The sequence below is a fragment of the Taudactylus pleione genome, unplaced genomic scaffold, assembly GCF_031769625.1.
Source record: "Taudactylus pleione unplaced genomic scaffold, aTauple2 ptg000366l, whole genome shotgun sequence".
Lineage (NCBI taxonomy): Eukaryota > Metazoa > Chordata > Amphibia > Anura > Myobatrachidae > Taudactylus > Taudactylus pleione.
This window is the reverse complement of record NW_028284767.1, coordinates 6,766,949-6,839,037: the sequence shown is the minus strand read 5'-3', so window position 1 is coordinate 6,839,037 and position 72,089 is coordinate 6,766,949. Positions and strand designations below refer to the sequence as shown.

General features: G+C 44.1%; 1 protein-coding gene across 1 annotated transcript; it reads right to left on the bottom strand.

Annotated features, from left to right (window-relative positions):
• Positions 1-40,024: 40,024 nt before the first annotated feature.
• CUNH19orf85 (chromosome unknown C19orf85 homolog) lies at positions 40,025-43,526 on the bottom strand. Its single transcript, XM_088444514.1, has 2 exons — positions 43,309-43,526; positions 40,025-40,982 (listed from the first exon to the last, which is right to left on the bottom strand). The coding sequence occupies exons 1-2, from the start codon at positions 43,509-43,511 to the stop codon at positions 40,025-40,027; spliced, it is 1,161 nt and encodes a 386-aa protein (XP_088300640.1). The 5' UTR covers positions 43,512-43,526.
• Between the last annotated feature and the right edge of the window lie 28,563 nt (positions 43,527-72,089).

The following is a 72,089-nucleotide window of genomic DNA, read 5'->3' as shown; positions in this document are numbered from 1 at the left end:
AATCACTGCCATAGAGGTGCCTTCTGGGGGTGTGGTGTCCCCTGGCACTCGTCGCCCTGCTACTAATCCAGCAGGTCAATCTACATGACTGTCACTGGACTGGGACCCGACCTCTGGTGGAAGGCCGCTTACTCAGATTCAATCCAGCTCAGATTTTTGGATAAGTGGACTGGTAACCAGGACTTACTGTATATGTTAGATTTGGAGAGTCCTGTTCCAGAAAGATTTTTTTCCACTCCTCTTCCTGTGGATGGTTGCAGAAAGGCGGCTCTCATAAAGGCAATTTCTGCACTCTCCAATTCTCATTTTGTCCCATACAGGTATCTTAAATGAATGGTGCTACTACTGAACTGTGGAGATTATCACCCACATTTATAAAGGCTTGGACAGGGAGTGATAAAGTTCTGGGAGATAAAGTACCAACTGCGTAGGTACTGCATAGGAAACTGGGATGGAGCTTTGGCCCTAGAAGGTACAGTAAAATACTGTATACAGTATAATTCACCAATAAACTGTTCACTATTCCACAGTAAAAATTCCTTAAAGCAATGATACACTGTGCTGTATATAACTTTTTTTCCTGTTCACAGGATATATCCCATGATAAGAGATATGAATAAAGAAAAAGAGTTGAACAGGCACGTCGGTGGATTGAGAGTGGTGAAACATTTGACAATGTCATTTTCACCAATGAGAGGTTCTCCAGAATGTCTTTCTGTAAGCATCAACCTGCCCTCCCAGTAGAGCTCCCAGCTCACCTGCCCTCCCACCTCACGGCACAGCTCACCTGCCCCCTCACAGCACAGCTCCCAGCTCACCTGCCCTCCCACCTCATGGCACAGCTCACCTGCCCTCCCACCTCACAGCACAGCTCCCAGCTCACCTGCCCTCCCAGCTCATATCACAGCTCTCAACTCATCTGCTCTCTCACCTCCCAACACAGCTCCCAGCTCATCTGCCCTCCCACCTCACAGCTCACCTGCCCTCCTACCTCCCAGCACAGCTCCCAGCTCAACTGCCCTCCCACCTCACAGCACAGCTCCCAGCTCACCAACCCTCACATCTCATGTACCCTCATACCTCCAATTACAACTCCCCTGCCCTCCCATTACAGCTAACCGCTCACCTGCCCTCACGCCACAACTAAAAGCTCACCTCCAAGTCCCTCGCAGGTCATCTTCCAGCACACACCATTCCGCTGATCAATGCCGCGCTGCACTCGGCTGACCAGAGCTGCACCCTGCTAACAAGTGCCGCTCTGCACTCTTCAAGTTCACCGGCGCTGCTCCCATCTCTTCTCCTCACTGCTTGTCGGCGCAACATATTGAATTTAGCTCCAGCCGCGGACCGGCAGCCAATTAGGGCTGGCCATGTGGCCGACCCTGATTGGCTTGCGGCCAGCGCCAAATTCAATATGCCGCAGGTCGCTGCTGATTGGCCACCGGTCCACGAGCCATGATTGGCTCGTGGCCGGAGCCAAGTGTAAACAGGCAGCGCAGCTGCCCACTTATTAACTAGCTCAGGGTCCGGGACAGTGACAGTCTCAGCGCCGTGTGCCGAAGTGAAGTGCCGGTATGACATACCGTTTCATACCGGCACACTTCGAGCACTGTATATATATATATATATATATATATATATATATATATTAAAACTGCTCCTGCTTACACACAAGTGTGTGTGTGTATATATATATATATATATATATATATATATACACACATACACACACACACACACATATATACATATATACATATACACACACATACATATATATAATTATATATATATACACATATATACATATACATACATATATATATATACACACATATACATGTATACATATATATATATATATATACTGTATATATACATATACTGTAAATATATATTGTGACCGGACGCCGGTCGTCCCTGGTCACGGGGTAGCGCTTTTGGACTCCCACTCACCGTCAGTGACCGCCTGTCACTGACTCTGCCCACTGTGCCGTGGGCGTTTAACGATGCTGCCACCACCAAACTCTACCATCGGCGTTTGGAACCGCTTTTTACGTACAATCAGGCTCCTACGTCGGCACCTGGAACCGCCTCTGCTGCGTATGCGTTTGACTAACTGCGGACACACCTCCTGTTTGGTGTCGGCTGTTCCCACCTGATCCCTCACAATGGACCAGGTCTGCACGGTAGCTTGGCAGAGGGCTTGAACTTGGAGACACGGAGCTCTTGCCCAGAATAGCAGGAGAACGGAATAGCGTTTTGCGCAATTCTGTTGGTCACAGGATTGAGATACAATTGAATTCAGGCAAGATGTTTATTGCTCAAAGTCTTAAAGAAGACCCTCCCTTCTGCCTGAAGGGGAATATCACACAGAAATCAAACAGCAATTCTCCACAAAGGATTTCCAAAGATGTACCACATACAGGAATCTTATCAGCAGCTCTTCTCCTCAAAGAAGTTACAGGGTAGTACACATACAGGGCTCACAGTCCCTCTTTTTATGTCATTCTTACACACAACATCACAGGGGGGCAAATCCACCATGTGTTCCTTCTAGCCAATCAGGCTATCTCAGAAAACATAAATTAACAACATATTACATTTCAAAGGAGTCTCTCAATATCCTCCTTCCTAATCCACCAACACAAACTGATTTATCATACATTATACTGTCTCCTAAAATGTTGATATAACATTTCACAGGAAATGGTAAATGACATTCATCCTTATCAATCAGTTTGGCATTTCCAACCTTAACACATTCAGCTTTTAGAAGTGACATCCAAAAGGATCTTCTTAAAAACAAATTGTCTTTTCAAAAGGAAGTTCTGTATCTGAAGTGTTTGGCTATATGACACCATTCACACCTTCAAACAGTAACCTTCCAGGCAGAGTTCACTGACCACAACATGTCTTCCTATTCATCAGACCTCCTGCTAGTTTCTGCAGACACAGAGGCTGGTCATGTCATATTCAGGCATATATTCAAGAAGTGCATTTTCTCTACAAAATATACATTTAAACCATATAGTGCATAGCCTATTAAATATACGTTGCTTCATGCACTAATGCATTGCAGATCAGCTACAGTGCATTACAGCAATACATATATACTTTAATACAGTTTATTATAAACCATGTGCAGTGTGCTTTTACACTGTCCTTTTAAAAATGGCGCAATGGTATGAGGGTTAATCCCCTCAATGCTTTGGCAGCCATTTTAATCACGTGTGGTCGGCCTCCGGCCACATATATATATATCACTGTGGCCAGCAGTGATCGGGACACATGGGCACTTGGGGAGGCGGAGCTGAGGCCGGAAAAGAGTGGGCGGGGGCGGCGGGGGACATGGCAGCAGCCGCGGCTATCAGAGCCGCTGCTGCTGCTCCTACACAGTGATCTCACTAATCACTGTGACTGTGTTCCGGAGCCGCAGCGGGTGGGTGTCCTGCTAGTGGCCCGGAGACATAGCAGCGGCGGCAGCTACAAGAGCTGCTGCTAGTACACACACACACAGTGATCTCACTGATCACTGTTCCAGAGCCCACCCGGAGATATAGCAGCGGTGGCTACCAGAGTTGCCGCTGCTGCTGCTTGTGCACAGTGATCTCACTGATCACTGTTTTCCGGAGCCGCAGCGGGTGGGTGTCCCGCTAGCGGCCCAGAGACATAGCAGTGGCGGCGGCTACCAGAGCCACCACTACTGCTTTTTGACAATCTGGCTGCCCGATCACTGCTGGCCACAGTGATCGGGACACAGCAGCAGCCGCCGCTACATGAGCAGTGGCTGCTGCTTCTAGGGGGGTGCCGCCGGGGCCCAATCACTGTGGCCAGCAGTGATCGGGACACAAAGGAGGGGGAGTGTAGAGGGACCAGCAGGTCCCTCTGAGGTGGGCGGCTGCTGGAAGTTAACTACATGAGGTGCGAGGTGAAGTCCGTCAGCGGGGACTTGCGAACGGGGTTTCGGGGACATCCGCGCGTGGAATCCCCCCTAAATTGAATTCCAACCTACACGATAATTAGCCTCGGGGTAAACCCCGCGGCTAATTGGATATGCCCCTAAGTGTAATCTTTTGTTCCGAATCAAGGATAGCCTGTAGGAGCTGTTCCATGGTGACCACAGGAGTCTCTCAAGATGGCACCTGGGTTCGGAAGCCGCAGGATCAGCAAGGTCACCAGCAAACTTTATACTGTAAAAGGATGGTCATCCACCTCCCCAGCAACTCAGAGCACTGTCCGGCATAAATATACTCCTAACAAAGGAAGCAGGAGAACCGTGAGGCCAAATAAAAGATGGCGGACGGGCCCGGGGGTCGCGGATTCACAGAAAACCACAGAGAACATTGGAACGACAGGAACAGGGTCCTCCAACTTCCCACCTGTCCAGGACACCGATCGGTATGGCAATATACTCAGCGCCTGAGCCAGGAGCTGTAGCAGCCGCCGGAGCAGAATCCAAGATGGTGCCTGCGGTGATGAGACGCTTCAGAGAGAGAGAAGCTTCTCCCACAGCACAGCAAACAGAGGGAACAGACAGTCCGAAGGATTCCATCAGCGTGGAGAGGTAAGTAAACAGCAATGTGCCGAAATATGAGTCTGGTCAGAAGGTACAGGATGATATTACCGGATATTTGGGCCCAGGAGCTGTAAAGTCAGCCTCCTACCCCTAGCTCGTCCAGGCCACCAAATTATAATGTACTTTTAGTACTAATTTTTTTTAGTACTGTTTTTTTTTTCTTGGCAACCATGGCCATAAATGCTTAGTTACCCATGGTACTTTTCCTGGTCTTGTGCCCTCTGTCAAAGCTGGATAATTGGCTGAGACAAGATCAGTTTAAAATGAGACCGCAAGACGCCATTTTGCGAATGGCCGCCTAAGCGCCATTTTAGATAAACTCACACTTTAGTACATGTGGCGATATTACTATCAGCATCATGCGATTGCATCTGTGACCGTCGCCATAAGTTACGGCGATTCATCAAAAGCCCATTTCATGACTTTACGTAGTTTGGGTACTCTGGATAAACTGTGTATATTATTATAATTCCTCTAAAGGATATATTTCAGAAATGGCTGTACAGTATGTCAAAATTGGATTGCATTAGCTAAACAGAGCAAATGGCCACGTGACAACTAGCTTGTGTAGGCAAGCTTCATGGACATAATGTCTGCTCTCACTCCTGGTGGCCCTGCTCGAATACAGCAAGAGGGTCGTTTGTAGCACCTTACATTAGCAGGCTTCCTACAATAAAATACCTTCAAAGCCAAGAGTGTTATCTGAGGTTTGGGTCTTGTAGCTGTGCTAATTTGCATCCACACAGGCCCTGGGAGAACAAAGACCAGTATTTTGGAGCCTGAAAAGGGTGGGGGCTGCTGGGGCATGAACAAGTCATGGAACTATAAGGCTCAGCATTCCACACTGCTAGGTGTTCACTTAGTTTAAGTGAGATTTAAGTGCACCATTTCTCATACACACATTAATACGCACAATTGCGCTGTTAACTAGTCGCATATTAGCGAATGCATAAGATCCTGTATGAAAACACTGTTTATTAGCTTCATGCGCACGCATCTGCCCCAAGTTAACTAGCGTCTTTACATCACACCCTGCATACTTACACATTACATATTCACATAAAAGGTTTAATAAGCTTTAAAGTATAAGATTTGTTTGTTCATTTAGCATAAATGCTGTGAAATAAAGATTATTTGGTAACTAAGGTTTTATACATGATAAGTAAGCCGTGATTGGTATTGTACTGATGCGTACTCTTTCAACAGTATTCCGGTACCATCTGTGTGGAGATCGCATCATGCATTCTCAACTTATGAACCGCAGAGACTTCAACCAACAAAATGTACATTATATGAACAACTGTTAGGATGTTGCATGAGGCAGGGAACCAGAGACCCCCAGTTGTTAGAGGCTGGGTTGTGTCTATTTGAATCAACCTGTTAAATGCCTTGTAACATATGCCCTCTCCTTTAGGACCAATGGTATTAGCAACAAACTTCTCTATTGTGTTGTTTATTTCTGGGGGGTATAAATATGTGTGCTCTGACTCTGGGTTCCTAGTCTGTGCTGAATGCTGATTGACGAGGGGTTTCTTGCTGATGCCTAACATCTGGACCAGAGAGCGCGGCGTATGTATAATTGTACTTGGATCTGTATAATCTCTTTGCGCTAAGATTATATGAGAATCATAGCGTGTAACTGCTGTACTTTTACTTGAATAATACTTTGTGCTTTGGAACCACAGATTCTAGGTCTGGAGTCTTTATTTACTGTATGACTGCGTATGCAAATTAGCGTCATCCTTAGAGGTTTATAGGTAGGATATTAGAAGGTATAGGCAGGGGTATATAGAGGTTCAAAGGCAGTATCCTTAACTCATGGATACCATTACAGTACTGTAGTACTGTATTGGGACCAAAAAATAAAATTTACAGTATAACATTACAGTGCAGTACATTGCTCTACTGTATATTATTAGAGGGTTATTATCCTTTATTTATATGGTGCCACAAGTGTCACGCAGTGCCTTACAGAGTACTGTACATAAACAAATAGGTTCACCAGTGACTAACAGTACAATACTGTACAAGACAAGTACATGGATAATATACTATACATTGCTACATTAGTGACATTAACACCTAGATAAGCAACCAAGTGTTACAGTAGGTGCCCTAGTGGAGAGTAAGAAGTACAGTAATGTAGTTTAAAGTAAGTAACACTTTTTAAAAACACATTGCAGGGTGTCCTTATACACTTAGTGGTCATCTCCAGATTGGACAACTGTAAGCTCCTCCTACATTACAGTACCTGGTCACTGTGCCTGACTACCACCTTCATGCAAGTACTGCATTAATTCTAAGAAAAAAAGACACAAAAACAATTTGGAAAGTACAGGAAAAATCTTTTAGTACAGAAATTACAGTATACTGTATATGCAAAATAAAATAAAATTAAACGCAAAATAAAATAAAAAATTTGGTTTATCACCACCCGCAAGAAAATGATCAGTCGTAAGAGTTGCTCTGTGAAAAGAAAAGTACAGTATTAGAACAGTAATAGGGTTAAATTTTTTTTTTTGCTATAAGGCCTGTAGTGAGCCACCTTATATTGTCAGGAATGAGTAAGCATCAGGACGGCATGATGCAGGATGTCCCTGTATTGTGTACAGTACAATGTCTACTGCATAGCGGTTTAGAATAAAATGCAGCTACAAGGGACATACAGTAGCATAGAAATGCCATGTGGTGGGAAATTGTGGGCACTGTATTCAGTTCAGTAGCCTAGGATAAGAATATTGAAATTTAATTGCTCTGTGTTTATGCAATGCTGGGTGTGCGTCTTCTGGTCAACACAGATACTGTCCCTGTACATGTACTATTTGTATAAATGACACGTGTCACACACCAAGTGATTTATTTTTAATCCTGTAGTGAAGATTTAAAAATAAATAAATTGTCAGGTCTCAAACCCGGGACACCCACTCTGCAAGGCGCTCACCTAAACCTCTAGCCCACACATGCCACCCTTGTCGAGAGCCGCACTTGTCGTGTATGTGATGTGACATGTGGGAATTACAGCAGGATTTTTGTGTACAATGTCAATAGCGGGCTCAGCATTCGGCGCCATTGAATAGAAGCGAATGTTGGTGGGGGATGGTTGTGAGTCAATGAGGTTGAATAGTAATGCGTGATGGTGGGGGAAGGTGGTGAAGGGACTTGGGTGGCCATACACACAGAGACGGCCCTGTAATGTGTACAATACAATGTCTACTGCATAGCGGATTAGCTTAAAAGGCAGCTACAGTAGGTGTAAAATGAACAACAGAGCAGAATTCTGTATGTTTTTTAAAAACTGAACACAAAAGCAACCTTAGCAGGAACCGAACCCTTGGGGAACCACTAGTTTCCATTAATGGAGCAATCACCACCCAGCGGTGGAGCTATGTAATTGCATGCTGTGGATTCTCTTGCGCCTTAGTGCGCCTTAGCTTGCCAACCTGCACTATTTTTATGGCGCAACTAGGCTGCCTGTGTAGGCGTGATAGGAGCAACGATGAGCGTGGCTATATTGTATGTATGTTTTATTATTGCTATATTGTATAATTTTTCATGACCATAGTTGTTATGATTAGTATATGCATGCACTCTGTTTGGTTGAATATGCTATTATAGCTACTAATGTACTTTGACAACTAATCAGGTGGCGATACAGTGGTGATTATCGTGCAATGATTTATATCGGATTGCTTATTGCAGATCTATTTGCTAGCAAGTTTTTCTTGCTTTGGTTTTAATTAGGGATGTGCAGGCTCGATTATTTAGGATTTTCCCGCCAAAACTTGGGTCTCAGAAAGAGGCAAAATGTCATCTTTCGTGGACAAACATCATCTTCCCTGGACTGTATAGTACAGTTGGTAGTCACACAGTCTCGTATAATTACCACTATGGTCCAATCACATGGGGTTCATAAGCAGAAGCGATCCTGCATGATGGTAGTCCCTTATTGTGGATGAGATTGCTGCGTAGAAAGGAATGACAGTCCGCTTTAGATGAAGTGCAATTTGCCAAAAAGAGTTCTGAGGCTTGGGTGACGTGGTTCCCTGTGTGTCCCACAGCTTTATCAAAGGACCGCTTTTGATAAAGCTGTGGGACACACAGGGAAATGCGTAAAAAGCACTTTCTACTGAATTCCTAGACTGCACTGGGACTTTTATACCATCCCTCAATCACCTGGACCAAGCCTCAGAACTCTTTTTGGCAAATGAACCCCATGTTGGACCATAGTGGTAATTATACGAGACTGTGTGACTACCAACTGTACTAAACATGTGGCATTCAAACTACCACTTGCCAATTTAGAGAGGCTTTTATAGGAAAAGGTGTTTATTGTTATATAGTTTCCCAGATGCTGAATACTATCAAGCAACAAATTTGTTTGTGATAAAATTTTACCTATGATCACATAGAGGTACATTCAGATTCCTATTTAGGATATGATTTTATGAATTTCTACTTAATTGCATGATTTTATCAATCAGCTGTTTTATGTTAAAATGTTTATGTGTTATATCCCTTCCATTTCTTAATTATTCCATAATGTATGGTTTTTATAGCGCTGTATATTTTCATTTTCTACTGTTTCATATATATCTTGAGGTCTGACTAGCCTCATTTTTTACAGCTGCTCCAGAAACACTACCCCCAGCAGCACATGCACTACAACCACTTGTTAGTTCTTTATCTCTGGTTGTGAAAATACGGGGGACAAAAAGTGTAGGGGTCCCCCGTTTCTAGCACAACCAGCACCAGGTTATTGAGAACCAGCCCTGGTTGCCAAACTACGTAGGGGTCCCCCGTACTTTGAGCAACCAGCACTGGGCTCTGATTTGGTTCTGGAAATACAAGGGGAAAAAATGAGTAGGGTCCCTGTGTATTAACCAGAAACAGCAGCACCGGACTTCTAGCGGGGGGCTAGTACCACAGCCAGGGGAGCCCTTTCACTGGGCCTCCCAGCCAAAGCATTAACCTTCACTGGTAGTCAGCCAATGCCAGGGATCAATAAAGGGGTCCCACTCTCCCGGGCACCCCAGGTCTAAGCTGATAGCCTGGGGCTATCCCAGGGCACCCCTGGGTGGTGGGTGCCGGGTTGATTGTGTATAGTGTATTGTTAAAAAAAAAATTGTCCTTTGCAGGTGAACTACAGGTCCCAATAAGCCTCCCCTACATGCTGGAACTTGGAGAACCACAAATATCAGCATGCAGGGCATAAGGACCCACTGGCACATATAAAGAAAATATTAAAATAAACATAATACACTTTAATATTGTAATATTTCATTTTACTGCGTCTTCACCTGGAAGATGATGGGCACAAGCTTGTGGCCGCCGCCAGCCCAGGGCTTTGGCGTCATCACCTGGTGGGCGCCAGGGTTTCTTCATCTTCACCTGGTGGGCACCAACCTGCCAGGGTTTTGTCATCTGTGCCTGACAGGCGAAAACCTGCCAGGGCATCGGCATCTTTGACTGGTGGGCACCAACCCGCCTGGACTTCTGCGTCTTTGCCTAGTGGGCGGCAGCCTGTGTCAGCTCTTTTTCATGGCCGCTGCCCACTAGGACTTCCGGCATCTTTGCCTGGTGGGCGGCTGACACCCGCTCCCTATTATATAATATAATATTATATAACACACACAGCGGTCCGTGCACATCTCTAATATATATATATATATATATATATAAACATACTCTTATGTGTACATACAGTATATATTATAAAGGCACAGCCGTGCCCTCATATTAAGGCTGAATCTAAAAAAATGGAAATCTCCATAGAGAATTCCAGGGCAGTGGGCATGGTGTTTAAGGGGCTACACCTCAAAATCTATTTGGAGGTACAGAGCTGAAATTTGGCAATGGTGGGTAGAACGGTCGCTTAGTGCTGCATCCCAAATTTCAGGGCAAAAACATAAAAAAAATGGGGATTTGGGAGTAATCTAAAGTTCCAACTGTCAGGTTTTTCTGACACTCAGTTAGGATGAAAAAAATGGGGTACCAATAAATGGGTACAGGCACTGAAGTGAGTGGTTTAATCCCAGCTGCTACTATATAAGGGCTAGTCAGGCCCATGCATAGGTAAACATACAATAGACAAATGGTAATAGCGCTTTGATGATGAAAATTCACAAACAATTATTTAAAATTGCATCAACCATATAGGTCACTTTAATAAAATATAATATATTACACTAGAATCAAATAAAAACAATTATAGCAAGTCAAGATATACACCTAGTTTAGGACCACAACATCACATTCCCTGTTCCTATAATACTGCCGGAAACTTGGGTAAATTTAAAAGCAATGCTGTCACTTAGATGTTTAAAGTGGTAATGTCCAGTACATAAACACCGGATGTTGGTATAGACACTGAATCCAATATAATATTCAGTTGTCCCATATATAGTTACCAGATCCTCATACCGATAGGGGGAATGCTCCTATTGACATACAGGTAAGTATGCTGCACTTGGAGTCCTCCAAATTGTACGGTGTGGACCTCTGTTGTAAATCCAGGGTGTGGACAGCAAAAAAAAAAAAGTTCCAAGATGTTCCCAAGAAGAAGTCAAATCTGGAAAGTTGGTTCAGGGTGGCTGAAAAACAGGTCACTATGTGTGTAGACACTTGGCAAATATGGAGGTGTGCTGGTGGTCTCCTTGGTGGTCACCTTGGTGGTATGCTAACGCGTTTCTCTGTGCCTAATGACAGCTTTTTCAAAGGTATAGGTTCATATGGCCAGTGGGGCTTTTTTATACCCCTTGTCTGGTCTCAGTGCTAATTAGCACCTGATAACAATAAACAACTCATTTGCTTGCATAATGCTAGAAACATTATAAATATGTATTGGAGGCAGATCTATCTAGACACTTTGTCTAAACATATATAAAAATACAATTTACGATAAACTGTGTTTCTTTTATTTGCAATATATTACCTGATTCCATTACTTCCTGGATCTCAATCCCGGTCACGTGATGTACAGACAACACGTGATCTCAGGGAGGGTTCCATGTATGGAATAAGCATCTTTAGGGTGTCATGGCAACACTCTTTAATCCCTTATTATTGGACTCAACGGTCACATGTTTAAATCACGTGACTTCTACTAGGTCATGTGAGTGTGTTCCGATCATGTGATTCCTTTCAGCATCATTGGTACTAGAGTTATACTTCTATGTTACAAGGACTCCATTTACTTTTACTCCGGTCACATGATATCAATTAAGTCTATCAGGGGCAGCCCTATGTAACCCGGAATCGTGGGAAATGTAGTTTGCATCACACTCATAAAGAAAAAAACATAATAAATAAATTGTCAAAACGACATTTACATATACTTATCCATTTTAATTTAGGATATAGGATATGACTTTCTAATACATTGAATCAGCAAAAATATTAATATATATATATATATTTTTTTTTTTTTATATATATACGGGCAATTAGAAATCTTTAGTAAATGTAGTCCCTGAATAGGAGTACTCGTATAAAAAAAAATCACTTAGGAAAACCATTAGTGACATATATATATATCAGGGCTCGAAGTGAGCCGGTATACAGCGGCATGCCATACCGCCACTTCAGCCTGTGTCTGAACTTTCGCTTAGCAGTCACGCTGGGAACTAAAAAACAGCTGCTGGAGATGTGTACTGCTGGGCAGGTCCAGCGCTTGGTGTCTCCGCACCTTGCGCCGTTCCTTGTTCCCCCCGCCCCTTCCCACACTGCGCCCTCCCCCTGTGCTTACATTTTCCACTACTACAATCAGGGAGGAGGGCGGAGCAATCCTACTGCCGAACACCGACACCTCTGTGTGACCGCACAGCCCCCAAACATACCTGGAGCCGGCCCTGCCGCTGGGGACACATCTCTCAAGAGTGCACTGCTGGGTTGACCGAGCATCGGGAAACTGGTCCCAATGTCAGGATAGATGCAGCCACAGTAAAAAGAATCCTGGCGCCGATCGTGAAACAATCACGGACCGGCAGCCAATCAAAAATAAACATCACTGCTGGCCCTTTTAATTTGGTGCCAGCCGCTAGCCAATCACGGCTTGCGGATGGGCAGCCAATCAGAGGCAGGTACGCGGCTGCCTCTGATTGGCTGCTGGTCCATGCTGATTGTTTCACAGCTGGTGCTATGTGTAAAGCCTGGATAGAGGATGGTGAGCCGCACGCGGAGCCCCACTGACAGCCGGAGGACAGGATGAGGAGAAACTGGACTCCGTACGTGGAATGAAAGGTAGTAGTAGTAGGTAGGTCGTGTGAGGTGCGGGGGGGTGGGTGAGGGAAGTAGTTAGTGTGAGGTGCAGGGGGTGGGTGAGGAAAGTAGTTAGTGTGAGGTGCGGGGGGGGATGAGGGAAGTAGTTAGTGTGAGGTGCAGGGGGTGAGTGAGGGAAGTATTTAGTGTGAGGTGCAGGGGGTGGGTGAGGGAAGTAGCCTGCAGGTAGTGTGATCATGTGCAGGGGGTGGGAGAGGGAAGCAGCCTGCAGGTAGTGTGATCATGTGCAGGGGGTGGGAGAGGGAAGTAGCCTGCAGGTAGTGTGATGTGCAGGGGGTGGGAGAGGGAAGGAGCCTGCAGGTAGTGTGATGTGCAGGGGGTGGGAGAGGGAAGCAGCCTGCAGGTAGTGTGATGTGCAGGAGGTGGGAGAGGGAAGCAGCCTGCAGGTAGTGTGATGTGCAGGAGGTGGGAGAGGGAAGTAGCCTGCAGGTAGTGTGATCATGTGCAGGAGGTGGGAGAGGGAAGCAGCCTGCAGGTAGTGTGATGTGCAGGGGGTGGGAGAGGGAAGGAGCCTGCAGGTAGTGTGATGTGCAGGAGGTGGGAGAGGGAAGCAGCCTGCAGGTAGTGTGATGTGCAGGAGGTGGGAGAGGGAAGCAGCCTGCAGGTAGTGTGATGTGCAGGAGGTGGGAGAGGGAAGCAGCCTGCAGGTAGTGTGATGTGCAGGGGGTGGGAGAGGGAAGCAGCCTGCAGGTAGTGTGATGTGCAGGAGGTGGGAGAGGGAAGCAGCCTGCAGGTAGTGTGATGTGCAGGAGGTGGGAGAGGGAAGCAGCCTGCAGGTAGTGTGATGTGCAGGGGGTGGGAGAGGGAAGCAGCCTGCAGGTAGTGTGAGGTGCCGGGGGTGGGAGAGGGAAGTAGGTTGTATGAGATGCAAGGGTTGTGATAGAAGCAGAGGCCGAATCTCATTGTCAAAGTCCCTAAAACTTTTTTTTAGGGTGGGCTTCAACTAAAATTTCCATACCCCCACTTAAAAATTACCACTTCGAGCACTGATATATATATATATATATATATATATATATATATGTGTGTGTGCACATTAATAGATTACATATATCTCATCATTATATGTAATATACTGTCCGGACATCCAAAACAAACAAACAAAAAAAAAAAAAACAAGATAGTGCCTACTAATGAATAGTAGTGTGTAGTAGAATTCAGACAAGCATGTATACATATCCTCCACAAAGTCAGAAAAAATGCAGACATGCATGCATAAATAACACATTACCATGTGAAACAGCGGTGTTGGAGGGAATTGTCTCTACCCATTAATCAAACAAGGACTAGATCACCATATTCAGCTCAACTGCTTCATTAAGTCCTTCTGGGTATATGGAGTTCATCTGAAACATCCAGAAGATCTCCTTTTTACATAGGTTCCTGAATCTATCCCCCCCTCTGTTGGTTGATGGAATGAACTCAATGCCAACTACTCATAAACTAATTGGATCTCCATTATGAACATCGCGAAAGTGTCTGGATACACTGTGAGATGGTATTTTCCTAATGATATTTCTGCGATGTTCTAGAAATCGATGTTTTAGCTTTTTGGTGGTTCTACCATCATATTTATAATTGCATGCTCATGAAAGCATATATATGACAAAATTTGTATTGCAGTTAATAAAGCTTCTGATTTCATAATCTCTATTTTCTATATGAGTCTGGATAGATGTTGTTTTGTTTACCACATGATTACAAGTCAGACATCTATTACCCCCACACTTATAAAAACCCTTTGGTTTGGTAGGTATCCGTGTGATATGCTGAACAATTTCTTCTCTATTCTTCAAAGGTTTTAGGAAGCTGGGTGCTAGTAAGGTTTTAAGAGATTGATTTTTTCTAAAAATAAAGACATGTTTATTGGGAATAAGGTCATTCAACACATGATCCTGTTTTAAAATATTATAATTTCTCTTTACAATATTTTTGATTTCTGCACAATGATTATTATATGTTGATATGAATGCTATTTCTCTATTTTCAGAAGTCTCATTAGGGGGTATCTTTTTGGTTCTCTGTTCTAGAAGTACTGTTCTATTTAGAGGTTTCACCTCCTCAAAAGCCTTCTCAAGAATAGAGTCTGGATAGCCTCGTTGTCGGAAGGCATCTATCATCCCATTTGTCTGTCTTTCAAAGGTCTCTAATTCTGAACAGTTTCGTCTTAATCGAAGTAGCTGTCCCTTAGGAATATTCTTTTTCCACGGGGGGTAGTGAGCGCTACTGAAATGTAGATACGCATCCCTCCCAACATCTTTTACATAATTTGAGGAGCATATTCTATTATCTTTGATTTCTAGGGTCAGATCAAAAAAATTGATCCGATCTTTTTGATAATCATGTGACCGGGATTGAGATCCAGGAAGTAATGGAATCAGGTAATATATTGCAAATAAAAGAAACACCGTTTATCGTAAATTTAATTTTTATATATGTTTAGACAAAATGTGTAGATAGGTCTGCCTCCAATACATATTTATAATGTTTCTAGCATTATGCAAGCAAATGAGTTGCTTATTGTTATCAAGTGCTAATTAGCACAGGGACCAGACAAGGGGTAAAAAAGCCCCACTGCCCATATGAAAATATACCTTTGAAAAAGCTGTCAATAGGTACAGCGAAACGCGTTAGTAGACCACCAAGGAGACCACCAGCACACCTCCATATTTGCCAAGTGCCTACACACATAGCGACCTGTTTTTCAGCCACCCTGAACCAACTTTCCGGATTTGACTTCTTCTTGGGAACATCCCCCTATCGGTATGAGGATCTGGTAACTATATATGGGAAAATTGAATACTATATTGGATTCAGTGTCTATACCAACATCCGGTGTTTATGTACTGGACAAAACCACTTTAAACATCTAAGTGACAGCATTGCTTTTAAATTTACCCAAGTATCTGGCAGTATTATAGGAACAGGGAATGTGCTGTTGTGGTCCTAAACTAGGTGTATATGTTGGCTTGCTATAATTGTTTTTATTTGATTCTAGTGTAATATACTTTATTTTATTAAAGTGACCTATATGGTTGATGCAATTTTAAATAATTGTTTGTGAATTTTCATCATCAAAGAGCTACTACCTTTGTCTATTGTATGTTTACTCTCAGCTAGGACCACTTTTCTGCTGTTCTCTATGGGGAATTTTTTGGAAGGCATAACTCATGCTAGGTTTGGGGTGTGTTTTATTAGATAGGTATTGTTCCAGGGTATGTGCTTTTGGGGTTCAGGTAATTGAGAAAGTTACAGTTTTTAAACTATTACCTCAAGAATCCGCCATTGTAGAAATAGGAAGTTTCAACTTGTTGCACAGCCTCAGTAGGAGCCTCCAGCAGGTGTACTCACTGTGGCTTCACTTGGGTGCACACAGATGACTGTCCTCTGCGGGTGGTAGTGGGGACCGGGACTGGGGGAAGGAAGCTGGCACTTGCTGTGGCCAGGACCCGGGGGCATGTAGCGGGCGTTAGCGGCGACTGAGAAAGCAGGCGGCGTTGGCAGCAGTGCGGCTGTTAGTGGCTGAGGCGGGGAGAGTGGCGGGCAGGAGGACCCGGGGGAGGTAGCTGGCATCAGCGGCAGATGCAGGCTCGTGAAACCTGCATCTTTGTGTAAAAAAAAATGTAACATGTAAAAAAAAAAGCGGCGTGCCCCCACCCCCCTCCCCCCCAAAAAGAGAAGCAACTAGCTCTGGGCTTTTAGTGACCCAGTGCTGGTTGTGCAAAATACGGAGCACAAATGACGTAGGGGTCCCCCATATTAAGCACAACCAGCACCAGGCTAATCAGAATCAGTCCTGGTTGCCAAAATACAGGGGACAAATGACGTAGGGCTTCCCCGTATTCAGTGCAACCAGCATTGGGCTCTGATCCAGTCCTGGTTCTGGAAATACAAGGGAAAAAAAATTGTAGGGTTCCCCTGTATTTTCCAGAACCAGCACCAGACATTTTCTAGCCACAGCCAGGGGAGCCCTTTCACCGGGCCCCCCAGCCGAAGCATCAACCCTGACCACAAGTCAGCCCAGGCCGTGGATCCCTGTGGAGCTGGGGACCCTCTCACTAAAGGAGTCCTCCTTTCCAGGGCACCCCAGGCCTAGGCTGATAGCCTGGGGCTATCCCCAGCACCCCTGGGCAGTGGGTGCTGGGTTGTAAATGTGGTGTAAAAAATAGAAGTTCAATATTGTCTTTTGCTATGGAACTACAGTTCCCAGCAAGCCTCCCCTCTACCACATGCGGGTACTTGGAGAACCACATTACGGACCCGCTGTACCTGTAGTTCTACAGCAAAAGAATGTTAAAATAAATACAGGACACACACCGTACAAAGTAAAAGTTTATTAAACATTCATGCACGCACACATGTACACACACATGTACACACACATGCACACATACTCACCTATGTATCCCTGTAGCTATCAGTCCCCTTCTCCAGTAGATTATCCATAGGATACCTGTGAAAAAATATCCATACTCACCATCTCCTATGCGTGGATCGGTCCTCTTCGGTCCAAAGTAGGCAATCCCCGTTTTGGCAAAACTAATAAAGAACAGCGCGGACCAGGGCCGGACTGGGACTAAAAATAGGCCCTGGCATTTAAAGAACACACAGGCCCACCTTGGCGTCAGCATTTGGCTCCTTGCATTTGGCTCCCCTTACTATACCTGACTCCTCCCACTTCTTAGTCTATGCTCTTAAAAATATAATTAATATTAGAACAACATACAAGTGTACATCATTCCCTGTATCAAGCTCATCCTGTAGGGTATTCAAACATGTGTCGTAGTCAGATATTTGGTTGGTTCTGTTAGGGAAAGCTGAACTTTATTGGTGTAGATCACACACAAAGAAAAGGAAAGACATTTTCCAATTGACCAAGCCCTGGCTTAGCAGTAGTAGAGGATTAGACAGTGGAGCTCATTCAAAACCGCTCGCAAGTGCTGTGCGCTCGCAAGCAGCCCCATGTTTGCGCACTATGCATGTGCCGCGTCCTGCGTACGCGTGCGCTAGCCCCGCTGAATGACTGAAGTTCAGTCGCTACGGGGCTCACAACAAGACGGGGCGGCTGCCGATGGTGAGTGACAGCTCGCCCCATTTTGTGGGCGGGTAGGGGGGGGTGGCTGGACAAACGCAGGCATTCCCTTAGGAACGCCTGGCGTCTGTTGGGCGGGCAAACTGACATCACTACTGATGTCAGTAGTGGACTTCCTGCTCCATTAGGCAAAGCCACTTTACTTATATCTGGTTGGTTTAAAGGTCTCACACATAGATCCCCAGTATGGTCTGGACCACTCGTTGTTAGCAGAATATAAAGGAGACCAGCTTGTAGTATGTAAGGGGAACCCATACGCGTTTCTCTGCTGTGAGAAATGGCAGTTTCGTCAGAGGGTCTGAGCGCCATTTTTGAAATTTAAAGATGGCCGTTGCGAACCAAGCACGGCTCGCGATGTCAACACCCCGCCCCCTCGGCTGCCCTATATAAAGTCAGCGAAAGGCACTGTCAGGCCAGTCCATCGGCGGTGATGCAGCAATGAAGCGCTGCCGAAGACAGAAGACGCCGGGGAAGTCCTGGATGGGTGGCATCCTTCAGGTGAAGTCGCCGTTGAAGTCCTATGGCAGGCGGCAGCCATGAAAAAGAGCTTAAAGGCTGCCGACCCCCAGGTGAAGGTGCATTACAATAAAAAAATAATACAAATGGTGCCTGTTGTGTTCTTTTATATTTCTTTTACAGGGATACTATAGGTACCAGCAGGCCATTAATGCCCCACTTGCTGGTACTTGTGGTTCTCCAAGTACCAGCATGCAGGGGAGGCTTGCTTGGACCTGTAGTTCTACTGCAAAAGACAATAATATACTTCTATTTTTTTATACCACAGTACACTATCATCCCGGTACCCACTGCCCCAGGGGTGCCGGGGATAGCCCTGGGCTATCAGCCTAGGCCTGGGCTGCCCTGGAGACGAGGACCCCTTTATTGGAGGGGTCCCTTGCTCCCCAGGGATTCCCGGCCTGGGCTGACTAGTGGTCAGGGTAGATGCTTCAGTAGGGGGGCCCAGTGAAAGGGCTCCCTGCTATAAAAAGTCCAGTGCTGGTTCTGAAAAATACAGGGGAACCTTACTCATCCCCCCCCCTGTATTTCCAGAACCAGGACTGGATCAGAGCCCGGTGCTGGTTGCGCTGAATACGGGGGACCCCTACGTCGTTTGTCCTCTGTATTCTGGCAACCAGGACAGGGTCACTAAAAGCCTGGTGCTGGTTACGTTACAGTTTTTTTTACACACAGATGCAGGCTTCACGTGTCTGCATCTAACACCGGCAAATTCCCTGGGTCCTACTGCCCATTGCTCGCCCCACCTAGGCCGGTAACGGCCGCACTGCCTCCTGCATTCTCCCCTGGGTCTCAGCCGCGGCTAACGCCCACTACATGCCACAGCAAACACCGGCTTTCTTCCGCTAGGCCCCCACTACCACTCGCAGAGGACAGCCACCTTGGTGCACCCAGGTGAAGCCACAGTGAGTAGGCTCCTACTGAGGCTGCGCAACAAGTTGAAACTTCCTATCTCTACAAAGGTGAATTCTTGAGGTAATAGTTTAAAAACTGTAACTTTCTCAATTAACTGATCCCAAAAAGCACCTACCCTGAAAATCCCCCATAGTGAACAGCAGAAAAGGCGTCTTAGAAATTATCTGAAATTTCACAAAATCTATTGAATTTCTGCCACTCAAACTTCAAAAAGCAATGAAATTATGATCATTAAGGCTGATGCCTTAATGGACATGTTCCTTGCATAATACAGATATGGTATGCCATCACACCCTGTGGTTAACTGCTAATTCACAGAATTGTTTGCTCATTGGAATACACACATGCAGTCTATGCAACTGAGGTCTGAGTAGAACATAGAGCTGAGCAGATGGCATAAGAGTATGGTGGATGGGGTGAGAAGACAGAGTAGTGTAGATGGAGTAGACAGAAAGGCATGGAGAGGGGAAGATTATGCAGTATAGATGGGGGCGAGTCAAAGTGATGCAGATGGGTTGAAAACAGTGGTGTACATGGGGGAGACAGAGTGGCACGGTTTGGGGGAACAGAACGACATGAATGGGGGGTACAGAGTGGCATGGATGTGGGAAGACAGAGCAGTGCAGATGGGTAAAGACAGATTGGTGAGGATGAGGAATACAGAGTAGCACAATGGGAGAACACACAACAGTAGGGATAGGGGAAGACAGAGTGGTGCGGATGGGTGGGAAGACAGAGTGGTGCGGGTGGGAGGGGAAAGACAGAGTGGCACTGTTGGGGGGGACAGAGTGGTGCAGATGGAGGAAGAAAGAGTGGCAGAGATGAGGGGAAGACAGAGTGACATGGCTGGGGGCAAGGTAGTGGTGCAGATGGAAGGAAACACTGGCATGGATGCAGGAAGACAGGGCGGTGGACATGGGGAAAGATATATTGTGTGGATGAGGGCATGCAGACTAGTATAGTTGAGAGAACACACAGCTGTAGAGATTGGGGAAGTTATAACAGCATGGAGGCGAAGATAGTGTATATGCATAGGCAGAGTATTTATAGTTTTAGCAATTAGGGAGCTAAATGATGAATGAGATGGATGTATTGAGTGAGAAGGATGTCGGAACCCAGTGGGTTTATTGTGGTGACTGAATGGGAAGACTGTGGGCACTGAGTGGGATGTGTGTGCCACATAACTGCTCAGACCTCAGTTACATAGACAGCATACGTGTATTCCAATGAGCACACAATTCTGTGAATTAGCAGCTCCACCATTTTGTGAGTGACAGCATTCATTAAGCGTCAGCCTTAATGATCGTAGTTTCATTGTTTTTTTAAGTTGAGTGGCACAAATTCAATAGGTTTTGTGAAATTTCAGATTTCTAAGAAGCCTTAATGGGACATGTGAAACCGTGAGGTTATTTGTCTATGGAATATATATATATATAAGTATATATGAATATATACAGGTTGAGTCTCCCATATCCAAAATTCCGAATTACAGAATATTCCGAAATACGGAATTATTTTGGTATGACTGAGATAATGAAACCTTTGATTTTTGATGGTTCAATGTACACAAACTTTGTCTAAGGCACAAATTACCTGCAGGCTATGTGTATAAGGTGTATAGAACACATAAATGCATACTGTGTGTATATTTGGGCCCCATTCCCAATTCAATATGTATGCAAATATTCCAAAATACAGAATATTCAGTTATCGACCTGTATCCATTCTATATATATATATATATATATATATATATTATATATATATAATATATATATTATTAATATGGGCATATTATATTTATAAATACATTATAAGTGATTGATTTCATGATGTCAGCAGCAGCAGTATTTCACTCACAAACAGTTACTGTCTCAGACTCTCAGCCGGTGCCACTCCATCCACTGCCTTGCTAACTGATGCTGCTGCACCCCACAACCCTCCCAGTCTTTGCCCGCTACTTGGACTAGAGAGAGAGACTCGTGAGATGATGATGTCATTATCTCGCGAGGCTAACAGCTCTGCAGACTGCAGCAGCGCATCAGGTGGAAGGTCAGCGTCAGTGACACACTGTCCACCCCCAAGCCCCCCCCACCCCCCATTCGCCCGACAAACCTCCCATGGAGTTTTAATAAACGCCCCCAAAAAAACAGCAGAGTGCACTGGGTTGCTTGCTGGGACGTCGGGCCCCCTACGCCGCCGGGCCCCATAGCAAGTGCACCCCTTGCATCCTTTATAGTTACGCCACTTAACTACAGCAATCACTATGCCAACATTTTTTCTCCCCCACACTATACTATTATTTCTATGGAATACCTGCAGCAGCCAGTGCAGTAAAAACAAGTGTGTTAATTAGAAGCTAGACCTTGTGGACCATTAAATTCACTTAGCGCTGCAAAATGTTTAAAGTATTGCTGATTTCATGGATTTAGGATATCTTTAAGGTCAACAATATGAAATCCAGGATAGAATTATTATATATGTATATTTTTTATATATATTACCAGCAGCAGCGGCTCCTGTCCTCTTACCTGAAGGGGTCTGCTGCTGCTTCTGGTCTCAGTACCTGCACAATGAATATCAGGCACCAGGACTCGCACATGCGCATGAGCGGCAGTAGCACCACTCATGCGCATAACACTAGACCAGCTTCTCGGGGCTGAATTGTTTGCAGCCGCGAGAAGCTCTGTAGGGCTGCCTGAAAGGCAGAGCAGCGGCTTCCACTGGAAGCTGCTCTCTGCTTATCGCAGCCCAGACTGACAGTCCCAGGAGGAGGAGACACATCCCCCTGGGCAGGGCCGCAACTAGGGGGAATCTAGGAGTGCCTGTGCACCGGGTGACAGATTTGAGGGGGTGCCTCAGGGCCGCCCCAGGGTCATGAGGAACTAGCGGCGGTGCATTGCTCCGGAAACCACCGCAATGAAGGGGCCTGCAGTCAGTGGCAAGCCAGGTACTATAATGAGTCAGACTGACTCATAATAGTCAGACTGACTCATAATAGTATGCTGGTGGCTGTCGCAGTTATAGTGGGAGAGGATAGGCGGTCCAGCCAAAGGCTGCACCGCAACTGTCCCAACTTAATGGATCTGTCCACTGTCCCTATTGGGGCATCTTCGTCCCAAAGGTGGGGAATTTGAGAGGTATGTCCTGTTCATTTCTGCTCTGCACAAAATTTAACTGGCACTGGAGATCGGGGACAATGAGTGGGTGCTAAAGTCTAGGACATTGGGGGTAAGGGTCTGTCTAGTGCTTCAAAAGTGCTAGATATGCTCCCCAGGGTATGTGACTAGTGCCACAGCAGGGCGCAGAGGTGCCCTGGTCCAGCAACAGCAACCCCCCCACGTGACATTAAAACAATGCAGAAAAAGGGCCGACAGCAAAATATGGACACCAAGAGTGTCCCCTATGATGCCCCTCCAATTCATTGGCATTCCAAAGTTATACGTATAGTTTACAGTTGTATGTTTGGTATAAGCTGAAGTGTACCATTCGCCTATATGCCAGGGATGCAGCCTTTGTCATCTGATGAACCAATATTTCTGAGAATGCAGTATATTAATTCACTAGGCACTAGCAACATTACAGAGGCACTTTGTGCCTCATGCCTCATTGATCCTAGTCAATTTATAAGCTGTACTTTTAAGATAAAATTGTCTGTTGTGCATTGGCAATGAGTATACAATACTTTAAGTGTAGCTTTTTGCTTTACTATTATTTATTTTTTCCCTGGCCTATTTAACTATAACTACGGGGGGTGCTAAATTACTGCCTTGCCCCGGGTGGCAAAGCTTCTAGCTTCGGCCCTGCCCCGAGGCTGCCTGTCCTGTGCATGACTTACAGGAATTCCAATAGGAAGCTACCTCCAGTTTCAGTGTAGCCAGTGCAGTCATGGACTGCACTGGCTCACTGAAGTGGATTATTTTACTGGTGGGGCTGCAGCCTCGCAGCCCCTAGGTAAAATCCGCCACTGATTACCAGTATGTTTGGCATAGTGGTTAGTATTTTTGCATCACAACCCTGCGGGCATGAGTAAAATATCTGGCCATGGCATTCTGTGGTGAGTTTGTATGTTCTGTCAGTGTTTGCGTGGCTTTTCACCGGGTGCTCTGGTTTCCTTCCACACATCAAAAACATACTGCTAGGTTAATTAGCTTCTAAAAGAAAAATGTAAGTAAATATTCTCTTTACAGTGTTAAATAATGTGCGCTATAAAAATAACTTAAATAATTACAAGGAAATTAATATTATGTTTTCTAGTATAAAATCTTGCAGCTAAAACTGGGGAGCAATCAACAGAAGTTGTCATGGTTGAATAGCATTTACAAAATTTATCTGGTTAAATTTTTTTGTAAAATAAGGTATTTTGGGAAGGGAGGATTTAAACAGATAGGGGAAAACTCATTAAATAAAATAAAATTAGTTACATTTATTGATATGACCTATTGATTGAACCTGGGTAGTTTCAATAGGGTGTCAGCGGAATGAAAAATGAAAGTTAGCCAACACAGAGAGTCCTTAACATAGGCAAACGCAGGGGGGGTTTCCGTCTGCCTGGAAACCCCCCTCACCAGCCCACACCATGACAACAATAGAAATAATAATATAATAGATTGTTACTAGTGCTGCATGTTCTTCTCAGTATCACAAATGAAATAATTAGCACCACCAGTGGATCTTTTAATATGTATCAGCCAGTAATAAATAACCTGTGCACCAACTAGAAGATCTGGAAAACATGCACTGTTAGAGATTCACTGCTATAGAGCCCAATATGTACATATATGTCCAGGGCAGTGCTAAGTTCTTCTGCTGCTCCTCCAGGCTCCCAGACTTGCTCTAATACTCTGGAATGGTGTCCACATCTAAAATAAATACGTTCAGCTCAGGCAGGATGGCCCTACTGATGCATACTGTGATCACTGGTCCTGTATATGCTTGGAATTAATACACACAATACACTTTGTATGACGCTTATTAAAGCTGGTTAAGTACTAATTCTGCCCCCTTCATTGACAGACCACACTCGCTCTAAAATTAAGCATTTAGAAACCCCCCCTCTGGAAATCCTGCGTTTGCCACTGCTTAACCAAGATTGCAAGTTTAATGGTAACAGCGGATACACAGAGGGTTAACAACAATACAGTGGTGATGCACGGGGTTAACAGTGGTATACAGTAATAGGTCATAGCAACAGTATATAGCAGGTAGTATAGGTCTCTAGCAGGAGCTAAGTTACTGTGGCACTGTACACAGTGGCGTGCATAGGGCTGCGCATGCGCACTACAGCATAAGGTCGGAGGTCGTGCATCCAGCTGGCTCTGGGTCCTATTGCCCAGAGTGTATTGCAAAGGAGAAGGAGAAACACAGGTGCCTACTCCTTTCCAACAACCACCTTCGCTCTGGGATGTCTCCAGTCAAATAAACATATATGACATTATGGGCGGGATGTACTAAGCATTGCATCCGTGATCATCCCGCCTATTATCGGATACATACCGTGGTTGATTACCATGGCATGTACTTAGACATGCGATTTAAATCGCTAAGGACAGCTCTCCCGATAAGAGCTGTCCTTTGCGATACCCCCGGATAGAGGGAGTTCCGGGTTTAACACCCAGAAGTCCCTCTGGCATTCTTCTGTGCATGTGCAGAAGGATGCCAGCTCTGTGGCATCCCTCTAAGGGGGCATCCCAATAAGAAGCACATATGCTTCTATTGGGTAACGCCACCTACAGATCGCGTTACCCATCGGGATGAAGCTGCTTAGTACATATGTGAAATGCGGTAAAACTGCATTTTCGGCAGTTTTACAGCATTTTTTACTTTAATACATCCTGCCCTATTAAAACTAACTTTAGCATATCGCACCAAAGTCCACTATATCCTCTATCTCTGCCTCTCTTGTTGGTGACATGGCTTTTTTGATTTTAGTGCCTTTATCAATGGGAGTACTATATGGTTTTGCATCTGACATTGCATACTTAGTAAATATTACTTCAATATATATCTGCTGATTGATTGTGACAGTTCCTGTATTCAAGTTTTGTAAGATCCTCAAGCCTAACATGTAATGTGAAAAAGATATACAGCCACAGGTACTTGGAAACAAGAACAATATATTTGATCATGTAATTTTATATAAAACAATGAAGTTTCCAATTCTATAGTAGATACTTCTTTGCTGCAGTTAAAAAAATGGTTGCTAGCCAATTTATACAAATTAAAAGTGAAAATAACGGTGCTATGGATGTATCTAATGAAATATTATTATTGTCAAATTTGTGCCATAAATAAAAAATATAGTAGAAAGTATGCAATAATAAGTAAAACATGTATTATTTCATTTCAAATTTATGCTGATCTAGAAAACTTACAACACAGCAATAGTAATATACATATAAAACAATGTATCAATAATAAATAATTAAATAAAAAGTCTCTTGTTTTGCCTCTGTTCTTAGAGTAATCACAGCTCAAATTGAATATGGAAAGTTCCGTGGCTGCATATTATGCCTGTGCCAACTAATATGTATATCAAAACAGCCGCGTCTGGCTGTTGAGAAATAGTAGTAGATTTCACTTCAAGGTATTTCTTTCATAAAATCCACTAAAGGAAACAATATCAATAAAATTACAAGGGCATAGCTATCTGCCCACTGTGCATCAATAATTGGAGTCAATTTGCAGAGACCCCCTGCTGCTCAGCAATCACTGCAGTGAAAGTAACTCCATGCGTCTCTTATAGCACCGCAGCACTATGGGATATATCAAGAGAGGTTGTTGCCTCATACAGATGCCAATGTAAAAGTATATACCCCTTTGGACTTAGCAGTATCTGGTCTGGAGGTGCTGTAGTACTGTGCCAGTAGTCCGTGTGAACATCCTGGATGTCTGTGACTATGGTTTCACCTTTTATTCTAATGCATACTCTGATTATCCCAAGGATTTTGTCTCTAATCCCTCTGACTGTTATAGGGTCAAACATGCTCAATGATGTAAACAATTCTTGATTGCAGCTGAAATTCCTCATGACTCCCAAGTCCATGTACCAGCAATCCTTTCTGTGATTGTCTGTGACATTTAAAGCAGACTTTTTTCTTTTATAACGTGTGCCCTTCTGGGGTATTTTGCTCAGTAGAATGGCCAGTGGTGCAGTGTATAGGTATTCAAATAAGGGTCACTATGCAGCTTGTCTGGGTTAAAAGAAACATAAGGGTGCTTTAAAGCCTTTAGCACACAGCAACAGAAAACAACAAATGACCTAGCCCTCATTAATTTCACTCATGGCATTCATCTCACTTCTTCAACTGTATCTAACAAGGCAGCTAGTTTGCGCACTTCACACAATGTCAAAGTCTAAAGGATTCCAAAGTCATTACTAAGAAATCAAATTCAGACATTATATTCTGCAGCATCACCATTGTAATCTCTTCCTTGTCGACCTGGACTCCTACAGATGTCAGTTGCTGCGATATGGTCAACATCTTGTCAATGTACTCGTTCATGTTTCTGCATGCACTCAGTTTGGTACCATACAATGTACACTTCAGGTTTATTCTATTTATATGCTGCCTGCAGAGCTATACACATGTCATGTGCTGACACTTCCTGTTAATTGTGGAATGCCGGCGCTTAGAATACCGGTGCTGGTATCCTGGCAGCAGTTGGAATCCCAGCTCCAGGATCCCAACCGCCAGCATCACGATGGTAAGTATTAGGGTTAGGCACTAGGGGGAGGGTTAGGCTGCGGGAAGGTGGGTTAGGGGCAGGGTTAGGGTTAGACTACTTGTCTCCAGGCATCAGGATTCTGGTCCCTGCTTGTGAAAGCTTACATTCTAATAAATTACTTTTCTGTATTCTGCATACTTCAGGTGCCGGGCCCATAACCTAATGATATGACCTATTGGTTGGACCTTTGTGGCTTCAATAGGTTGTCAGCAGAATCTGAAATGGAAGTTAGTCCACACAGTGAGTCCGTAAACAGGTTTTCAAGTTGATTGGTAACAGCAGTAACAGAGGGTTAACAGCAGTGCAGCGGTAATGCACAGGGTTAACAGTGGTATACAGTAATAGGCTATGGAAGCGGTACATAGCAGGTAATATAGGTCTCTAGCAGGAGCTAAGTACTACACGTATGCAGACGCCTGGAGGCAAGTTATAATTTGGTAACCCCTCCCTAAAAAAGGGAAAATAAATATGGTGCATATCTATCTATCTATCTGTCTATCTATCTCCTATCTATCTGTCTGTCTGTCTATCTAATGTCTGTCTATCTATCTATCTCATATCTCTATCTATCTATCTCATATCTATTTATCTAATATCTATCTATCTATCTCATATCTATCTATCCATCCATCTATCTCATATCTATCTATCTCATATCTGTCTATCTATCTATTTATCTATCTAATATCTATCTATCTTTCTCATATCTATCTATCTATCTAATATCTATCTATCTCATATCTATCTATCTATTTGTCTGTCTATCTATCTCATATATCTATCTATCTATATATCTATCTGTCTATCTATCAATCTCATATCTATCTTTCTATCTATCACCTATCTATCTGTCTGTCTATCTATCTAATGTCTATCTATCTATCTCATATCTCTATCTATCTATCTATCTGTCTGTCTATCTAATATCTATCTATCTCATATCTATCTATCTAATATCTGTCTATCTATCTATCTCATATATATTTATCTATCTATCTAATATCTATCTATCTATATATATATATCTGTCTGTCTATTTATCTATCTATCTCATATCTATCCATCTATCTGTCTAATATCTATCTCATATCTATCTATCTATCTATCTGTCTAATATCTATCTATCTATCTCATATCTATCGATCTATCTGTCTGTCTATCTCATATCTATCTATCTCATATCTCTATCTGTCTATCTATCTCATATCTATTCATCTATCTATCTATTTATCTAATATCTATCTATCTCATATCTATCTATTTCATATCTATCTATCTATCTCCTATCTATCTATTTATCTATCTATGTATCTATCTATCTCAGTGCTCGAAGTGTGCCGGTATACAACGGTATAGTATACCGGCACTTCAAGCACTGAGCCCTACTTTGCCGTCCGAACAGGACGGAACTACCACAGTCACGTTCCCAGCACTAAGGGGAATTGAGATCAACCCATGTGGCAATTAGGGAGACGCTGAGCCGATCCGGCGGGGGGTGAGGAGAAACCAGTGTGTGTGGGAGGTGTGAGGGGAAGGTAACTTTTGGAGCAGAGAATCTCCACAACTAGAAATTTGGGAGACCGAGTCCCTACTGCAGGAGGAGAGGAGCCCCCTTCCCCCGAGGTAAGTTGCTGCCGTATTGCACTTCTCCTTCCGCGGTCTGGACAGGTCCTGCTGCTCTGCACTTCTCTCCCTGCATTCTATCAGGGCTCCCAGCCAGGGTGACAGGTCCGCGTGTCACTTGGAGTTTGCCAACCTGGAAGCCCTGGCAGATCACAGGAGGAGAAGTGTAGAGCAGCAGCAGCTTACCTCAGAGGGGCTCGGTCCCGTGGATTTCTAGTTGTAGGGACTCACTCTGCACCAAAAGTTAACTCCCCCGGGCCCCGCGGCTGCTGTCACCTTGATCAGGACCAGCATCTCTCTCCCCGCTGCTGCTTCCCACCCTCCAGTCCCTCGGGGGCTCCGGCTGTTTACTTAGTGCAGAGGAGCCGCCGGCTCTGGAGCAGCGCTGATCGTGGAAAGGTGCTGACAGGTGCTGTCAGCTACAGCGGCAGCCAGGGCAGTAAGGGGCCGGCCAGGCATCACACATTCTGGGAACTGGGGCCAGCCTGTCCAACATTACTGGCTGGCCCTTCCCCAAGGGTCACCAGCCTACCTATCACCGGGCTCAGTGGGCTGCACGGATCAGCCCTCCTCTTCCTGCTCCTCGACTGAGACACTCACTGCATGTGCCTCCTCTGCGTCCCCACCTCCCTCACCACACTGACTGTCCTGGCTCCCTGCTCTTTTCACAGGACAGGAGGACAAGGTAGAAAGAAAACTGACTGTACCTGCATGTGGAGGACTGTGTCATTGCAGGAGGTCATGGGGCTAAAACATGCAAACACTGAAAGCGCCCATGTATTACTTGCCTTACAGAACCATTAGAAATAACACAAAAAGAAAAAAAACAAACAGCTAATCACATTTAAACATGTTTATGTAAACGTTTCCACACCATAACTTGAGCATTTGTTTACTATTGCACATTCACAGTGATTGCAAAGTGAGTGACAGGTCAGCATATTTAAGGAGTTAATGGGGGGGGTCCAAAAAATGCAGGTGTGTCTGAATGTTTGAACGCCGTTTCATGGGCGTGCATAAATTAGCCCTTGCACTTGCATTCAGAGTATGAGACCTCTCTGCGTGTCAGGAAAGGTGCAGTGTTTGCGTCTGGTGACTGCCCGATGTACGGCGATAGTACCAATGTGTACACAGTTGTACGTCGGCATACGTTAATGAGAAGCCGGCAGTGGGCGTCCCTGTGCTTGGCTGTGCTTTGGAGGGCATTAGTATATTTTAGCAACTGCAATCCGTGAGAGAATGCAGCTACGATTGTACTCTAGTGAATTAAGCTTTGTCTTCTTCAATGGGACAACTGACTGGGAGTTTGCTTTCCTTACCAATTCTCACATTTCTTTTAAATATCTTTAGTTCTGAGAAGTGAAAGGTTTCTGAATGTTGTTGATAGTTCTGTTATATAATTTGCCTTGTACTTTAGGTTTGGTGACCCCTTACGTAACATTCACAATCACAATACAACAATCACTTTCAATTAGGTTGGGTACGGACCCGGCGGTCACAATACCAACAGCGGCATCCCGACAGTCAGAAGCCTGACCCAACTAGGTAAGTACCCTAACCCTCCCACCTGCAGCCTAACCCCCCCCTCCTGCAGCCTAACCCTCCCCCTAGCTCCTAACCCCTAGCCCTAAACCTATCCTGCCCCCTAATCCTAATACTTACTGTCGGGATTCTGGTGCTTGGATTTTGACTGCTGCGCCCATTTTCGCGCGACGTCAGGATGTCATGCGCACAATGTCATGAAGTTGCACACTTAGTGTTGGCGAGGCCGGCACAGGCTGCAACTGTGCCCTGTTATGGCCCAGATCTCACCCCCCTCTACAGACCCCGTCCCCTCAACTAAGATCACCTCAATTAGGGCTGCTTCCAGAAATGGTTTTCCATCCCAATCCACCCGAGAGCTGGTGCCCGACTATATACATTTAACTTATACTTTGTCTCCTGCCTACTCTTTACTTACTTACCTAACACCTGCCTACATACACTGTGTACTTACTAACTACCCATTAATGTACCTACTACCTACCTTACTACTTATCTACAGTCTGCTCTCTGCATACTTACCACTTGCTTACATACTACCTACCTGCTACAAACCTACCTATTGTCTTCATACCTACTGCCCACTTTCCTACTACATACCTAATTACTTACCGGTCTACTCTCTACTTACCTATGACCTGCCAACATACTACCAACCTGCTATTAACCTACCAATTGTCTACTTACCTACTGCCCACTTTCCGACTACCTACCTTACTACTTAATGATCTACTGCCCACTTACAGACTATCAACAATGCAAGAGAGACGGTTTTGTTACACATGTAGCATTACAGGAGGTGGTTCCTGATTGGCTGCCGGTCTGTGAGCTCCAATTGGGGTTAGCAGACAGTGGGCGGGATGCATGACGCATCGTACTCGCGTTGTGATACATTCCACCAGTAAATGCATGATGATCCCCGTAAAGGACCGCTCTGTTGGTAAGAATGGCCCTTTGCGGTGGAGGAACTTTTGGGTCTGTGACTCTCTGCACTCTGTGGAGAGAGAAGCCCATAGGCTTCTATAAGGTAACACCATCAGGAAGATGGCGTTACCCACCGCAACTAAGTCCCAGGGCTTGACCGCATTTTTACCCTTGATGCATCTCGCCCAGTGCCAGATTAAAAATGACATTGGCACTGTGCCACTGTCCCTCCTTGGATGTCTGCCTGACCCATCACCAAATCCACACCTGCTGCTGCTGGCACATAAGGGGGAGGTCTGAGGCCGCCGCTGGTTTCCCCATGATGCGGAGGTGAGATGATGCTGGAGGGACACAGGGGAAGATAAGAGGCTGTAGGGAAGGGGGGGGGTAATTCTGAATGGCATAATTTGTAGAGGGCATTACTGTGTGGAATCATGTGTTTAGGGCATTACTGTGTGGCATAATGTGTAAGGGGCATTACTACAGCATGGCATAATGTGCATAAGGGGTACTACAATGTGGTACACTACACTGATGAAAAGGGGCGCATCTTAAGAACACACCCCTTTTGAGGGCCCACGCCCCCTTTTCTGACACATAAGTACAACCTTAACTATTCCATACCCCCACTTCAAAATTCCCACTTCGACATCTGATCTATCTCATATCTATCTATCTATCTATCTATCTATCTATCTATCTCATATCTATCTATCTATCTATCTATCTATCTATCTATTTATCTATCTAGTCTCTATCTCATATCTATCTATCTATCTCATATCTATCTATCTATCTATCTAATCTCTATCTCATATCTATCTACCTATCTATCTATCTATCTATCTATCTATCTATCTCATATCTATCTATCTATCTATCTCATATCTATCTGTCTATCTATCTATCTCATACCTATCTATCTATCTATGTAATATCTATCTATCTATCTACACGCACAAACTAACACTAATATAGAATATGTGAATTTGTTTCTATTACAATTTGCAGGATATTCCCCAAAGGAACCGGTATGGAATCACGGCTGCCCCATGGCTGGCAGTTCGATTCCCGGCAGCGGCAGCCCGACAGATCAGCAGAGCCCGGCAGTGGAAGCCCGACAGCGCTGGAAATCCCGATCGTCCATAAGGTAAGTATAAACTAACCTAAACTAACCCCCTAACCCTCCTTAGGGGTGCGAAAACCCTAACCTCCTCCCCAAGTGGCTAACCCTAATCCCCCCTCTAAGTGCCTAACCCTAACCCCCCCTTCCCCTAGCCTAACCCTCCCGGGGGGTCCCTAACCCTAAGCCCCCCCCCGGGTGCCCTAAACCTAACCTTCCCACTCCCCGCGGCTGTCTTTTCCAAGGGATGCCGGGCGCCGGTCTCCCGGCGTCGGGTAAATGACAAGCGTCTAGATATAGACGCCGGTCATTTATCCCACGCCAGGATAAAGCAGCCGGGAAGCCGGCTGTCGGTATTAAGGCAGCCGGTTTCCCGACTGCATACCTCCCCCAACACCACCCTTTTTCGGGGAGTGGGATGGGGAGTTGTAGGTGAGGGGGGGTGCTGTTTGTGTCACACTGGCATAAGAAGCTGCTGAGGGGCAGCAACACCAATGAGCGGAGACAGGTTATAGATAGACGGAGGCAGCAGCTGATGGTCTGACATGGAGCTCTCCACTAGTGTATGGTGGCTTCTCAGGTGCTGGGAAGAGGTTCCATGTATGGTGCGGCCATGTCGGTACACTCCGGGTACATATTTACAGCCCTAAGTGGGGTGAATATATTGTGGCCAATGGAGAAGGTGCACCTTCAGTGCTGGTGCCCGGCGGCAGGCGCCTCCATTGTCTCCCATAGTTCTGCCCCTGCACGTATGTGCAGTACTGTAACACTCTACATAGTGGCGAGCTCCGGGTCACGCATGTGCACTGCAGCATCAAGTCGGAGTTCGCACCTCCGGTCGGCTCTAGGTCCTAATGCCCAGAATGTATTGCAAAGGAGAAGGAGACAGCGCAAAAATGCCATAATTTGCCTATTACATAAAATGTATCTGCTGCTTGTCCTGTTTCACTACCAACTCTCGCCAATCTGGTGATCCGGATAGAAGGGGAAAAGGTGCTTTTGATAAGTGACTTCTTCATTAGTAGTGTGTGACACTTTCACTTCTGGACACACTAGCCACAATTTGAATATAACCAGGGAGCCAGGATTAGGCACAGTCATTTATAATTATATAGTAATTATGTTGTTGCCTTCAGATTGGGCTCATCAATAACTGTGTATTTCAAATTTGTAGATGTGTCATGTCCAAAATGAGACCAGAACACTGCCTGAAAAAAAACAATATAGGGTATAGTTACTAAAATGTGGGTGTTTAGAAGTGGAGATGTTGCTCATAGCAACCACTACTTAACATTTATCTAGCACCTTCTAGAAGGTAATAGCTAGAACCTGATTGGTTGCTATGGGCAACATCTCCTTTAATAAAAACCCACACTTTAGTTAATATACCCCTAAGTGCAATGAAAATCCCCCTCCCCCTCCTGCACACACATAACAGAGGTGTCTGCTGGCATATTTACATTAGGTTTGGCTATCACGTTGTGCAGGACACAGGTCCACATCTTCAAGGCCTGGAGCACTGACTACTTTTGTTTTGTGGCTTTGTGCTCTATGTTTCGCTCCCCGTTCTGAGCTGATTATGTCTGTTTTCTCCCATGTGCACTCACCTTCCAAGATGTGTAAGCTGCTAGAACTTAAGCCTCTTGGGCTAGTTATAAGCAAGATGCATCTTTTCTCAAGTAAACAAGGGATAAGTAAACACCTGTCTGAGCATCAGTTTTCCAGAGCTGAAAATAGAGAGGTTAGGAAACATATGAATATGGTGCATTAGGATATGGCAGTCTTCCTCTTAGCGGTACAGATCCTCCCGCAATATGCCAGGTGGGCAAGTCTGCACCCGATTCAACCTACAGATCACCAGGGCCCTTTATAAGCCTTTTAAACATTCCAATGGCTTTGTCTTTATATGTAAAAAAGTATCTGAATTTACAGATTCTGACATTTATCTCTGCATCACTGCTACTTCCGCTTTCTGGCCACTCGATAGACCAGAAGTGATTAAGTAAGTCACATAAATAGGAGCTCAGTTTTCCACTTACCTCCATGCTTTCAGGAAGAGACACCCATAGTCTCGAAACGCATTGGCCACATGGAGGATTGCAGGACCATTCTTAACAAAGATTGTATGAGTTCCAGAGGCCCAGTGGAATTCCAGAGTTCTCTTTATACAACTGCCCATTCTCTGCCTTTATCTGGTGGGATGACTACCCTGATTTTGTTGTGGTTATCTATGTGCTCTTTTTTTATCATATCCTATCTTGTTTTTTTATTTTATTGTTACTTTGTTACTTTATTTACCTATTATATTACATATATTGAGATCCCTACTATTTCTTTTAATGTCAGCGTTATTCGACCTTCAGAGGTAATTATCTATATAAGCAAAGGGTCTCCATTCCTTCAAGCTTACCTTGCTGTTTCTCCCACTACTGTTGTTTAGCCTTCAGAGGTAATTTTAGCAGTCTACATTTCCTTTTCCCATTATCTATATGCCTTAGGACATAGTTTAAAACAGACTATACTAGTGTTCATTCTAGCACCCTGCACCTGTCACAACCCGTGCAATTCCTCTTTGCTGCCTAGCACACTCAGCTGATGCAACAAACTGCTGAGATACAGACCAGAGTGTGCTAGAAGCACCAGAGCAGACACCCACACCCCAGACAGAAAAGAAGAACTGCATGGGATGTGACAGGTACAGGATGCTAGAATGAACACTACTATACTATGATGTATTTAAATAATTTTTATTTCATGTTTCTGGAAAGACAAGATTGATAACTCCATACTGATGATTTAAGGGAAGTTCTTTCCATCTACTTTCTTTTACGGCTAGCGCCAAATATGTACATACACTACCAACACATCTCTCATTTTTTAGTCTGTTTTTTTTAGCAAACTTTGGTGTTCTTAATAGGCTACACAGTATACATTTTACTATTACAATCCTACTTACTGAAAGAGCAGTCAGTTACTAACCGATTTTTGCATTTGTCAATTGGCAAATCTTTACTTGCTTAAAGTCATATATTAAGGGGTATATACAATTACCCGCGGGACTTCTCCCGCGAGTAATTGGGGCTCGAAAGTCCCGCGGCGCGGGGTTAAGCTATTCAATAAAATAGCTTTTTCCCTGCGCCGGTAAATGTGCCCTCGCTCGCGGGAACACACTGTTTCCGCGAGAAGTGCGGAAACAGTGTGTTTTTCTGACGCGCGCGAGGTCGACAAGGGCGGCTTCGTGCAGCTGTTACCTCGCACCTACATGAGGTGCGAGGTAAAGCAAGACAACGGGGGACTCGCGCGCGGGGTCTCGTGGACACCCGCTCGTGGAGCCCCCCTTAATTGACTCACCACCAGCGCAACAATTAGTCGCGGGGTAAACCCTGCGGCTAATTGTATATACCCCTTAAAATCAGTGGCGTCACAAGGGGCGCATGGGCCACAGCCAGGTGTCACCTGCCGAGGGGTAACACCAAAGTGCCTACTCCTCCTTAGTGACAGGAGGCGGGTGCTGCACTGTAGTATTACGTGCACTCTGCTCCAGACACAGTGAGGGTGCTGGCACTGCTCACAGACTAGTCCCCGGGGCAGTCCACATCTCCGAGACTGAAATGGGGGTTTGGGTTGCGAGGCCATGCCCCATTTTTTAAGATAGGAGAGCTCTGTAAAATTAAAAATACATCACATAGACCAAGTGCACACATTTGATAGATAAATGGCAATATAAAGTTGCTTTTACATGTGGCAAATTTCAATAACCAGGTGAAGACAGTGCTTATTTTATCCTAATAGGGTCAGGGTTACTGTTCTTGTTGGATATTTAGAACAAGCAAGCTAGTGCTACATATTGATTCAATATATTGAAAATCAAACCTGAAATTGTACATAACCTTCACTGGGTTCACAGCGATGTGGTGGCATGTCCTGAGAATTATTTAGAATCCCTAGCTGGTTATTGATTCTGCTAACACTTGATCTGATTATTTCAGGGTCCATTCTCTTTGGGGCATATTCAATTAGCCGCGATAAGCCGTTTGCGGTGAAAAGTTTTCGCCGGTGACGTCATTTTACCAGGCAAAAACTTATCTCCATATTCAATTCCAAAGACTTTTCGCCGGTGCGGAAAGTCAATGCATTGGAATCTGCGGAAAAGATTCGTCTTTGAAAGCAGTCGAAAAAAACTGCAGTTTTGGGGTTTAGGGGTGCAAATTTGCGGGAACTCCCCTGCAGCCTTGGGACAGTCCCCCAAAGGTAAACTGTGTCGAAAAAAGTTTAAAAAAACTTTAAGAACACCCCAAATAATTACTTTGAAAAAGGCGTCAAAAAGACCAAAGTTGGGGGACAAACTTAAAAAACTAGAGAAATAGACTCCAGGGGGGTCCCCAAGTATGGGGAAGGTGTTTTTGGGATTGCAGGTGCTTGGCGGAAGGTTGATTTTTTACATTTTTTAAAACTTCACATTAGCAACTTCAAAATATGCTAGCACCCATTTTTATGTACCCCAAATTTGCTGGGACTAGTTATTTTGATGAAAAAATATTGCTTAATGCCATTCTTCACCACTTATGCAAAGACGCTAAATACCAGCTAATGAGAGCATTTAAGTACCCCAAATACCTTCAGCAGGGCATCTATAGTAATACCTAATGTTAGTGCATCTTTTGGGGGTTGTCAGGCTGATTTCCCCAAAACTGACAGCACTTTTCGCCTGTTTGAGTTTCGCCAGATCCCGTTTTCGCGTCCTTTGGAATTGAATAGGGCGATAAGTGGTGACTCGTGCAAAACTTTTCTGCTAGTAACCCCAGCGTTGACGGCGAAAAGTTCGGCATGCAAAAAGCTGCCAACTTTTTGCGGCTTATTGAATATGCCCCAAAGTGTTTGGTACACTGCTAACATAGAGTTAACTAGTGTGACTGAGCCTGTGACATCATTGATGATTGAAATTACAATTGGCTAAGCAAGCTTTGCTTACTGTTGTTTTATACTCGTATGTCTGTTGTACTATCTTTTTCAATAATTAGTAATATTGTGCAAGACTTTCAAAAGCTTTCAAATATAATATTTTATGTAACAAATAATGATAAAGAGTGACTACCTGATTCAGATATTTATAAACATAACTTCCTCTCAATAGTTATAATAGTAACTAGTGATGTCCTCTTTTTGTTGTCACTCAAAACTCAATTCAACCTTCGCTTTAGGTAAGTGCTGTTCTTGTTGAAGTAATCCCCCCCCTCCCCACCAAGGTTAAACTATGCTAGATTAACATTATAAAACGATGATGATTGTTTATAAATCAGTGAAATAATAAGTTTAGTAAGGGTCAAATTATATTCTCTTAGTAGAACTTTGCAAATGCAAAGCTGGATGTAGCTAACGTTGTGATTTTATTATTTTTCTTACTTTTTGTGGAGTGTGCACACTCATTTTTGTTAGACCAAGGCTGTGACACTACTGCTAATAGGCACTGTAATTCATTTATGATGACTGTCCTCAATCATCATGTTGTTTAGCTTCTGTCAATCGGTTGTCTCTAATAAATGTTAATTATTTTCTAATTTTTCCGTATTTTTTTAAAATTCAAACTATGGGCCTGATTTATAGGTTGACTGAATTAAAATATCAGATGCAAGAGCCCAATGTTTTAATTTTGCGCATGCATCCGAAACACACAGTGTATGATTCCCGATGGTTACCGCTGGGGGACGCATATTGTTGCTGCATGTACTGTAGATCCAATGCAATGCAATTTCCATAGGCATCACAGGGCGGTTACTGGGGGGAGTGGCTAATGGCGAGATGCAGTTCCAGTGGCACCTGCGGCAATGTACCAGCGGACATTCTCAGCAAACCATATGGTTGCTTGATAGTCCAATGATGCGGCTGATGTCCAATCAAAGGGGCGTCTTTGTGTACACATTGGTAGATTAGCCCCAGGGCTGGTGGGCTAACACATTGCCGTCCACCTCTGTATCAGACCCTAAATGTATTAAATGTACCATTTTTGTATTGTAAATTTATTTGTATAAGATTTAAATTTCATTGGCCGCTCCTATTTTACAGTGCTAATGTTTATTATAACAAAAAAATTGAATGCAACAAATTAGCAAAATTTCTTTATTCCATTTTCATGGACACAGTTTTCATAATGCACAAGACTAGCATAACTGTTCATTAGCTAGCAGTATAGAAAAACACTACAGGGATTACTTCTGATTATGTTTATACCTGATATTTAAAAGGGCAATGATTTTTGCTAGCAAGACATGGCTAGTACAAGCATTGACCTTTTAAAAATTTTACATAAACACAATCAGAAGTTTTGGGTTTTACAAAGCGACGCTTTGTAATTAAACACCTATATATTTTATATGATAGGGCCTGAACTTTAAACTTAGATATTTTTCTTTCGTAGAACGTCAAATCAACTCTGCAGCAGAATTGTAAATATCATTTTTAATCTTGATTCATTATCTTATATGTTCATAGTTCATAATTTTATGTTTTTAAAAGGATTGGGCCTCATGTACAGTTAGTATCAAAGCAAATAATTGAGCAAAAAAAGAGCAGATTCACTCATGGACAAACCATGTTACACTGTAAGGGGTGCAAATGCATTTATGGGGGGGGGGTTTTAGAGCGGTTTGGTTTTTCTGAAAACTGGACACACCCAAACTTTGGGGTTCTGATTCGAACGGTGTCACAGCTCAGATCACTTTGGTGTTGATAGTAGAACCGAGTCCTGACTCGAGTTTTCTCGTAAGTTCAGAACTCGGATCTAAAAACTGGATCTTGAGAATTTTGGATGGAATGTAAGTCCCTTCCTCGTGATTTCAGGTGCTGTGCGGTGGTCGAAGTGGACTGGAAATTAATGTTATTTATGTTAATAAAACTATAGGAACAAAAACATTTACATGATTTTAGCTGTTTTTATCAGGTTTGAAGAAAACCAAATACTGATACCGAACCATAACACTTGAGGGTGGTTTTGCCAAAATCAAAACACAACAATGATTTAGAACCAAAACCAAAACAGGGGGGTCTGCACATATCTCTAGTCTCTTCCCATGCAGGCTGATTTTGCATATAGCACGCAGACACTGGGCAATGAAGTTAAGAACTAGCTGGGACACTCCCCTTCCCAACTCTGGCCCTGATTCAGAGCTGGATGCTCTGACAGAGCGCTCGCTCTGAATCAGGGCCGTCCTTCTTGATTTTTAGAGCGGTCAAGACCATCACGACCATCGGGCTTGTGACGAGACCCTTGTGGTAGGGTCTCGTTGCTGCAAGCCCTAGAGTGCTTTCGGCTCAAACAGAGCCGAAAGCTCTCCCACTGACATCACTTGTGATGTCAGTGGGGCCGGCCCCAGACTGTAGGCGTTCCCATGGGAACGCCTCCGTCTGGGCAGCCACACCCCCGGCACACACACCAAAGGGGGCGTGCGTCACTCAACATCGACAGCACGCCCCCTTTGGTACGAGACTGAATCAGGCCCTCTGCTCAGATTACATTTGCCCTTCTGCAGTGCAACAACATTTTTCCAAGGTGCAAATTTGCTCCTTTTTTTTTGCTTTGCTCCTAACTATACATGAGGCCCATTATGTTCTTTATAATTTGTCATAAACATGGCAAATCTCAACACTGTAATGAAATAACTGTAATACAGTCTCTTACCAAGAGCTACATAGAAATTATTACATTTTCCTAATGATTTAAGCAAAGTGTCCGATACAAGTTTATGGGATTTTGCTCCATTGCACAAGAACGCAATACACTATAGTCCACATCTTCACTCCCATAGATATATTCTGATTGCAATTCTGACTCTTTGCCTGTAATATAGTCTTCAGGGGTAGAGTTTTGCCTGCACATTCCTTGAAGAGATGAAACAACTGTATCATTTGAAACAATAACTTGACCGCATTGGTAATCGTTTTGTTTGTGCATGTGGCTGTTTTCAAACAATGCCGGCTTAATGTTATTGTCGTCAGAATATATTTCCCAGCTATCTGGTATAATAAATTCCTGAGACCCAAACTGTGCATCACTGAGGGAATTGTTCAGCAGGAACCTCTGTGTACTCTTATCTGTGTTCTCAGCTGCCTCAGGTGTCATGTGAAGGACAGGTAACTGATGGACAGTCCTATCAATACTCCCTGGAAACCAGGTGTAAATGTTGTTGTCACCAAAAAATAATCCAGTCTGTAAATGTCTTCCCAACTCATGCTCCTTCTCTGAATCTTGGTGTATATAGTGAGCTATTGGGTGATGTAAGCCATAAGGATAGGCAAATATATCATCTTCATTTATGATGTCATCAAATAGACTTTCAGCTGTGCCGACCTCATCTGAGAAACAAGCCAGAGTGTCCATGCTTATCTTAGAGATACCTTCTGGAACCAGATATGCTTCTGCCACGCCCAGGAAGGTACTATCCTCACAGCACACCTCTGGGAGCAGAGATCGATCGGAAGACAGGTTGGTTACATTGTGTAAGGGAGATAATCTTTCTTTCCTTATATCATTTGTTGGGTTGCTCCTATATTGAATTACTGAGGAATTCTTATTTTTATTTGCCAAAAAATTTTTTTCTACAACAGCTTCCTGTGAGAAAATTGAATTAGCGAGTTGCTGTGTGGCAGCTTCTATAACAGAGTATTTCCTGTTGATGTATTAAGCAAAAAGCGTCAGCACAGTAAATCATTTGCAATAATTCAAATAGTCAAAGAAAACATTCTCATGTACAGTATATTATTAATTATGCAAGTGTTCTGGGGGCCTGATTCAGAGCCGCTCGAGCGATGCGATCGCTCGCACGATGTGTATGCAAATTGTGTAGGCAGTGCTCCTGCACAGCAATGCATTAGCACGCCCAATATTTCTTAGCGAGCGATCACATAGTGTATGCAGACACCCACCAGCCTGTTATAAGACGCCCACTTGTGCACGTCATGTCCATGTATGCAACCATCGGTACATCGGGTAACATCGGATGCTATTGCAGCGCTTGAGGTTGACCATACCCTGCCGCAAGCACTGCAAGCACTTCAGTGTAAAAACAAGCCAGGTGACGTGTACAATGACGCTGACTTATAATTATGCACACCTCTAAAACACCATTGAGATGCTCAGGCACGCCTGTGTTTGCACCTCCACTCCCCCGTTTTTAATTTAGAATGGCCAGCCCCTGTTACCACCTACAAACGGCTTTCCCTGTCACTCACTCTGCTGGGCTGTCTATTAACAGCGAGCGAATGCATTGTGAACTTTCGCTAAGGTATGCGCATATGCACTGCGATGCATATGCATGCACACAATGCATTCATACTGCATACCATCGGCAGCAGCGAGAGTATGCATCTTAGCGAGCAGGTCTGAATGAGCTCCTGGGATCGAAACAAGAGTCCTGATCTGCTGAATAGTTCCCACAAATCAGGAGACAGGTATAGAAACAGGACAGGTGGGGTTTTTAATGCTCTACTTCCCAGCGGGGGCGGTTCCGCCCCCTAAGCGTGATGTCATGGGTGTAGGTGTCGGCACCCGCCCTATTACGGTGCTGGGTGATACTGCCATTCTCTTTAAGCTCATCTGAATTTCCTTGTGTCAACCCATGAGATCTGAGTTTTGAATTTACCACTACAAAGATTTTAGTGGTAGGAGAATATAAAATAATACAAATTATGGTGACTGAAGTTATTTAATCGAAAACATATTTCAAAATGTGTAAAGCTACTTGAAATTATTAATAAGTGCAGTCAAAACACTTACAAATAGTTTTATAGACGGTATTATGTCCCTTTTAGACTAAACAAAATGCACCCCGACATCTCAGATTTACGCTGGAGAAGTGGATTGTATATTTGAATGTTTTTACATATATGGTGGAATTGCCTGAAACTAGTTCCCTTTTGGATTGAGATCAACACTTTGGTTCACTTCATATTGGATGTACACGTTCCTCTCACTCCTAAATACTTCATACTACCACTGTGTGTCTCTGAAGCCACTCACCATCAATATAAACTTTCAACATATAGTTATGGCAGCCACGTGTCTTTTAGCGGCCACTTGGAATAAGATAGATGTTCCGTCTATGGGTGAGACCGTAGCCAAAATCTGGCATATTCATTCTATGGAATATATGAGCAGTATTCTTAAGAATTCTTCCAAAAGTTTTACTAAGACATGGGAGCCATGGACCTCTCATTTTCTATTCCCCCAACATATAATTGATTACTGTAAAGTACTCTTTGACATGTTACCCTCAATGTTCCCTCTAAAAGACAAGGGGGTCTATTTACTAAGCAGTGATAAGAGACAGAGTGAAAAGTGATAAGTCTGTGATAAGGTGCCAGCCAATCAGCTCCCAACTGTCATTTTTCAAACACAGCCTGTGAGATGACAGTTGGGAGCTGATTGGCTGGCACCTTATCACAGACTTATCACTTTTCACTCTGTCTCTTATCACTGCTTAGTACATAGACCCCAAAGTCTCCCTTAAAACAAGTTCGCTACCTAGTGGACTCATGGGATTGTCCAGATGAGTCAGCTTCTTTAATCGTGTTTGCATTACGTATGACTCAGCATCAGGCTCTTAGTATAAAAATCGGTAAATAAAATAAGATAAATACAATTATGTCCCTGTCACACTCACTCCCCAGCACAAGAGAAAGGGCTTTTTTTTTTACATGGAAGCAGCTTTTGTAAGCCACTGCTACTGGCGGGTTGCAGATGAAAATGTAAAATGGCACCCGCAGTCAGTGTACAGCCCAACATGCTGGTGTTGTTTTACATTTTCACCTGCAACACACCGGGAAGCAGCAAATAGAGCCCTAATGACTCTCATCCTCATTTTCTATTGAACATACTTAAATAGTGTCACATACAAATGAATTACCTAACTCAAAAACACAACAAGTAAAATTGTCTCAAACAAATTGTTATCGTTAGAGGAAGTAATACTGCAACAATACACAGTTCTCATTTACCTACAAATCTGGTTTTGCAGGAAGCGTCGGTGATTAACTTTCCTTTTAGATGGTCGACTCTTTTTTGGCCTTTGTAGGGTGCGCATGATATGGGAAGATGCCACTGTGACAAATGTAAAGAGATCGCGGCCGCACTCATAGTACCCAACTTCCGGCCCCGGATAAAGGTTAAAGGCAAACTGCGTACCTCTGTGATGCATCATGGTCTGGATCTTTGCAAGAAAGCTGCAAACAGAGGTTTAAAACAAATCAATCTCAAGGACATACACAGTAAACAAAACAATGGCTCCTATGGGTGCTGACATGAGGAAATAAGACTAAAATAGAGAATAGGTGAATTGGTTAGTAAGCGCACAAGGCATTATTCAGAGTTACATATAAACAGAATTGCAACTTGTGTTCGCAAAAGAAGAAATCACATCTTTGCAGCTTATTTAGAGTTGGCTGCATGTACAAGTTTGTATCTGAGGCTTCTACTCCTTAGCTGCGGCTCCCTCCCCTACATGCACAGTAGGTGGGTTTGATGCGACCGGAGTACGAATGGAGATTTGGTTATAACGTGCATTCACAAATCGCTATACTCAATGCAAATGCATTACAGATTATGGTATCTGTAATACTTAGCAAAGTGTAAGCAAATATTTATACTTTGAAGACACTTAAAACCATAAGTGCAGGCTTCCCCAAGTGCATACGAAGCGTTCTTTATTTGTGTTAGAAAACTGGCTGCGCAATCCTATAATTCCAACCCAAAAACTAATTGCTATTTAATCAATCACATATTTATTGCCACAATCTCATAAAAATAAACTAAAATCACATATACTATAATAAACTCTTCATAAAATGCATATTAAGCACAATATGTGACACAAATTGTTTAACACATACAGTGGTAACTTTGTTTGCACCAATGTTGCTCTGTGTTAGCTGGTTTAGATAAATCCTATGCAGAAAAAGTCATGTTTATTAAGGTGCCCATCCACTAGTAGATCAGGGAAAGACGGTACGATTGCGACATCGTAATCATACCATCGTTCCCCTAGGGGGTGCAGTGCGTACACTGAACGATTGATCGTTCAGTGTAGGCACATCAATCATCCCCGAATATGGCCAATCTGTCATTATCGGCAGATTGGCCTGCATGTTCGGCCGATAATTGATGTCGGAAACGACCAGCGGGAGCGTGCATCGCTGGTTGTTTTACGACATTTGGATGCACGATTTGTGCACGATTATTGAGTGATTTTACGATTCCGATGTCGTAATCGTGCAATCGTACAGTGTAATCGGCTAGTGGATGGGCACCTTTAGATAGACAAAGTTCCAATGACAAGGTATATGCTCAAGTGTTAGATAATAATACAGTCTTCAGTGGATTGATATGGTAGTGATAGCAGTAGTTGTCCAAGCTTGTACATTGGTCTGTGTTGAATCGCCGTGCAAGCTGCAGGCTATCTCCAGTGTGCGCCCTGCTCCTGCTCCGGAGCTTCGGTGCTGTGTACGGAGCTAAGTGCTGTCGCTGGATATATTAGCCGGGTGTAATGGCAGTCCGTGAATAGCGGCTTTATAGGGATGTATGCTGCCGCTTCTATTGCCAGTCCTCAGCCGTTAAATAAAAGCAAATTGCAATGCAGCTGATATGGAGTCCTGCTGTTGGATAAACAGCATGAGAATGTGCAGTCTGTCTGCTTGTAACCTCAACCACTTGTGGCCACTGGTGGTTATAATCACTGAGCACCCATGGGAACGCCTCCGTCTGGGCAGCCACGCCCCTGGCCCGCCCACCAAAGGGGGCGTGCTGTCACTCAACATCGACAGCACGCCCCCTTTGGTACGAGACCCGGAGCAACGGTTTGCCCGTCGCTATCCGGGTCTCGCGCATGCGCACAACGGAGCTTAGCGCTCGCGAGCGGGTCTGAATCAGGCCCAGAGTCTGCACATGGGTCCCCTCCTCTCTTAAAACGCCCCCGAGTGTGATAGCATAAACTATCACAACACTGCCAGGTTTGGGTCCTTGGCATACACTGCACATGCGTTACTTTAATCCTTCATATTTGCGTGGTCTCACTATCCAGAAGTAATCCAACTATTTAAAATAATAAATAGACGTGGAAGAAAAATTATCTTAAATTTTTTTTTATTAAAATCACACAGAAGTAGGCAGAACCTGTCCCCCTACTTCTGTGACATCAGAAGTTGGCTGGTGTGATAAAAAAGTTGGCTGGCCTGATGAATAGTTGATTAGGTGTATGGGGCACCGTTTTAGTTGGACAGACAAGTTGGACAGTTGGTCAGTTGGATGGCTGGAGTGATGTATGGCCAGTTATACACCAGGGTTGAGATATTTCACCAGCCACTTTGGTCGCACTTCACGTCTTCAAGTCCACACAGCGTGGACAAAAAGAGCCATAAGTCGTGTTTACGTCTCACTCTGAATATGGAGTGCAGTAACAAATCTCACAAAGGGTTTGTCGGAACAATAGACAACAGTCAGCGTTTCATAAACAGTTATTAAACAATGCATAACATTGACAAATATTCTCTGTAAAGTGCTGCGGAATATGTGTGCTGAGATGCTGCTTACACAGGTGTGAATACAATAATAAAATATTTAATGCAGGGGTTCCCAACGCCAGTCCTTAAGTACCAGCATTTCTTTAATCATGCACAGGTGAGTTAATCTATTGGGTCAGTAATTATCCCACCTGCTTCCACAGTCAGAAATCCTCAAAACATGACCTGTTGGGAAAACTTGAGGATCGAGGTTGAGAACCACTGATTTAAAGTGTGTAGCTTTTAATTCACTTAATCCTGTGTCTGTGTCTTTTTTCATCAAACAATTAGTTTATCAATCACTTTGAAAATACAAAAGTCAGAGGGTATCATTCAGACCCGGTCGCAAGCGCTGAGCGCTCGCAATCGGGTCAGTGTTAAGGACCTGCTCACGCGCAGCGGCCGCACTGCGCGTGCGCAAGCCCAGAAGCGAGAGAGAAACTCTCTCGCTCCGGAGCTCACTACAAAAGGGACGGCTGTCGATGTTGATCGACAGCTCTCACCGTTTTGTAGGCGGGGCGGGGGGGTGGCTACACAAATGGAGGCGTTCCTGACGGAACGCTTGCCGTTTTGTGGGCGGCCGCACTGACATCAGCAGTGATGTCAGTGGGGAGCTTCCTGTTCGATCAGAGCAGGAAGCTCCCTGGGGCTTGCGGCTGCCAAGACCCAACCTTAGTGTCTCGTCGCAAGCCCCGATGGTCGCAATGGTCTTGACCATTGCGACCATCAACCTGGTCGGTCGCTAAGCTGTGGGTGGTAACCCACAGCTTAGCTAGTGACCAGGAGGCCGCACTAAAAAATAGAAGCGGCCGCCCTCATTCAGAACAAGCGCTCGCTTCTTGCGAGCACGTCTGAATAAGGACCAGAGGGCCTGATTCAGATCCGCTCGCGAGCGCTGAGCGCTCGCAAGCGGGTCGATGGTGCCCTAGTGCACATGCGCATGACAGAGGGAGCTCCGTCGTGCGTATGCGCGAGACCCGGGGAACGACGGGGAAGCCGTCACTCCAGGTCTCGCACCAAAGGGGGCGTGCTGTCGATGTTGATTTGGTGGGCGTGCCGGGGGCGTGGCTGCCAGACGGAGGCGTTCCCATGGGAACGCCTACCGTCTGGGTCCGGCCCCACTGACATCACTAGTGATGTCAGTGGGAGTGATTTTGGCTCTGATAGAGCCAAAATCAGTCCAGGGCTTGCGGTCACCGAGACCCTACCGCAGGGTCTCGTCGCAAGCCCGATGGTCGCGATGGTCATCATGGATGCTCGCATAAGCTGTGGGTGGTCCAAGAGGCCGCTCCAAGTTTTGGTAGGACGGCCCTGATTCAGAGCGAGCGCTCTGGTCAGAGCGTCCGGCTCTGAATCAGGCCCAGAGTGTGCTGGTAAATAGCTCAGTGTAAACATCTTTCTCTACAGCCTACAACTGCCTGCCATTCACCCTGATCTGACTGGTCACTGGCATCTGCCAGTAGTTTTAAGTGAGTAACACAGATTAATATGATTCCCTGAACAAAAGCAGCATACTGTACAGAGTATTTCTTCTGGGATGTAGTCGGCGTGCGGGATGCCGATGGTCTTAATACAGGCGCCTATATCCCGACCGATCCCGGCACCAGTATCCCGACCGCTGGCATCCTGAAGGTAAGTATCGGGGTGGTAGGGGGAGGTTAGGGTTAGGTAGTGGGATTAGGGTTAGGCATATTGGGGGGAGGGTTAGCGTTAGGCAACGGGGAGGGACGGTTAAAATTAGGGTGCGGGGAGGTTTGGTTTGGCCCTAGGAGGAAGTGTTAGGTTTAGGGGAGGGGGAGGTTAGGCTTAGGCAATAGGGGGGAAGTTAGGGTTTGGCACCGGGAGACAGGGTTAGGGTTCCTCTTACCTTCATTCCTTATGGGTGTCGGGATTTTTACTGTCAGGATGTCGCTGTTGGTATTCTGACCAGCGGCCTCCCAACAGCCGGGATTTCATACCCATTCCTTTCTTCTGCCATAATTGTGAGAAATGGACTATGGCTTCTCACCTGCGCGGTCTGTCTAAAGATGCTCATATACTGATGGTATAAGACACAGGAGCCTATTCATCAAATGATAAATGGTCCGTAACCATGCGAAAACGCTAGTTTCTGTATATTTGACCCCTTTGGTATTCAGCAAACTCTGAAAAATGAACGTTTTCGGAGTTTGCTGCCTTGAACAAGCGCCTTCTACAGACGGCGCTTGTTCTCGGATCCCTGCTCCTTCCTATGGGAAGGAGTTCTGGGGATGCTAAGAGGGATCCGAGTGGATCCCTCCGCCGCCCCCTCACCAGCTCGCCGGCGGCTTCGCACACATGTGTGACCCATGTCTGATGAATAGGCCCCACAGTGTGATAGTGTAGATTACACATAACTTTTGGATGTGCTGGAAATTAGACTGTGCTAATATGCAAATGACTTTCACTGCTTCCCACTGAAAAAGTAGGGTTTAACTCCTTGTCTGCTTAAGTGTGCCTAAAGAAGGGAAATTAACTCCGCTGCTAGTAACTTTTATTAATGCTGAACAGCAGCGGCTCCTGTCCTCTTATATGAGGGGAATTGCCACTGCTGCTAGTCTGGCTGGATACCGGAGCATGCGCAATGAAACTGGCAGGTGCCAGGACCAGCGCATGTGCATGAACGGCGGTGGCGCCAATCTGGCAACTGCAGAGAGGAGCAGCCGCTGAGAAAATGGACAGTCCTCAGCCCCCCCAGCGTATACCCGGCAGCTGAAGAAAGAAGATGTCGCAATAACACGATGATCGATATTCTGAGATATCCTCGGGCGCTGATGGTGTCTTGAGATTTTTTCTGCTATTTCAGGAATTACATAGTATATTAGTTATCTGTTTATTAGCGCATCACCATTGTTTTGTTGTGGTATATCTATATTAGTAGCGGGCAGACACAAGCCCATTGGGTGAATTTGCTGCTACTTCTTACAACATTTGATTCATTGATTAGCGCGCAGTCTTTTTGTGTCTTTTTGCTTATACTTTTGAAAAAGCATTTGAGAGAGATTGTGAAAGCAGCACCTATGAGTGCGGCGGTAAAGTGGACTGTACTGCTACGTCTAATAGGTGTGTCATAAAACTGACTTACAGTACATCCAAATGTAAATTAGCCCCAAAGCCGTTAGCAAGATCTACATGTTGATGAAAAACACACTGATGCTTTTTGGAAAATGCATGTAGCAGAGGCGTATCTAGGGGGAGTCGAGCAGGTCAGATGCCCTGGGCGCCATCGGACCGTGGCATGCGCGGGGGGGCATTGTACAGGGGGCACTGCTTAAGGGGCACTTCTACTGGGACCATTCCATAAGGGGCACTACTACTTGGGGCATTAAAGTGCATATGGAATGGAAAGGAATGTTCCCAGGGTGCCAAGAAACAGTGGCGTGTCATGTTGATATGCCCCCATTTTCCAGTGGCCACGGCCCATGTGGCATGTGACCACGTGCACATACTTGGTGGGGGGCTCAGTTTATTAACCTGCCCTGGGCTCCAAATACCCTAGTTACACCACTGGCATGCTGGCCACAGGGATTATTGTGCTTTATAAACTAATGCAGGGAAATTACACTAGTGATCCCATTTGAATTTATATATCCCTGTGTTTTATATATGTAAAAGCTTCATAAATGAGGTAAGGTGCAGTCAGGGAGATTGCTAGACTCTTCAGGGAGTCAGGGAGATTGCTGCTATTTCAGGGAGTCTCCCTGACAATCAGGGAGAGTTGGCAAGTATGGTGCATACACAGATGCAGCGGCTATGCAAATAGCACACAAGTCTGAATCAGGCCCTATACCATACATGCCTACTCTCCCGAAAGTAGTACAGTATATATAGAGAATATGTACAGTATATATAGAGAAAGGTGTACAGTAAGTATACACAGGAAGATATACATTTATCCATACTGATAGAGTGTTGTATATTTTGTTGACAATGTCGATATGGTAATAATGGCATGGCATGTCGACATTGACCATGTCAACATTCAACATGTCGACATGATTAGAATGTAGACAAAACATCCCTGGTGGTCTAGCGGTGGCTTACCTGATACAGCGGGTCTGGCGGCTCCGGCGGTGTCTTCCAAGTGACATCCTGATGACTTCCAGTAGATCATGTGACACTGCCTAAAAATCACTTATTTAGTACTGGACCTCCAACCCGTGGCACCCCTGCAAGTGTTCAGAGGTACACCAGGGTGCATGGCACCCAGATTGGGAACTACTTCCCTAGTGCCTAACCCTAACCTCCCTTCCTGTAGCCTTACCATAACCCTCCCCCTATGCCCTAACCCGACCTACCCTCCCGTAGCCTAACTACAACCCTCCCCCTAGTGTCTAACCCTAACCTCCCCTCCCGTAGCCTAAATGTAACCCTCTGCTGCCAGTCTCTGCAGAATGTTGGTACCATTTCACATGTCCACATTGTGAACATTCTGCAGATGTTGACATGTTCAATGTCAACATTTCAACAATGTCTATATTATAATTATTGTGGTGTCGACATTATGACTACATCCCATACTGAAGACACCAATTGCCAGCCCTGGGTCACATTAGCATTTCTATCAGTTTGTTTTATTGTATAAGTTCACACGTTTCTACACAATTTAGCAATTATAGAGCTGCCTTCATGCAAACCAGCAATGTCATTCTGAGCCACATACTGTATGAGATTTAGGAATAAGGATGAATAAAGCCCCAAAGTAAAAGCATATCATTCATATGAGAGAGTAGTGAGGATGTAACAATAGAGGATGTACTGTAGCTTATCATCTATGCTGCCAGTTATCCTGCCACTACTTTCTGTCATTTACATATCTGCCTCTATGCTCTATCTGTCTATATAGACACATGTATAGCTGCAGTCATTACCAGAACTTATTGTATGCCTCCAACTTCCATATGTATTCCACAGCTGGTGAAGTCAAAACTATCATTTTATTTTACTTAATTTTATTTTATTTTTTTAAAGTCCAATATCTAAAATTAATTATGTGCATTTTATAAAGAAACAGTGACTAAATTATTAACTGAGAATTAAAGTTCAATTGAATAGTACTCTACCTTCTAGCAAATATCTGTATACAAATAATAATACTATTGCAAAATAGTTGTCAATGAAATTACACACAGAGAAACCATTGCTGTCACTAACCTGAAGAAAGGAAACTGTCTGATGTTCTGTAGATCATCTAGGAGGACTCTGCTGGAACTGAATATCAGATAGATCCATAGTGCATTCAAAGCCCCTCCTATCTTTTATATACACAATAGTATCTGTAGCCGTCTGTGGGAAGGGAGGGGGCATATTCATCCTCCCCAACCTCATTTACTCAATAATACATATTCAATAAATATGTTCTGTATTCTTCCTGATAGAAGAAATGCCTCAAATATTTACTTTATTAACAAATCCATTATGTTTGACTGTATACATTTTATATATATATATATATATATATACATACAGTCAGGTCCATAAATATTGGGACATTGACAGAATTTTCTATTCACCACCACAATGGTTTTGAAATGAAACAAACAAGATGTGCTTTAACTGCGGACTTTCAGATTTAATTTGAGGGTAATTACATCCAAATCGGGTGAACGGTGTAGGAATTACAACAGTTTCAATATGTGCCTCCCACTTTTTAAGGGGCCAAAAGTAATGGGACTATCAACTCAAAAGCTATTTCATGGACAGATGTGGGCTATTCCCTCGTTATTTCATTATCAATTAAGCAGGTAAAAGGTCTGGAGTTGATTCTAGGTGTGACATTTGCATTTGGAAGCAGTTGCTGTCAACTCTCAATATGAGATCCAAAGAGCTGTCACTATCAGTGAAGCAAGCCATCATTAGGCTGAAAAATGAAAACAACCCATCAGAGAGATTGCAAAAACATTAGGTGTGGCCAAATCAACTGTTTGGAACATTCTTAAAAAGAAAGAACGCACCGGAGAGCTCAGCAACACCATAAGACCCGGAAGACCACGGAAAACAACTGTGGTGGATGACAAAATAATTATTTCCCTGGTGAAGAAAAATCCCTTCACAACAGTTGGCCAAATCAAGAACACTCTCCAGGAGGTAGATGTATATGTGTCAAAGTCAACAATCAAGAGAAGACTTCACAAGAGTGAATATAGAGGGTTCACCACAAGATGCAAACCATTGGTGAGCCACAAAAACAGGAAAACCAGATTAGAGTTTGCCAAACAACATCTAAAAAAGCCATTACAGTTCTGGAACAACATCCTATTGACAGATGAGGCAAAGATCAACTTGTACCTGAGTGATGGGAAGAGAAGAGAAGGAAAGGAACTGCTCATGATCCAAAACATACCACCTCATCAGTGAAGCATGGTGGTGGTAGTGTCATGGCGTGGGCATGTATGGCTGCCAATGGAACTAGTTCCCTTGTATTTATTGATGATGTGACTGCTGACAAAAGCAGCAGAATGAATTCTGAAGTGTTTCGGGCAATATTATATGCTCATATTCAGTCAAATGCTTCAGAATTCATTGGACAGCGCTTCACAGTGCAGATGGACAATGACCCGAAGCATACTGCAAAAGCAACCAAATAGCTTTTTAAGGCTTAAAAGTGGAATGTTATGCAATGGCCAAGTCAATCCCCTGACCTGAATCCGATTGAGCATGCATTTCACTTGATGAAGACAAAACTGAAGGGAAAATGCCCCAAGAACAAGCAGGAACTGAAGACATTTGCAGTAGAGGCCTGGCAGTGCATCACCAGGGATGAAACCCAGCATCTGGTGATGTCTATGCGTTCCAGACTTCAGGCTGTAATTGCCTACAAAGGATTTGCAACAAAGTATTAAAAAGTGAAAGTTAGATTTAGGATTGTTCAGTTTGTCCCATTACTTTTGGCCCCTTAAAAAGTGGGAGGCACATATAGAAACCGTTGTAATTCCTACACCGTTCACCTGATTTGGATGTAATTACTCTCAAATGAAATCTGAAATTCTGCAGTTAAAGCACATCTTGTTTGTTTCATTTCAAAGCCATTGTGGTGGTGAATAGAGGCCAAAATATGAAAATTCTGTCAATGTCCCAATATTTATGGACCTGACTGTATATATATATATATATATATATATATATATATATATATATATAAATAAAACACTCACTTTCCCAGCAAGGAAAAGTAAAAAAATTAACAAGAACTCACGTTTAGATGAACAAAGACAGGTTTATTCACATGGTCCAAAGGAACAGAAAACAGCAGCAGCCCGGCGTCCATTTCAACTGATGCTTCTCAGTCTTCCTCAGGGGCTAAACACACTGTGCACAGAAGCCATAGCTGTATACTGTATATAAAAAGTCCCAGTGGATGAAACGCGTTGGGAACTGTATTCTTGCCTATATGAGCCACTAAGATAAGCATTTTAAAGTCTATTGCTGTTTTTAAATCAATTCTCCGTGCATATTTTATTTTTGCTTTTTATATGCTAATATGGTTGTGCAATATTTGTTATCCATTACTTGCACTTTATTAACATTGTTTTGTTAAAATTCCCTCCACATTGTGTTTTTTAAAAAAAGAAACACTGTTAAAAATTATTTCTGCTCTGCAGCACTTATTTTTACATTGTAAAGGTCTTTTTTTAAATTATGAGATACTTGGCACCTTAGAGGACCAATTTTATCTTACGTATTAACTTCCTTTGTGTGTTCGTATTGTCTGTCTGAAAGTATTGTTTGTCTGTATAAATTGGATCAAATTGATTTTATATATTTATCAGCTATCATATATTATTTTTTGCACTTTAGTTATCAGAGACGCCTGTCGCTGAATTCATTCACTTTTTCCCTATTTCTTACTTAGGACTTACGCCCCAGTCCTCTCACTTAGATTTAGCTGACACCTTCTGGTAGAGCGCTCTGTTCTATCTCTGTGGGATCAACACCACTTATTTAGCTGTTATTGATTGGCGCCATTGCCACCACATTGTTTAATATATATATATATATACAGGTTGAGTCTCCCATATCCAAAATGCTTGGGACCAGGGGTATTTTGGATAACGGAATATTCTGTATTTTGGAATAATTGCATACCATAATGAAATATCTTGGGAATAGGAGCCCAATATACACACAGAATGCATTTATGTGTTATATACACCTTAATACACACAGCCTGCAGGTCATTTTATACAATATTTTCAATATTATTGTGGCTTAAGCAAAGTTTGTGTACATACATGAAATTCATTTGTTTCATATACACCTTATACACACAGCCTGAAGGTAATTTTAAACAATATTTCTAATAATTTGTGCCTTAGACAAAGTTTGTGTACATTGAACCATCAAAAATCAACGGTTTCATTATCTAAGTCATGCCAAAATTATTCCGTATTTCGGAATATTTGGATATGGGAGACTCAACCTGTATATATATATATTAGGGTATAGTATAATTATGCATTCTAACAATATTTATTAAGTTTATATAGCGCCTACATATTACACAGCTATTTTACAGATAATATTTAGTCATTTACAGCTATTACTACCTCAGTGGAGTGTACAATCTATATTCCCTACTCAGGAGCATTTTAACATAGGAGGGGAAACATGCAAATCTCTGTGGTCCCCCTTCCTACTGAAGAAATGGTGCTGGAGTATGCAGCACGGGTTGGGATTGAAATACCAGCAGCGTCCCGATGGCTAAAGATTCTGACAGGGGCAGTAAGCATCCTAACCCTCCCCCTCTCCCCCCTAACCCTCCCTTAGTGGTGCCTAACCCTAACCTCCCCCCCGGTGGTGTCTAACCCTAACCTCGCCCCCGGTGGTGTCTAACCCTAACCTCCCACCTGTGCTACCTAAACCTAACTTCCCCCAGGTGGTGCCTAATCCTAACCCCACCCTTTCCCGCATCCTAACCTAACCCTCCCAGGGGGGTGCCTAACCCTAACCTCCTCCTTGTGGTGCCTAACCCTATCCCCCCCTCCCTGTAGCCTTACCCTAACCTTTCTGTAAACCTAACAACTCGCAAAACATTATAGAACAGCTAAAGTAGGTGTTACAATCTGCAATCTGCAGCGCTAATTAGCACTTTGCCAGAGATTTTTGTGAAATCCCCTGTATTGTGCTTTAGGTTGGCTACATAAAATTATGCAGAAACTGCATGAAAAAACGGCTTGATACATAGGTACCTAAAGCTGAAATCACCGCCCTGCTGCATGGGAGAAAAGTATTGCCCACACATGCTATGTCCCATTTTGTCCTATCCTGCTTAAACACGCATCACATTTTTATGGCAGGTGGGTAACTAACACACAAACACACCACATGTGTTATAGTGCAATTCTGCACGGATTAGTAAGTAATCAACTTTCACTATTTTGTCCTTTTTTTATAATTTTGACCTCTCACCGTCCTTTCTGACATGTGCTGCCATGTTTATGGGGTTTCTGACATGTGCTGCCATGTTTATGGGATTTCTGACGTGCTGCCATGTTTATGGGGTTTCTTACACGTGCTGTCATGTTTATGGGGTTTCTGACATGTTCTGCCATGTTTATGGGGATTCTTACATGTGCTGTCATGTTTATGGGGTTTCTGACATGTTCTGCCATGTTTATGGGATTTCTGACATGTGCTGCCATGTTTATGGGGTTCCTGACATGTGCTGCCATGTTTATGGGGTTTCTGACATGTTCTGCCATGTTTATGGGGTTTCTTACATGTGCTGTCATGTTTATGGGGTTTCTGACATGTTCTGCCATGTTTATGGGATTTCTGACATGTGCTGCCATGTTTATGGGGTTTCTTACATGTGCTGCCATGCTTATGGGGTTTCTTACATGTGCTGCCATGTTTATGGGATTTCTGACATGTGCTGCCATGTTTATGGGGTTTCTGACATGGACATGAGTGTGATTTTTAGCTGCATATTTTTGCCTCCACCACATATTCATATACATTTTTATAGATTTCTCCCAACATAGGCTTTCTGCAGAGTGAGGCTTTACTTTATTAATGCGTTACATACTGTAGCCTCCAAGATGGTGGTAAAATCTCTGCAATGCCCCACAAGTAAGGGAAGGCCGTCTCCAGTGTGTCCTGCTCTTACATCTCATTTTTCTCTGCACATAGTAAATTCTCATAGATCTCACTCCCAATCAACCCATCATCCAGAGCAAACATTTTATCCATGTAAGTTGGGCACAATGACAATATTAGATGCAAATGTTTATACAGAACCTTGCAAAGCGCAGAACAGGACTTGCACTAATAATTTATAGTGGCTGCACCAATATGTCTACAATACAGACAATTTGTATATGAAATAGATTTACGCAGCAAAAGTCATTTAGTAAATAAATTCTACGTACAGCAATTCTATTTACACAGGTGCATTTATTTGTCATTCTAGTACACTCATTGGTTCATGCCCACGTCACAATGGCTGGAACTGGCACTGGAAAGCCAATCTGCACCCACTATTGGGTGACTAAAACTGCACATGGCCAAAAAGACAAACCCATGCTACTCATTTATACTTTAGCATATGAACACTCCCATAAAAGGTCACCTGAAAGACGTTCTATTATGAATTTCGGATTATTTTGTACCTGCTGCGTAGGATGGAAGTGCTCCTGCCGAGAGGACATTGTGGATGAATTTACTTCAACCCATGGCAGCTACTACATTTAATGTAAACTCTCAAACATACTTCATTTGTAAATTGTCCATGGCTTTCATTAAAAGATCTTACTCATAATTACTGCTAACAATAATATGTTTTTGTAATACAGTACAATGCAGGAAAGATTTCTGCAGAAGACGCGTTGTAAAGATTTCCTAATGAACACTGAAGCGATGGCACCAAAACATACTGTTAATATAGACACTTGTTACAAGAGTATATAATATATAAATATACACACACACACACACACAAATACATAAACAAGAGGGCACTATACAGATGAAATACTTAAATATAAGAGCAATAAAATCCTATGATAAGATCAGGGGGTCGTCTTTACTGTGTCTACAAGTCCTTCCTTTCCACTAGGATCCCCAGGTCCGGCTGTTGGGGTGTTCGACCAGTGCGGTCGAACAGGGGCGCCACCCCATAGAGGGTGCACCCCTCCCCAACATCCCGATTTCAGCTAGACAGCATATCCCACTGTTCCACCCGAGGGCCGAACTGGCCCACGGGTGGTCTAGTCAGGAGGTTGGGGACCCCCACCACAGCTGTACGGTGGTACCGGACCCTGGAGGCTGAATGGATGCTGCGTGCATGCGCGCAGCATCCATTCAGTGCCGGGAGAGGACTGGGGGAAGCCCAGCTAGTGACGAGTATTGGGCTTCCCCCAGTCTGACGTTGCACGGGATGCATGCCATGCGGGAATGCCCCCCAAATAATGCCACTTAAGGGGCGTGGTCTATGGTAATTAGGCCACACCCCATTTTCGGTTGCACGCGGTAAGAAGCACGACCACCCGGTCGGCACAGGGCACGACTAGCCCTGGAACCGGCCCTGAGGATCCCTCAAGGTGTAAAATTGTGGAGGCTGATATATCTGGGATGTTCCTAAAAATATCTTATCACCACAGATCACCCAACAAGAAAAAGGCCCAATGACCGATCAATAAATAATTGGCAATTTTGATAAAAAATAATGCGTAATTTATAAAAATTGCTTACAGCATAAAGAAGGTGACAAAGTATCCACAATCACAATAGAGTTGAGGTGATGATATATTCCTGCCACCACCTGTACAGATGTGAGCTCAAGTGCCAGGATCCTACGGCTTAGCATATGAATACGGCACCAGAAACCATACGCATTTTGTCCATAAATTGACTTCTTCAGGGGTAAGACATCAAAAATTATAATGCAATGTCTTAATCAATGTACTGGAAATCATTCATAGAGCATTTATAGCATTAAATCCAAATAGGAAAATTGTTTAATTGCAAGATCAAACAAAAATGGGAATTCAAGTCAAATGGATAAGTGGATCCCAAAAATGGACTGGATTCAAGGAGTAATTTTGTACATTGTGAAAGTGCCCTCTAAAAACATATGTCTGTTCTCCAAGTGCAATGAAAGACCACCTGTGTATTATATATTTAGTCAATGTTCTCCAGGGGGTCCAAGTTTATTTATTTCTTAACAGTTATTTATATAGTGCACACATATAACGCAGAGATTTGCAGAGAATGTTTAGTAATTCAAATCAGTCCCTGACCCAATGGAGCTTACAATCTATATTCCTTACCATATAGACACACATACAGGGGTTATAAACTAGGGTTATTAACCTACACGTATATTTTTGGAGTGTGGGAGGAAACCTGAGCACCTGGAGAAAAGCCATGCAAACATGGGGAGAACATACAAACTCCACACATGTAGTGTCTTGGTCAGGAATGAAAAGATTCAAATACTACAACCTTGCTTTTTATTTTTACTCTGACAGACGGCAGGGTAACGCTAATATGTTTCATATACAGTTCTTAAGCTGGGTATACACTGACACGTGTTGGCACGTTATGTAGTTTCCGGTCGAATAGGAACGTCAAATCGGCCGCATCGCTCAGTATGTGAGCTCCCACGGTCGCATGCGGCACGGTTGCAGGTAATGAAGGACGGAACGAGGGATCGTTCATTACCTTGTTCTAATGTGTACCCAAAGTACAATACAGTATGTCGGAACGTCGGCCCAACATATTGTACCGGTACACATCACTCACTGTGTACCCAGCATTAGTGCCTGTTCCTATTTATGATATTTGAGCTCATACTTTTTTTTGTAAGTATTTCAAAATCAATATAATTATTTATAACATACTGTTTATTTTAAATAAAATACTAGGAAAAATTTTCATATTTGCAGTCTTTGAAAACTAACAAAAAAATTAAAATGCTTTATTTATTTTTATTTGTAAGTTAATTGAATGGTAGTTGGCTCTGTGTATATGTGTGTGTAAGACATAAATAGGTTATTTAACTTCCAAAGGGCTGTGAGGAGCCAATGCAGACGTTCTAGCAGGTATTAGTATATTTTAATGACCACTCTCAGCCCTTTCCCTTCTCACCTCCCCGCACCTTAGGGCCTCTTCTCCTGCTAAGCACATCAATGACTTTTGCCTCTGGAACAGATATAAGGCCACCTGCCAATTAGAGAATATTTCCTCCGCAGATTCATCTTTTGTATGACATCTTGCCCCAGCGACATAGCAATTAGGGAAGCACTTAATTAAACAAAGAATGACTTGTGTTGAAAAAGATCAGAATGGACCAGTAAATAAATAAAAGTAACTTACCAGAGAGAAAGGGTCCACTTATCCATGTAGCGATGGTCTCTTCTTTTGTGCATTCACATTGTCACATTGCCCACGACTGCAGCCAGTTGTAGAGGTTAATGTTAATTGGAAAATAAAGGTTTCACATTTGACTTCAGATTTCAAGAAGCTTTGAAAATCACTCCTTTGTACATGTGCATTCGTTTGCTTTATATTCTGATGGGTTACTATTAGAAAGTCCCAAACACGCGGATGATGTTTGATATATGGAAGGTGAAATTAATTTATCAACATACTGAATGGCTCCTTTATGGTGACATACTGAAGATTACTTTTTGTTGAAAAACATTCTCCATCCCAAGCACAATAAATATGCACCCAGGATGTCTATGATTTATGTTAGAAGTGAAGACTTATGCTGGCCACACACTAGTACGATGTAGTACGATGCGATTCATCGTACGTTTTCCCTTGAACTCCCCGGCAGTCCCGACGGCACGATTTGGTGCTTTTTAATACACACGAACTGCATACAATTACAATAGATATGATGGGCTGCACATCTGATCATACGATACGTTTTAAGAGCGGCGGGAGCGAGCATCGGATCGGATCCTACTTAAATGCTACACGACTTTGACACGGTTCATCGTACGATGCGTCAAAAATCCGGCAATCGGCCTGAAATTGCGCTACTCTATAGCCAGCATTAGGATGGGTTCACACTGGGCTGCCCAGTGTGCCTTGTATGCAAAGATGAGGCCACAGCTCAGTTCTGATTAAGTGGTATCTATGAAGAGCTTACATAGAAAAAAACCCTAAGAGAAAAGTAACTAGGCACTTTTAGTAACCATTAGTAAATAAATCTTTATAACTTGTAGATAACAATAAACATTATCGGCTGTAACTCATGGGGTACACCACATCTCATTTTCAAAAAAGAAAAAAAATATTGGAGGGAATTCAATTGCTTTCTGAACAGTGACAATTAATGGGCATCCGACAGAGCAATTCAATTGTGCTGGGCGCCCATTAATCACACGTTGCGCCCAAATAGACCCAGTTTAGCCACGTAAAATGGCTAAATCAGTCTAAAGTCCTGGTTAGTGCACCCAAAAAGTAGTTTCGGTGGCCAAATCCAGAAATTTTCGCACATTTCTGCACGCCACCTCAGGAGGGTGCGAGCAGAAATGTGTACACCCACGGTATTTGCGCCCAAATGGAGCAACAATTAAATTGCTTCTTCAGGCGCCCACTAATTAAAGCGCCACATAAAACTATTGAATTCCCTCCAATTGAGAATAGAGCATGCAAGGAGGCAAAAAGAAGAGAGAGGTATATATAAAGGATACAGATATACTGTATAATGGATATCTATTAGGGATGAGTGGGTTCGGATTTCAGAAATCCGAACCCCCCCGAGCCCTACCGATCTGAGCCGGGAACCAAGTCCGGCTTGGGTTTTCCCGCCTGACTCGGAACTGAAATCGAGGCAAAACATCATCATCCCGCCTTCCGGATCTCGCGGGTTTTGGATTCAATAAAAGGTCCCCGCGTCGGCGCCATTTCTCACTCCGGCTGTGGACAGTGAAGAGGGAGGGTGGGAGCTTGGGCTGGCTGGGCTGTGTTGTGCTGCTGTTGTCCATAGGGGCTGGCTGGGCTGTGCTGTGCTGCTGTCATAGGGGCTGGCTGGGCTGTGTTGTGCATTCAGTTGTTCATAGGGGCTGTGTCTACTCCAAAGTTTATAGGGGCTGGCTGGACTGTGTTGTGCAGTGTCCCATAAAGGCTGTAGTCCTAAAGGTGTGCTGTAGTGTTGTCCAGGGGGTGATCTGTCCATCAGGGGTGCTCCCCCAAAGTGCACTCCAAAAAATAAAAAAAAATTCTGTGTTTGTGTGCGCAGTGGCCGCACGTGGAACAAAGTTGGCTGGGGAAGCCTTGGCTGGGTGCAGCTTTTTTTCTAAGTGCAGTTTTTTAAGTGCATAACTAGCGTTAGACCTGCGTTATTTTTTATTAGTTAATTCTTCTGCTGATCCTGAATGAATTGACACCGCCTCTCTCCCAATCTACAGGTAACTGAAGTTGACTGTGACTGCAAAGTGTTTCACCTCCTGTGCCTCCTTTATTAATTATAATCATAGGTAACTGAAGTTGACTGTGACTGCAAAGTGTTTCACCTCCTGTGCCTCCTTTATTAATTATAATCATAGGTAACTGAAGTTGACTGTGACTGCAAAGTGTTTCACCTCCTGTGCCTCCTTTATTAATTATAATCATAGGTAACTGAAGTTGACTGTGACTGCAAAGTGTTTCACCTCCTGTGCCTCCTTTATTAATTATAATCATAGGTAACTGAAGTTGACTGTGACTGCAAAGTGTTTCACCTCCTGTGCCTCCTTTATTAATTATAATCATAGGTAACTGAAGTTGACTGTGACTGCAAAGTGTTTCACCTCCTGTGCCTCCTTTATTAATTATAATCATAGGTAACTGAAGTTGACTGTGACTGCAAAGTGTTTCACCTCCTGTGCCTCCTTTATTAATTATAATCATAGGTAACTGAAGTTGACTGTGACTGCAAAGTGTTTCACCTCCTGTGCCTCCTTTATTAATTATAATCATAGGTAACTGAAGTTGACTGTGACTGCAAAGTGTTTCACCTCCTGTGCCTCCTTTATTAATTATAATCATAGGTAACTGAAGTTGACTGTGACTGCAAAGTGTTTCACCTCCTGTGCCTCCTTTATTAATTATAATCATAGGTAACTGAAGTTGACTGTGACTGCAAAGTGTTTCACCTCCTGTGCCTCCTTTATTAATTATAATCATAGGTAACTGAAGTTGACTGTGACTGCAAAGTGTTTCACCTCCTGTGCCTCCTTTATTAATTATAATCATAGGTAACTGAAGTTGACTGTGACTGCAAAGTGTTTCACCTCCTGTGCCTCCTTTATTAATTATAATCATAGGTAACTGAAGTTGACTGTGACTGCAAAGTGTTTCACCTCCTGTGCCTCCTTTATTAATTATAATCATAGGTAACTGAAGTTGACTGTGACTGCAAAGTGTTTCACCTCCTGTGCCTCCTTTATTAATTATAATCATAGGTAACTGAAGTTGACTGTGACTGCAAAGTGTTTCACCTCCTGTGCCTCCTTTATTAATTATAATCATAGGTAACTGAAGTTGACTGTGACTGCAAAGTGTTTCACCTCCTGTGCCTCCTTTATTAATTATAATCATAGGTAACTGAAGTTGACTGTGACTGCAAAGTGTTTCACCTCCTGTGCCTCCTTTATTAATTATAATCATAGGTAACTAGCTTATTCTTTACTGAATCCTTATGCTTTTGTTTCTAATGCCTTATGATTTGTAATAGTTACATTGTTTTAAGGATTCTCTCAGTTTATTGACTAAAGTGAATGCTTGATTTATTTGTAGCCTTAGATGTATGGTATGTGGTCATTGTTGACTTAAGCCATTTTTATTGCTAGCTTTCTCTGGCTGGCCAATTGGGGGTTTTCATTAATTAATGTCCACACTTGCCTGCTTCCCTGTATAAGTGTCAGTAGTTTGGCTGGGGAAGCCTTGGCTGGGTGCAGCTTATTTTCTAAGTGCAGTTTTTTAAGTGCATAACTAGCGTTAGACCTGCGTTAAACCGAGGAAAAACAGAAGGAGAAAAAAGGTCCATCACGCAACAAACCCCAACAATCTAAAGACTCAGACTACAACTGGACTCCCTGTACAATCACGGCAAGAACACTTCTAATGCTATTAATAATGCTGGCCTACTGATTCTAGCATACAATTCAATGCTTATCGTACTTTTCCCCATGTCAGTTTATATCTATCAACTTTGAAACACTGTCCTTTATCTCAGCTCTCTTGCCTAGCCTCACATCCTCTGTCTGCTTACAATCTGCGTTATTTTTCACATTCTGCACACTTTAGAACCCCACTTTTATTTCTCCCTATAACAATCTTGTTAATCTGCATACATATTGATACACTGTTCTTTGATACGTCACTGTTTTCTTACTTGCATTCCTACAAATCTCTTGCACTCATATCTCATTTAAATTTCCAAATTTCTTTCCTCTTGTTTACTTATAAACACCATGACAAGGTTTTCGTCAACTCCCTCCTTCCCTCTGTCTCTACCTAATCCTCTGTTCTGCCCCCTGCTTCCACCTTTATCCTTTCCCCCTTATCTCTTCCACCTCCTCCTCCCCTTCTCCCCCCTCCTCTGTCTGCCTACTCTTCACTCCTCACCCATTACTCCACTTTCTTCCTGTTCTACCCCCCCTCTGTCCTACTACCCCACCACCAAACCCTCCTCCTACACTCCTCTCCCTGTCACTTCACCCCACTGCCATCCACATCTCCCTCCCTGCCCACCTCCTATTGGTTCCCTTTCCAGCTCAGGTGCCCGCACCATCACTAAACTCTATTCATATCGGTCCAAATTAATCTCACCTCCACGTTACAGCAATCCGGACAATCTCATTCACATCTCCCCCACAAATGCTATCTCTCTATCCTGTGCCCTCTGGAACGCCAGGTCAGTCTGTAATAAACTGGTCCCCACCCATGACCTTTTTATCTCCAACTCTCTGAATCTCCTAGCCATCACTGAAACTTGGATCTCACCCTCTGACACCACTTCTCCTGCTGCTCTATCCTCTGGGGGCTTTGCCTTCTCCCACACCCCCCGGCCTGGGGGTCGCCATGGTGGTGGAGTTGGGGTCCTTCTATCCACCAGTTACTCATACCAGCTAATACCCTCTGAACCATCCCTTACATTCCCCACATTTGAGGTTCATGCTATACGACTCTTCCAACCAGTAAACCTCAGAGTAGCTGTCATTTACCGTCCCCCTGGCTCTCCCTCCAAATTCCTTGACAACTTCGCTTCCTGGCTCCCTCACTTTCTCTCCTCAGATCTTCCCTCCATTATCCTAGGTGATTTTAATATTCCTATTGACATTCCCACAGAATCCTCTGCAGCTAAACTCCTTACCCTCACCTCTTCATTTGGTCTCGCCCAATGGACCTCCTCACCCTCCCATGTGAGTGGGCACTCACTTGACCTGGTCTTTACGCACCGTTGTGATATTTCTGATTACTCCAATTGCCCATTCCCCCTCTCTGACCATCACCTTCTCTCTTTTAACCTATCCCTCTCTCCTTGCCCTCCTCTAACTCCTAAGGCTACCATTACTAAGCGTAATATTGAGGCTATTGACACTGTTGCTTTTTCCTCCCTGCTGGACTCTCTTCTCTCCCCTATCATTTCTCTCTCCTGTCCTGAACAAGCTACTTCCCTGTACAATTCCTCCCTTGCTTCTGCTCTTGATTCTGTTGCTCCAGCAATAACCACTCACCCTCGCAGATCCACACCACAACCCTGGCATTCCAAATGCACCAGATACCTACAAAAGTGTTCAAGAATTGCGGAGCGTCAGTGGAGAAAGTCACGCTCTAAGGCTGACTTCCTCCATTTCAAATTTATTCTCTCCTCCTACAGTGCTTCCCTGTCTCTCTCCAAACAAACATATTTCAAGAACCTCATCTCCTCCCAGTCCTCAAACCCCCGGCGTCTCTTTGCCACTTTCAACTCCCTACTCTGCCCTTCCCCTCCTCGCCTTCCCTCCTCGCTCTCTGCCCTCGACTTTGCCACCTACTTTACATCTAAAATTGACTCCATACGTGAGGACATCATATCCCATCAGACCCTTAGCACTCCTCTCCCTCCTTGCCCTTACCACCCCTCCCCTTCTGTCTCACCAACTCTGACATCCTTCTCCCCTGCTTCTGGAGAGGAAGTCTTGGCCCTCATCCGGTCCTCCCCTCCTTCCACCTCCCCTCTTGACCCTATCCCTTCCCGTCTCCTCTCCCACTTGTCTCCTTCTGCCTGTTCCCATCTGGCTCACCTCCTTAATCTTTCCCTATCATCTGGCACTGTCCCTTCTGCATTCAAACATGCTCTTGTCTCCCCCATTCTTAAAAAACCTACCCTTGATCCTAACATACTTTCAAACTATCGACCCATCTCTCTTCTCCCTTTTGCTTCCAAACTCCTTGAGCGTATTGTCTACAACCGCCTTACCACCTTTCTTTCCTCCCACTCCCTCCTTGACTCATTTCAATCTGGCTTCCGATCTCTCCACTCCACGGAAACTGCCCTCACGAAAGTCAGCAACGACCTCCTTGCTGCCAAATCCAAGGGTCACTACTCTCTGCTCATTCTCCTTGACCTCTCTGCTGCATTTGACACTGTAGACCACCCTCTCCTCCTGCAAATCCTTTACTCTCTCGGTTTACGTGAAACTGCCCTCTCCTGGCTTTCCTCCTACCTCTCTGATCGTTCCTTCGCTGTGTCCTCTCATGACTCCTCTTCCCCTCCACTTCCACTAAAGGTAGGAGTTCCCCAAGGTTCTGTTCTTGGACCTCTCCTTTTCTCCCTATATACATCCTCTTTAGGTGAACTCATTAACTCCTTTGACCTCCAATATCATCTCTATGCAGATGATACTCAAATTTACCTTTCCACCCCTGAGCTCACCCCTGAGCTCCTTACCCGTATCTCCAACTGTCTCTCTGCTGTCTCTTCGTGGATGTCCCAGCGCTTTCTTAAACTTAACATGTCTAAGACTGAGCTGATCATCTTCCCACCCTCTTCCACTACATCACTTTCCACAATTTCGTTATCTATTGATGGCACAACTATCTCCTCTAGCCCCAAAGTGCGCTGTCTTGGAGTTATCCTAGACTCCTCCCTCTCCTTTAAACCGCACATTCAGCACATCTCGCAGTCCTGCCGTTTTCACCTAAAAAATATCTCCAGGATTAGACCCTTCCTCACCCAGGATGCCACTAAAACCCTCATCCACTCACTGGTCATATCCAGATTGGACTACTGTAACCTTCTCCTAGCTGGCCTCCCAGTCTCTCACCTCTCTCCACTACAATCTGTTCTCAATGCTGCTGCTCGGCTCATCTTCCTCTCCAGACGTTCTATATCTGCTTCCCCTCTCCTTCAAGCCCTACACTGGCTCCCCTTCCCCTTCAGATGCCAATTCAAGGTTCTTACATTCACCTACAAAGCCCTCACCAAATCCTCTCCCGCATACATTTCTGACCTTCTCTCCCTTCACACTCCCACCCGCCCACTTCGCTCAACTAATGCATGCCGCCTCTCTTGCCAACTGATTACTTCCTCCCACTCCCGCATCCGAGATTTTGCCCGTGCTGCTCCCTACCTTTGGAATGCTCTCCCTCTCCCTATCAGACTCTCCACCTCTCTACAAATCTTCAAACGGGCTCTCAAGACCCACTACTTCATCAAGGCCTTCCAGCACTCCTCCTAAACCCACCTCATGCTCTTTCCTTCCTATCTTCCCCTTCTGTGTCACGCCTGTCTGTCTGCCCCTCCCCTTAGAATGTAAGCTCTCATGAGCAGGGACCTCTTCCCTCATGTGCTTCTCTTTACATTTTCTTCTACTCTCTACTCCCCATTAGGGCACCTAACACGGGACCGCCAACTCCCGGCAGCTTATTGTGAGTGCTTTAATCACTATTTCAGCAATGTATATAAGTTGTGTCCCTGTCCTGCACTGTAATGTACTGTAAGTTACTTGTTTCTTGTTCACTTATTAGTTCTATGTACTATGTAAGGCGCTGCGGAACACTTGTGGCGCCATATAAATAAAGGATAATAATAATAATAATAATAAAGTAGCGCCAAGCGCGTGCCTGTGTCATAAATCAAGGGCCGGCTGGCTTGACCGTTAAACGGTGCTGTAACCCCCAAAGTGCACTCCAAACAAATGAAAAACATTTTTTTTCTGTGTTTGTGAATTGTGTGTGCTCTAGCCACACGTGCATTAACAAAGGAGCAGCGCCAAGCATGCGCCTGTGTCATAAATCAAGGGCCGGCTGGCTTGTCTGTTAAAGGGTGCTGTAACCCCCAAAGTGCACTCCGAAAAAAAAATAAAAAAAAAATTTGTGTTTGTGAATTGTGTGCGCAGAAGCCGTACGTGCATCAACAAAGTAGCGCCAAGCGTGCGCCTGTATCATAAGTAAAGGGCTGGCTGGCTCGTCTGTTAAAGGGTGGTGTAACCCCTAAAGTGCATTCAAAACAAATACAAAAATATTTTTTTCTGTGTTTGTAAATTGTGTGCGCTGTAGCCGCACGTGCATTAACAAAGTAGCGCCAAGCGTGCGAAAGGGCCGGCTGGCTTGACCATTAAAAGGGTGCTGTAACCCCCAAAGTGCACTGCAACAAAATAAAAAATAATTTTCTGTGTTTGTGAATTGTGTGCACTGTGGCTGCACGTGCATCAACAAAGGAGCAGCACCAAGCGTGCGCCTGTGTCCCATAAGTAAAGGGCCATCTGGCTCATCTCTTAAAGGGTGGTGTAACCCCCAAAGTGCACTCCAACAAAAATAAAAAAATATTATCTGTGTTTGTGAATTGTGTGCACTGTGGTTACACGTGCATCAACAAAGGAGCAGCGCCAAGCGTGCGCCTGTGTCCCATAAGTAAACGGCCAGCTGGCTCATCTCTTAAAGGGTGGTGTAAGCCCCCAAAGTGCACTCCAACAAAAATAAAAGATTATTTTCTGTGTTTGTGAATTGTGTGCACTGTGGTTACACGTGCATCAACAAAGGAGCAGTGCCAAGCGTGCGCCTGTGTCATAAATCAAGGGCCGGCTGGCTTGACCGTTAAAGGGTGCTGTAACCCCCAAAGTGCACTCCAAAAATTTTTTAAAATGATTCTTTTCTGTGTTTGTGTACGCCTTAGCCGCACGTATATATCAATCAATATAACATAAATGGAGGACCAAACTTTGTCCTCTAAAAATAAAATAGGGAAAGATCAAGAACCACTTCCTCCTAGTGCTGAAGCTGCTGCCACTAGTCATGACATAGATGATAAATGCCATCAACGTCGTCTGCCAAGGTCGATGCCCAACGTCATAGTAGAGAGCACATAAAATCCCAAATGACAAACTTCAGGAAAATGACCTTATAAAAAAACATTTAAATCATCTGAGGAGAAACGTAAACTTGCCAAAATGCCATTTACGAAGGGAAGGAACGGCTAAGGTCTTCCCTATGTTCGTGACTAGTGGTTCAGCTTCACATGACGATGGAAGTCCTCCTCCCGCTACAAAAATCAAACAAGTTAAGCTGGCAAAAGCACAGTGAAGAACTGTGCGTTCTAAGAAGATATCACAAATCCCCAAGGAGAGTCCAAGTGTGGTGGCGGTTGCGATGCCTGACCTTCCCAGCACTGGACGGGAAGAGGTGGCTCTTTCCACCATTTGCACGCCCTCTGCAAGTGCTGAAAGGAGCACCCACAGTCCACTTGCTGATATGCAAATTGAAGATGTCACTGTTGAAGTACAACACAATGAGGATACTGGTGTAGCTGGCGCTAAGGAGGAAGTTGGCGAGGAGGATTCTGATGGTGATGTGGTTTGTTTAAATCGGGCTCCGGGGGAAAGAGTTGTTGTCCGTGGGATGAAAAAACCTATCACGGTCATGCCTGGGCAGAAGACCAAACATTCCACCTCTTTGGTCTGGCAATATTTCTATCCAAATCCGGACAACAACTGTCTTGCCATATGTGCCATATGTAAAGGTGAAATAAGTAGGGGTAGGGGCGTTAACCACCTAGGAACATCCTCCCTTATAGGTCCCCTGCAGCGCGTTCATAAAAAGTTACTGTCAAGTTCAGAAACTTTGGCTAAGACCGTAAGCAGTCCAGGGACACCTAAATCCCTTTGTCCTGTTGTATCCAAGCACCTGCAAACCACACCGTCAAGTCCCTCATCGAAAGCAGTCCTGCAGGCCATGTCACTGGCATAACTGACTCTCCTATCCGGGATTCCTCCAGAGAATACCACATTGCTACGCCTACTGCTGCCGCTGCTGCTATTGCTGCTGGGAGTCGTTCATCATCCCAGAGAGGAAGTAGGAACACTACTACTTTTACTAAACAATTGACCCTCCAACAGTCCTTAGCGAGGAGGATGAAGTACGACAGCAGTCATCCTGAAGCAAAATGTATAACTGGGGCCTTGACTGCTATGTTGGTGCTAGACGTGCGTCCGGTATCCGCCATTAGTGCAGTGGGATTTAGACAATTGATGGAGGTAGTGTGTCTCCGGTTCCAAATCCCGTCTAGATTCCACTTCACTAGGCAGGCGATACCGAGACTGTACAGAAACATCAGAATAAGTGTCCTCCGTGTCCTGAAAAATGCGGTTGTACCCAATGTCCACTTAACCACGGACATGTGGACAAGTGGAACAGGGCAGACTAAGGACTATATGACTGTGACAGCCCACTGGGTAGATGTATCACCTTACGCAGCAATAACAGCAGCGTCACCAGTAGCAGCATCTCAGAAACGCCAGCTCATTCCAAGGTAGGCTACGCTGTGTATCACCAGTTTCAGTAAGAGGCACGCCGCCGACAACCTCTGAGGGAAATCATCGCCAAATGGCTTACCCCACTTAGACTCTCATGGGGATTTGTGATATCTGACAACGCCACCAATATTGTGCGGGCATTACATCTGGGCATATTCCAGCACATCCCATGTTTTGCTCACACAATAAATTTGGTGGTGCAGAATTTTCAGAAAAGCGACAGGGGCGTGCAGGAGACGCTTTAGGTGGCCCGACAAAATTTCTGGCCACTTTCGCCATTCAGCGACTGCGTGCCGAAGACTGGAGCGCCAGCAAACACTCTTGGACCTGCCCCGCCATCACCTGAAGCAAGAGGTTGTGACGCAGTGGAACTCAACCCTCTATATGCTTCAGAGGATGGAGGAGCAGCAAAAGGCCATTCAAGCCTATACATCCACCTATGACATAGGCAAAGGAGGGGGTATGCACCTGACTCAAGCGCAGTGGAGAATGATTTCCGTGTTGTGCAAGGTTCTCCAGCCCTTCGAACTTGCCACACGTGAAGTCAGTTCAGACACTGCCAGCTTAAGTCAGGTCATTCCCCTCATCAGGCTATTGCAGAAGCAGCTGGAGAAAGTGAAGGAGGAGCTAAGATGGAGTGATTCCGCTCGGTATGTGGGACTTGTGGATGAAGCCCTTCATTCGCTTTGCCAGGATTCCATCGTGGTCAATCTGTTGAAATCAGACAACTACATTTTGGCCACCGTGCTCGATCCTAGGTTTAAAGCCTATGTGGTGTCTCTCTTTCCTGGCCGACACAAGCCTGCAGAGGTGCAAAGACCTGCTGGTGAAAACACTGTCAGCTGAAGCGGAACGTGACACGTCAACAGCTCCTTCTTCATTTTCTCCCACAACTGGGGCTGCCAGGAAACAACTTAGGTATCCTAAGCAACCCACTGGCACTTGCAGGACCAAGTTTTGACATCTGGCCTGGACTGAAGGACCTGGCAACAATTTCTGACATGTCTACTGTCACTGCATATGATACTGTCACCATTGACAGAATGGTGGAGGATTACATTGGTGACAGCATCCAAGTAGGCATGTCAGACAGTCCGTACCTGTACTGGCAGGAAAAAGAGGCAGTTTGGAGGCCCCTGTACAAACTAGCTCTATTTTAGCTGAGTTGCCCCCCCTCCAGTGTGTACTCCGAAAGAGTGTTTAGTGCAGCCGGGAACCTTGTCAGCGAAAGGCGTAGGAGGTTGCTTCCACAAAATGTGGAGAAGCTGATGTTCATAAAAATTAAGTATCAACTCTTCCAGGGAGACCAGCCTCCAGAACGTACAGAGGAACCTGTGGTGGTGGATTCCAGCGGGGACGAATTAATACTCTGTGAGGACGAGGATGTACACAACACTGAAGAGGGTGAGGAATCGGTGGATGAGAAGGATGAGGACGACATCTTGCCTCTGTAGAGCCAGTTTGTGCAGGAACAGATTAATTGCCAGCTTGTTTTATGGGGGCCTAATTGAACCAATCATTTCAGCCACAGTCGTGTGGCAGACCCTGGCGCTGAAATGATTGGTTTGTTAAAGTGTGCATGTCCTGTTTATACAACATAAGGGTGGGTTGGAGGACCCAAGGACAATTCCATCTTGCACCTCTTTTTTTTCTTTGCATTATGTACTGTTTGGGGCCTAGTTTTTCAAACTGCCATCCTGTCTGCCACTGCAGTGTCACTCCTGGATAGGCCACGGGTTTGTGCCGCCCACTCGTGTCGCTTAGCATAGTCATCCAGCTACCTCGGTGCAACCTTTTGGACATAAAAATACTATTGTGAGGTGTTCAAAATAGACTGGAAATGAGAGTAAATTAAGGTTATTGAGGTTAATAGCATAGGAGCAGAAAAACCCACAAATTCTGTGATTTTAGCTGTTTTTTTGCTTTTAAAAAAAATAATAATTCAGATCTAAAACACAAAACCCAGAACCCGAAACACGGAAGGGTGGTTTTGGCAAAACCAATCCAGATCCAAAACACGAAGAAAGATCCAGATCCAAAACACAAAACACGAAAAGTGTCCGCTGCACACCCCTAATATTTATATATATAAATCCATATATATATATACATATATATATATATATATATATATAAATCCATACATATACATATATATATATATATATCGTTCAAATGGCGGCACTCCGTAAAAAACAGCACACAAGTCAGTGCGTAGTATAAGCAACGTTTCAGCGCTTTATTTCGCGCTTTTGTCAAGCCAACATAACATACAAAGACACATTAAACTTACCACTATAAATATAAGACAAACCCATCAGCGACGCCGACTCGCGGTCCCGAAATCGGAAGTGACGGAGACCAGAAGTGACGTCACATAACCCCGTTGTTATAGAAACCCACAGTAGAAACAAAACAACATTACAAGCAACACATAACAACAATATCACAATAAATTAGTTACAATGTGAC

Excerpts from the sequence above, each read along its gene's own strand:
- CUNH19orf85 (XM_088444514.1), bottom strand. The coding sequence starts at position 43,511 with ATGATGCATCACAGAGGTACGCAGTTTGCCTTTAACCTTTATCCGGGG. Across the intron at positions 40,983-43,308 it reads CTGCAAAACCAGATTTGTAG|GAAATACTCTGTTATAGAAG; the intron begins GTAAATGAGAAC and ends ATACATCAACAG.